At 43.0% G+C, this 71,487-nt stretch overlaps 1 protein-coding gene and 1 pseudogene across 11 annotated transcripts; both read left to right on the top strand.

Moving 5' to 3' along the window:
• Positions 1–4,080: 4,080 nt before the first annotated feature.
• LOC123858435 (V-type proton ATPase subunit D-like) lies at positions 4,081–4,964 on the top strand (annotated as a pseudogene).
• A 19,370-nt stretch (positions 4,965–24,334) lies between these two features.
• SRRM1 (serine and arginine repetitive matrix 1) lies at positions 24,335–56,507 on the top strand. Of its 11 annotated transcripts, none has more exons than XM_045898429.3 (18): positions 24,335–24,398; positions 28,239–28,328; positions 28,591–28,713; positions 30,849–31,019; positions 31,944–32,059; positions 33,351–33,554; positions 34,506–34,700; positions 34,988–35,107; positions 36,940–37,214; positions 42,575–42,655; positions 43,173–43,259; positions 45,010–45,154; positions 45,556–45,597; positions 49,213–49,323; positions 51,458–51,922; positions 52,491–52,686; positions 54,599–54,808; positions 55,318–56,507. In XM_045898429.3, the coding sequence occupies exons 3-18, from the start codon at positions 28,597–28,599 to the stop codon at positions 55,420–55,422; spliced, it is 2,640 nt and encodes an 879-aa protein (XP_045754385.1). In that variant the 5' UTR covers positions 24,335–24,398; positions 28,239–28,328; positions 28,591–28,596; the 3' UTR covers positions 55,423–56,507. The 11 variants fall into 11 exon arrangements, with proteins under 11 accessions (XP_045754385.1, XP_045754378.1, XP_045754376.1 ...); XM_045898422.3 differs by lacking the exon at positions 24,335–24,398 and adding an exon at positions 25,426–25,582 and having other exon boundaries at positions 36,940–37,208; positions 43,176–43,259; XM_045898420.3 differs by lacking the exon at positions 24,335–24,398 and adding an exon at positions 25,427–25,582 and having other exon boundaries at positions 36,940–37,208.
• Positions 56,508–71,487: the final 14,980 nt, after the last annotated feature.

Raw genomic sequence — 71,487 nt, 5'->3', positions numbered from 1 at the left:
GTAAAGTCTTCTATTGGAGTACAACACACACACATACACACACACAAATATGTGTGCAGTTTGCAAAATGTTCACAAACCGAGCTCACTTGTGTAACCAGTATGAAGGTGAAGAAAGGGCATTACCAGCATCCTAAAAGCTCCTTTCCTCCCCCTTCCCTCCTCATGTCCCACAAAAGGTAACCAGCGTCCTGACTTCTACCTCCCTAGAACACTTTTATCTGGAAGTAGAATCGTGTGTGAACTCTTTTGCTTCTGGTTTCTGTCGCACAACATGGCATTTGTAATATTTGTTCATATTGTCACATGTAGTAGAAGATCATTCACGCTCATTGTGGTCATCTTCGTCACGTGATGCATTTTGTTTATCCACTCTACTGTTTGATGCACATAAAAGTTGTTCCCAGTTTGGGTCTGTAACAGGTAGGACTGCTAAGTACAGTTCGGTGGCTCAGTTGGTTGGACGACTGCCTTCGGCTCGGGTCATGATCCTGGAGTCCCGGGATCGAGTCCTGCGTCGGGCTCCCCGCTCAGTGGGGAGTCTGCTTCTCCCTCTGACCTTCCCCCATCTCATGCTCTCTCTCTTTCAAATAAATAGATAAAAATCTTTAAAAAAAAAAAAAAAAGAACAGTTTGGTGGTCATGTACGTATTTCTGTGGGGAACATTACCAGTTGAGGAATATACAGAGTATATGGATATAGGCCTTCGTCAGCAGGGCCAAATGGAGTGGCACCAACTTGCATCCGCCGCCCCCCCAGTAGCATAAGGGAGTTCATCTTGCTCTACATTCTTCGCTGACACTAGGGTATTTTCAGAATCTTGAATTTCAGTCATTCTGATGTGCCCACAGTGGTCTCTCACGATGGTTTTAATTGAATTCCCTGATGATTAGTGGAACTGGTCCCTTTCTCGTATGTTTTTTTCTTTTGTTTTTAAAGATTTTATTTATTTATTTGAGAGAGGGAACATGAGCGGGAGGGGGAGGGGCAGAGGGAAAGGGAGAAGCAGACTCCCCGCTGAGCAGGGAGCCCTACACGGGGCTCGATTCCAGGACCCTGAGATCATGAGCTGAGCCAAAGGCAGACACTTAACCGACTGAGCCACCCAGGTGCCCCTCCCTTTTTGTATGTTTATTGGCCCTTTAATCTTATCTTTTGTAAAGTTACTTTTCCATTTGTCCCTTTTTTTGGTTTTGGTTGTCTTCCTTTTTCATTTTTGACTTGTAGGAGTTTTATATACATTCTGGATATGTCTTTTGTCTTTGTTATCCTGTGGCTTATCTTTATTTTAATAACAGCTTTATTGAGATATAATTTACATGACATCAGGTTTACCCTTTAAAAATATACAAGTCAGTGGTTGTTAGTACACGCATGGAGCTGTGCATCCATCACCACTAATCAAATTCCAGAATATTTTCATCACCCCCAAAAGAAACTCCATACCCATTAGCAGATACTTCCCATAGCCATCCCCCTCCCCAGACCCTGACAACCACTAATTTACGTTTTGCCTATGGATTTTCCTATTCTGGACATTTCATATTAATGGAGTCAGACAATATGTGGCCTTTTATGACTGGTCCCTTTCATTTAGTGTAATGTTTTCAAGGTTCATCTATGTTGTAGCCTGAAATAATACTCCCTTCCTTCTTGTGGATGAATATCCTGCCATTATATGGCTATACCACAGTTTATCTAGCTGATGGACATTTGGATTGTTTCTACTTTTTTTGCTATTATGAATAATGCTGTGGTGAACATTCATGTACAAGTTTGGTGTAGACATACATTTCAGTTCTCTTGGGCATGTACCTTAGTAATGGAATCACTGCATTATATGAGAACTCTGTGTAATCTGTTTTTTTTTTTTTTTTAATTTAATTTGTCAGAGAGAGAGAGCACAAGCAGGGGAAGCTGCAGGCAGAGGGAGAAGTAGGCTCCCCACTGAACAAGGAGCCCGATGTGGGACTTGATCCCAGGACCCCAGGATCATGACCTGAGCCAAAGGCAGACACTTAACCCACTGAGCCACCCAGGCATCCCTAACTCTGTGTAATCTTTTGAGAAAATGCCAAACGGTTTTCTGAAGTGGGGGGACCATTTTACATTTCCACTAGCAATATATGAGGGTTCCAACAGCTCCACATCCTTGCTAACATTTTATTGTCCATCTTTTTTATCACAGCCATATTTGTGGTTATATAATGGTATCTCATTTTGATTTCTATTTGAATTTGCCTAGCGACTAATGATGTTGACTATCTTTGCATATGCAGATTGGCCATTTTATATCACTTTTGAGGAAATGCCAATTCAAATCCTTTGCCCATTTTTAAAAAATTGGGTTATTTAGGTTCTTTTAAATTGTTATTATTGTTGACTTGTAAGAATTCTTTATATATTCTGGTTACAAGTCCCTTATCAGATATATGATCTGCAAATGTTTTCTCCCACTCTGTGGTTTGCCTTTTTACTTTCATTCACTTTCACATTTGCAGCACAAAGTTTTTCATTTTGTTGAAATTCAGTGTATCTATTTTTTTTCTTTTGTCACTTGTGCTTTTGGTATCATATTTAAGAAACCATTGCCTAATCCAAGATCATGAATGTTTACTCATATGTTTTCTTGTAAGAGTTTTATAGTTTTAGCTCTTACATTTACATATATGACCCAATTTGAAGTAATTTTTGTATATGGTGTGCGATAGGGATCCAATTTCATCTTTTGCATGTGGATATCCTATTGTCCCAGCATCATTTGTTGAAAAGACTATTTTAAATTGTCTTGGTACCCTTATCAAAAATTAATTGATCATAAATACAAGGATTTATTTCCAGACTCTGAATTCTAGCTCATTGATCTATATTTCTATTCTTATGCCACACTGTCTTGATATGTAGCAAGTTTCAGAATCTGGACATGTGAGTCCTCCAACTTTGTCCAGTCTTCTTTTTTTTTTTTTTTCTTGCTCAAAATATTTTGGCTATTCTGGGTCCCTTACATCTCTACATGAATTTTAGTACAAGATTGTCACTTTTTCAAAAATGGCAGCTGAGATTTTGATAGGTACTACATTGTACTTACAGATCATTTTGGGGAATATTGCTATCTTAATAATAAGTTTTCTGATCCATGAACATGGAATGCCCTTCCATTTATTTTGGTCTTCTTTAATTTTTTTCAGTGAAATTTTGTAGTTTTCATTGTTTAAGTCTTACACTCTTTTTTAAAAATTTATTCCCAAGTGTTTTATTCTTTTTGATGCTATTATAAATAAAATTGTTTTCTTAATTTCCTTTTTAGGTTATAAATTCCTAGTGTGATTTTTGTGTGTTGACTGCATATCCTGCAACTTTGCTGAATTTGTTTATTAGCTCTGATAGTTTTTGTGTAAGATCTTTAGGGTTTCTACATATAAAATCATGTCATGTGACTAAGAGACCATTTCACCTCTTCCTTTACAATTTGGATGCTTTTTATCTCTTGTTCTTGCCTAACCGCTCTGGTTAGAACTTCCAGTACTATTTTGAATATAAATGTTAGGAGCAGACATCTTTGTCTTCTTCCTGATCTCAGGGGGAAAATAACCAGCCTTTCACCATTAAGTATGATGTTAGCCGTGTTGATAGCTGGCCTTTGTTACGTTGAGGAAATTTAGCTGTATTCCTAGTTTAAGTGTTCTTATCAAGAAAGGGCGTTGAATTTTGTCAAATGATTTTCTGCATCTATAAGATGATCATATTGTTTTTGTACTTTATTAATATGGTGTATATATATAGTATATACCATGTAGTATATATACTACATTGATAGATTTTCATTTGTTAAACCAACCTCCCCTCCATTGCTGGAATGAATTTCAGTCCTAGTATAAGATCCTTTTTATATGTTGCTAGATTTGTTTTGCAGTATTTTATTGAGGATTTTTGCACCTATCCTCTAAAAGATATTGGTCTATAATTTTCTTGTGATGTCTTTGTCTGTTTTGGTATCAGAGTAATACTGACCTCATAGAATGAGTTGGCAAGTTTCCTCTTTTTTTTTGAAAGGGTTGGTGTTAATTCTTTAAACATTTGGTAGAGGCTGACTCCCTTAGAGGAAGGCCCTGTGGCTGGGGCAGCCTCGATTGCCCGGCCAGGGATCCGAGCCGAACTGTCATCGTCAGAATGTCGGGCAAAGACCGAATTGAAATCTTTCCCTCGAGCATGGCACAGACCATCATGAAGCCTCGATTAAAAGCACAGACAGGTCAAAACCTCCCGAAGAAAAAATCTGATGCTATAACTCTTCGATTTCGACAGATCCTAAAGAAGATAATAGAGACTAAAATGTTGATGGGTGAAGTGATGAGAAGAGCTGCCTTTTCACTTGTTGAGGCCACGTTCACAGCAGGGGATTTCAGGACCACAGTTATCCAAAATGTAAATAAAGCCCAAGTGAAGATCCGAGCTAAGAAAGATAAACGTAGCAGGTGTTACTTTGCCAGTGTTTGAACATTATCATGAAGGAACTGACAGTCATGAACTGACTGGTTCAGCCCGAGGTGGGGAGCAGTTGGCGAAATTAAAGAGGAACTACGCCAAAGCAGTGGAGTTACTGGTGGAACTAGCTTCGCTTCAGACTTCCTTTGTTACTTTGGATGAAGCCATTGAGATAACCAACAGGGGTGGTTATCCCTTGCTCGTATCTTCACAGAGCTGGATGAGAGAGAGCGAGAAGAGTTCTATAGAATAAAGAAAATACAGGAGAAGAAAAAGATTCTCAAGGAAAAATCTGAGAAGGACTTGGAACAACGGGGGCAGCTGGTGAGGTGATGGAGCCTGCTAATCTTTTGGCTGAAGAGAAGGACGAGGATCTTCTGTTTGAATAATCTTTCCTGCTCTGGTTCTTTCATAAGCCCTAACATGGCACCATTTTAATTCACGGTGTGTAGGTTTGGTATGTGTGGCTATTTATTTTTTGGCCTAAGATTTCACTGGTGGTAAAATTTCCCTGGATGTGGGCGCCTGGGTGGCTCAGTTGGTTAAGCGACTGCCTTCGGCTCAGGTCATGATCCTGGAGTCCCGGGATCGAGTCCCACATCAGGCTCCCTGCTCAGCAGGGAGTCTGCTTCTCCCTCTGACCCTCCTCCCTCTCATGCTCTCTGTCTCATTCTCTCTCTCGCAAATAAATAAAAAAAAATTAAAAAAAAAATTTTCCCTGGATGTTGGTTATGGGACTACCTTTGCAAAATCCTAATTCAGCAACCATTTAGTGCCTGAGATTTGTAGCCCCTGCCCAGGAACCTGTAGAATTTATTCAGCAGAAGCAGTACCCTGCTCCATGTACATCTGTTCAAGTGATCTGCTTACCAAGCATATTAGGAAATCCCCCTTAGGAAACAGCAGTGGCCTCAGGTCAGCTATGGCCGTGGATGCCTGTGTTCCCACCTGCTCCGACATCGTGGCCCTGTTGTCTGGGATCTCTGCGGCCATCCTGTGGAACCCTGGTACTTCTCCCCAGCTTTATGAAACCTTCACTATTTGCCTTGCATGACAGGTCTCTGTCCTGTCTGTCATGGGAGTTCTGCCAATTTGAATGTGATTATGGTATAAACAGTAAAATGATTTAAAAATGAAAAAAAATAAAAATAAAAATAAAAAAATAAACATTTGGTAGAATTTACCAGTGAAACCATCTGATTATTTGGGTCTGGGCTTTTCTATGTTGAAAGATTTTTTTTTTTTTTTAAGATTTTATTTATTTATTTGAGAGAGAGAGAATGAGAAACAGAGAGCATGAGAGGGAGGAAGGTCAGAGGGAGAAGCAGACTCCCCGCCAAGCAGGGAGCCCGATGCGGGACTCGATCCCGGGACTCCAGGATGATGACCTGAGCCGAAGGCAGTTGCTTAACCAACTGAGCCACCCAGGCGCCCTGTTGAAAGATTTTTTTTTAATTGCTATTACTAATTCAGTCACCTTACTTGTTGTAGATCTATTCAGATTTTATATTTCTTCTTCAGTCAGTTTTGGTAATTTGTGGCTTTTTAGGAATTTGTCCATTCCATGTAGGTTAGCTAGTTTGTTGGCATACAATTTTTTGTAGTATTTTAATTCTTTTTATTTCTGAAAGATCAATAATGATGTTTCCTCTTTCATTTCTGATTTAGTAATTTGAGTATTTCTCTCTTTTTTTCTTGATCAGTTCAGTTAAAGGTTTGTTATTTTTATTAATTGTTACAAAGAACCAACTTTTGGTTTCATTGATTTTCTCTATTATTTCTCTATTGTGTCTGCCTTTCTAAATCTCTTAATGGTGTGTTTTAATGAAAATAACTTTTTAACCTGAATGGTAATTTACCAGTGTTCTCCTTTATAATTAGTGCTTTTTGTATCCTGTTTAAGAAATCTTTGCCTACCTAAAGGTTTTGAAGATTTTTCTCATATGTTTTCTTCCAAAAGTCTCATTATTTTACTTTTCATATTTAAATATACAATCCATCTGAAATTGATTTTGGTGTGTGTGCAAGGTGGGGTCAAGATTCCTTTCTTCCATATAGCCATCCTATTGATCCGGAACCATTTTTTGAAAAGATCATTCTTTCCTGCAGTGTCAACTTTCTTATGAATCCAGTGACTGAATATGGGTGGTTTGGGTAGAAATTTTATAGACCAAGAATGGTGGCAAAAACAGGTCAGGTCGGGGAAAGAAAAGCAAGAATAAAACTTGGGAGTCAAGGCAGACTGTTCAGTTCACTTGCTCTTTCTTGCTTGCTTACATTCATGAGTGCATCCCAGGCCCTGGAGACACAGTACTGAGAGAGATGGATATGATCCCTGACCTCACAGAACTTATTGTGTAGCAGGGAAGACAAACAAGTCAATGACTACAATTTACATTATTATTTTTTACGTTATTATTTGCCAATGACTACAATTTAGAGCAATTATATTTGTGATAGGAGGAACTTCAGGGTTTTATATAAGCCTCTTACTGGAGGGCCTAGTTCAGTCCAGAGGTTGGTAGGTAGGAAAAAAAGCTCCCCAGAAGAAATAACAAGTAAACTAAGAGTGAAAGATTGAATTGGAGTAAATCAGGGGAAGAGTAAGAGGATAGGAAAAGAGATAGGAAGAGAATCATCCAAGGCAGCCGTGGGAGATAGGGGGCAGGGGGAGGGAAGAGAAGAGAGGCTCTAGTATGAAGGATCTTTAAATGCTTGGTTATTTTAAAGGCAGCGGGGAGCCTTTGAGGGTGCTTGAGCATCGAAGTGACAAGATCAGATCTGTGCTTTCAGGAGACTAATCCTGCTACAGTGTGCAGAATGGATTGGCGTGGGAGAGACTGGAGGCTGGGAGAACAATTTAGAGTCCATTGCAAGAAGTTAACAGGAGCATCTGTTATCTGTTAGTTTTTAAATGCCTTTTCTAAATAGCCCTCTAATTGTAAAGTTTTGTTCTTTTCCCTTTTTTAAGTAGCTATTTGTGGGTGTGCAGTAACCCAACAAAAATGTCTCCAGGAATTGCCCCAGGCCCACTGGGTGGGAGCGCACAGCAGGCGCATTGTGTCAGCTCTGTAGCCTTTTGTCCTATGACACCCATTCCCTGCACAGAACATTTCCTGGCAAAGAAGCAAACGGCTGCAGTTCATCAGATACTACAGTCCCGGACTCTGACCGTCTGCCCTCCATTTGGGAGAAGCAGGTAGAAACAAGACTGACCTTCAGGTCTCTAGTGAAGTGAAACCCTCTGTCTGCTGACAGCCCAAGGTCCCTTCCCTGCTCAAAACCTCCTCTTGAATGAATTTTGCCGGGGCCCCTGGTGCTCTTAGAAAAGTGCTGTGATGCCTTAATTGATCTCAAAGAAATGTAACAGCCCATTTATTCATTCTCTCCAGCTTTCCAGTTCTTGCCTTGGGAGGCACATGGGAGTAAAAGAGATGAAAAAAATATTAATGTATGGGTATTCACAACTTTGTGTGGGTTTGGTTTTGTTTTGGTTTTTTAAAGATTTTATTTTTAAGGAATCTCTATACCCAGCACGAGGCTCGAACTCACAACCCGGAGATCAAGAGCCGCATGCTCCACCGACTGAGCCAGCCAGATGCCCCAAGTATTCTTGACTTTGAATCAAGCAGTTTGCTCTTCATAGTAAAGATCAGAGGGGAGAAGAGGGTGATGTTTGTTTTGTTCTGTTTGTCTACTTCTCCCCTCTGGCTGGCCCCCAGCAGAAATCATCCTACCAGTCTCTTTAATTCATAGCACGCTCTCATCTTTGACCACATAGAGCCCACTCTTATTTCATCTTTTCCACTTCACCCTGAATCCCCACTGCCACTCTTCTTCTCTGCCATAGACACTTAATTTATTTAATTTGTCTCATATTAAAGTCAAACAAAGGTAAGCTTTCCGTGGACCACATAGGCCCCTTCAGGCACTGTGCCACCTCTCTGTTTTCCTCAACAGCAAAGCTCTTCCAAAGTGCTGTCTCGGGAACAGCCTTGGGAACACTGTGGCTGGGGACAGAATGGAATGGAGGAGCAGCCCATAGAAGTGGACAGGGGGCATGAGTGGAGAGAAGCAGATCCCACAGAGGTATAGAGCCAAGTGTCAGATGGAGTCACTGTTTCCGTCCCTCTGGTCAGCTGGATGGCCAGAGGTCTGGGGGCCCCGACTGGGTGGCTGTGGGACTGCTGACTTGGGTGGTCTCGGGGCTGCTGGTGACCAGACACAGGGGTCATGGTGACCTGCACGAACACTTCCATGGCCACCGTCATGGGCACTCTTGATGGATTTCCACCAAGAACACAGCCATGCCCATGGCCATGGCCACACTCATGACATACCCATAGCTGCAACCATGGACCTTCACATGAGGATTTGCACCGCAGCCATAGCCATGACCACTCCTATCATAGCCCTACCACAGAAGATGTGAACATGACCCTGAGCACAGCCATAGAACCCATGGGGAGTCTACCACTCCAGGCATCAAGCAGGATCTGGACACTGTGGCTCTCTGGACCTGTGCCCTGGGGTCACAGTGCCCATGTCCACAACTCCTCTTCCTTCTCCCTGAAGAGTCCACATCCCTGGGTCCACACTCCCCTCCAGATCTAGTTCAGTTTTGCCTAGGGTGGATTCCTGGAAGATGCCTTCTTGCACCTTGTCCCTCCTGCCCTGGAACTTGGTTTTCACCTTATTCTCTCTGGAGCACCATGGGAGGGCCCCGCTCTGTTGTGGAACTGTGGTCGCTCGGAGGAACTGTCACCTCTCTTGTGGTAGAGAAATTCGTGAGATAGGTAGCAGGAGGATATGCACACATTCGGGGTTACACATGGAAGTCGCAGGTTGGAAGACAGGAGCATCCTTCGAAGGAGAAGCAAAGTGCAGAGGAAAAAGAAAAAAGGAAGTGGGATGGGGGGAGGAGGAGAGGGGGAGAGGGGGTATCACCATTGCGTTCACTTCTGGAAGTGCTGGGGCTGCTGGATCAAGTTGTCATGATGGTGCCCCAAACCTCCAGCCTCTGACTCCTCCAGGTAAGGAGCGTGTCCAGGTTGTGGAGGGACATCTGCCCAAAGAAGGAGTTGTATACTAGGGAAGGGGGTACTTCGGCATGAGGACCATCCATGTTGGGCAGTCTTACAGGTGCTGTACCAGTGAGAATGAGGGGTCAGAGGGACTGTGTTGTTGTGTTTGGGGGGCAAGGGACCATGAAGAGGTTTGGAGAGAGAAGGGTGATGGAAGCGTACCCCATGTCCCCACCCCGCCATCGCCCCCCCCGCCCCCCGTTCTCAGAGGACCAAGCTGCCACTCACAGGCTTCTCCGAGGTCTGCCCCCTGTCCCACTGGTTGGTGGCAGCTTCTGGGGAGACCGGAGCCCTGGATAGAGGGGGGAGCAGGAGGAGGGAGGATAAACATCAATTAAACATCAACCACGCGTCCTGATTTGGGAGTGACAGGGAGGAGGGGAGTTAGTTGCTAATCTCACGGCCTGATTTTGTTGTTGTTGTTTCTGTTTTAGATCTCTCCTTGAATCAAGGGAGTGGCTAGTAGAAATCAGATCCACAGATCTTCTGTCCACAAAACATTTAAACAAAACAAAAAAGTCCTGTCTCTACTTGTTCTCCCACTTCTCTTACCTGGTCTCTCTAGAGCCTTCTCCAGGGAGGCCTTCAACACATCACTGCACGAAATTATCCTTTCCAGATCAGCTCCATCCTCCTTGCACATCTCTTCCACATGCAGCAGAACTGGGCATGGCCTACCACTCCTTCCTGCTGGCCCCCAGGACACCGCCCCCCCCCGCCCCGGTTCTCTTCTGACTTCAGTGACCATTCCTTCTCGGTCTCTTTTGCTGGCTCCTCATCACCTTCCCTACTTTTAAATAACAAGCACCTCAGGGCTTGGTCTCAGACTTCTTTGCCATCAGTGCTCACTCTCTTGGTGACTTCATCTAATCCCATGATTTAAGTACTACCGTATGCTGCAATTCCCAAATGAGTATCATCCGACCTCTCCCCAAATTGTAGACCTAAATGGCCAACAGACCATGTGACAGCTCCACTTGGGTGTCTAACGGGCATCTCAAACAGCCCACAGCACACTCTTGCTTTTTCCACCTAAAGCTACTCCTCCCCAGTCTTTCCACCCAGTGACAAGCAACTCCGTTCTCCCAGTTGTTCAGGCCCAAATCCTCAGCCATCTTTGATTCTTCTATTTCCCTCATACCCACCCATTAGTAAATTGTCTGCTCTATTTTTTTTTAAAGATTTTATTTATTTATTAGAGAGAGCACAAGTGGGGGGAGTGGCAGGCAGAGGGTGAGGAAGAAGCAGGCCCCCCGGCTGAGCAGGGAGCCCCATGCAGGGCTCGTTTCCAGGACCCTGGGATCATGACCTGAGCCAAAAGCAGATGATTAACCGACCCAGGCGCCCCAGTCTGCTCTATTTTTAAATTGTGTATCTTTTCCCACTTTGCAGCTTGTCTTTTTCCTCCCTTTGTGGTATCTTTTGATGAACAAACTGTAGTCAAATTTATCTTGAGTTAGCACTTTAAAAAATATCTTGTTTAAAGAAGTATTCCCTATCCCTAGTCCTTAAAGATAATCTCCTAAAGCTTTTGTTTCGTTTTGTTTTGTTTTCCTCTTTTAGCCTTTGATATCTTTTCCACAACATTATTCTACACCACCATCACCTCTGTCCTGGATACCTCTAACAGCCTTCTCCCTGCTCTCCCAGCTTCTAGTCTTGCCTCTGCACAGTAACCAGGGCGATCCTTTAAAAATAAGCTGGATCATTTCACTCCCCTGCTAAAAAGCCTCTAATGGATTCTCATTTCATTCCAAGCAGAATCTCGGCCATCATCGCCTCTCTCACTTCCTGCAACTCTCTCTCTCACTCCACTCTAGCCACATATTGATCTCCTTAATGTTTCTAAGACATGCCAAACACACGCCCACCTCAGGACCTTTGCACCTACTGTTCTCTTTGCCTGGAATTCTCTTCCTCCACATAGCCACAGTCTTGCTCCTCCTCCTAAAGTAGGCTCAAAGGTCACCTTATCAGAGAGGACATCCATGGCCACCCTTTGTAAAACAGCACATCTTGCTCATCAACAATCTCCATCTCGCATTCTTCATTTACATTTAATTATCTATCTTCTTCTAAGAGAATATAAGTTCCACAAAGACCAGAATTCTGTTTTGTTTGCTGCTGTATTCCCAATGTCGAGTGGTGACTTGCATAATAAATAATGAAAGAATACTTAATGGATACATGATTGAATGAATGAATGTGTCTTGAAAAATACACAATCATCTTTTAAGGATAAATGTTTTGAATTTACATAAGTTTTACATAAATGTGATATATTCTGTTTCTTACTTTTATCACTAATTGTATTTTTTTAAAGATCTAGCCATATTGGGGCACCTGAGTGGCTCAGCTGTTAAGCGTCTGCCTTGGGCTCAGGTCATGATCCCAGGGTCCTGGGATCGAGCCCCGCATCGGGCTCCCTGCTCCGCAGGAAGCCTGCTTCTCCCTCTCCCACTCCCCTGCTTGTGTTCCCTTTCTTGCTGTGTCTCTCTCTGTCAAATAAATAAAATCTTTTAAATAAATAAATAAATAAATAAATAAATAAAGATCTAGCCATATTACTGAATATAAATCCAGTTTATTATTTCTGACCACTGCATAGTGTTCATCATGTGCCATATTTTTCTCACCCATGTCCTTAATGGCAGATAGAGTTTGCCTCCAGCTCCAACTACATATACAAAATGAAAGAGACTCTCAAGGGATGTTTGGGTGGCTCAGTGGGTTTAACGGCTGCCTTTGGCTTAGGTCATGATCCTAGGGTCCTGGGATCAAGTCCTGCATCAGGCTCCTTGCTCAGCGGGGAGCCTGCTTCTCCCTCTGCCTGCAGCTCCCCCTGCTTAGGCTCACTCCCTCTCTGATTAAAAAAGAAAGAAAGAAACTCTTAAATATATACCCTTGCTGATCTGTATGTGAGGGCTTTTTGGTATTTGGGTGGGGGTGAGGAGGAAGTTTTATACGCCCTGGAGTAGAATTGCTGAGTCATAGGACATAGATACAGCTAATTTGACTAAGTATAGCCTAGAGGACTTCCTGGGGAAAAAGCACACATAATTCATACCTCTATCAGCAATTAGTGGAAAATCCTGTTTCCTCCATACCCTTACTGACCCTGTGAATTACCTTGAGTTTCTAATTTTTGGCAATATTATGGATATAAAATATTTTCTAACTGTTGCTTGAGTTTGGATTTCTCTGATTGCCATGAAGGAACACTTAGAGTTTTAGTATTAGAATCTGTAACATTTCAGGGTTTTTTTTGGGGGGGTAAGATCACAATTTTTTAGACACCAATAAAATTTATTAAGTCGTTTATTCACCTTTACCCTCCATATTTCATTGCTTTCTTTTTTTTTTTTTTAATTTATTATTTATTTGACAGAGAGAGAGACAGCGAGAGAGGGAACACAAGCAGGGGGATTGGGAGAGGGAGAAGCAGGCTTCCCGCGGAGCAGGGAGCCCGATGCGGGGCTCGATCCCAGGACTCCGGGATCATGACCTGAGCCGAAGGCAGACGCTTAATGACTAAGCCACCCAGGCGCCCCTCATTGCTTTCTTCTGGATTCAATTCTCTTCCTTAGGAGTGATTTCAAAGAAGGCCTTTATGTGGCAATATTTCTGAGGCTTTGAATAAACATTTACTTCACTCTAGTATTTAAATGACAGTATAACTAGAGATAAAATTCTGGTTTCAAAGTTCTTTTCCTCCAACACTTTGGATTGTCTTTTTGCATACCTGCCGCTAAGAAGTTCTTTTGTCTACAATTTAACCATATTGCCAGGAGTTTTTCTTTCCCCCCATTCTTTGTTATATTTGTAAAATACCAAATAAGGTATGTCACATTTTTAAAAAATGGCTCTACACACACTCTACAACTCAAGAGTTGGAGCATTACCAATCCTGTTTAATAATTTACCTCTGTGCTCTCTCCGTATCTCAACCTCCATTCTGATCCCCAGGGGGAACCACTTTCCTGAATGTTCCTCCCTCAAAAATAATTTGGTCATTAGTGCATGCTTCCCTAAAATAATACATTGTTGAATTTTACTAGTTTTTTTTTCCAGTTTTTTATAAATGAGCTCATACTGTGCATAGTCTCCTGCAACTTGTTTTTCCCCTCGATTTTAAAGTTTTATCTGTTTTATGGCATGCAGCTATACTCGATTCTTTTTCCTTTAAAATTCCATTTTTAAAATTATTTATTTCTTAAGATTTTACTTATTTATTTATTTGAGAGAGAGAGCGAGCAAGGGAGGAGCAGAGGGAGAGAGACAAGCAGACTCCACATTGAACATGGAGCCCCACTAGGGGCCGATCCCATGCCCCCAAGATCATGACCCAAGCTGAAATCAAGAGTCAGATGCTCAACCGACTGAGCCACTTAGGTGCCCCTAAAATTCCATTTTAGAAACATTTTGCAATCTATTTATCCATGATTCAGGTGACAGACATTTAGATTATGTCCAGTTTTTCTTAGGAAGAAGAATACTGCTATGAACATTTTATACATGGCTCTTGGCACACATATGCATTGTTTGGAGTGGAAATGCTGGGTCATAAGGTTTTCACATCTTTCATTTTATTTGATAATGACAAATTGTTTTTCCAAGGTGTTGGCACCAATTTACTCTCTTGCCAGTAGACTATGAGAGTTCTGGTTAACCTACATCTTCAGTAACACTTTGAATTACCAGACTTCCTACTTTGGAATAGTCTAGTAGATACAAATTGGTATCTTGTGACCTTAATTTGAATTTCCCAGATCGCTGAAGAGGTTGATAGGTTCTTGTGTGGAATGCTGGCTCAAGACTTTGCCCATCTGTCCATTGGGTTGTCTGTTTTATTACTTATATGTGATAGTTTTGAAAGAGTATGTTCTATATACTAATCTTTTCTCAGTTATAGCAACATTGTCGCAAATATCTTCTCCCAGTTTGCAAGTTGTCTTTTTTACTCTCTCTGTGGTATTTTTTGATGAGCAAACGCTTTGTTTAACGAAGTCAAATTAACAATTTTTTTCTTTGATGGTTAGCACTTTATATCTTGTCTAAGGAAGTCTTCCTATCCCTAGGCCTTGAAGATACTCTCTTGAAGCTTTCTTTCTTTCTTTCTCTTTTGAAGTTTTGCCTTTCACTTTAAGTGTTTCATCATTGGAAATTGACTTTTGTGTGTAGAGTGAGGTATGGCTTCATTTTTTCCCACATGCGTAACCAGTTGTCTCAGTGCCACTCCCCAGGATCCACAATGTCGCTTCTGTCTTATACCAAGTTTTTGTATACATGTGGGTCTTTTTCTATGGTGCTGTACTTCTTTGGTGAGTTTGTCAATCCCTGCACAGATACTACATTTTCTTAATTCATACAGTGGGGCGAGGCTTCCAATCTTAAATTTCTCCTCAGCAGTGTCTTGGCTATTCTTGGACATTTGTCTTTATAAAAATTACGGCATCAGCCTGCAAGTTCCTCAAAAATTCCATCTGAATTTTTATTGGAATCTAATGGAAGATAAAAATAAATCTTAAATAGATAAAAATAAATCTTGCCATTTGCAACAACCTGCAACCTTCCCGTTTTTGTTGTTGTTTTTACCACACAAGAAAACTGTTATTAACATTTTGAACAGCTGTTGAGAACTGCGATTCAGTTATTACTGAAACTGATAATTTCTAAACTTAAATTGGGGCAAATGGCTAAAGTGCAGAGAAATGCCATCGTTGGGCACTAGAGAGTATAATGGTAAGTGGAAAAACGTCAGAGAAAGACAAACACCATATGATTTCACTTATATGTGGAATATAAGAAACATAACAAATGAACAAAGAAAAAGAGAAAATCTGAAAAAGACTCTTTTTTAAAGATTTTATTTATTTATTTATTTATTTATTTATTTGGGAGAGAAAGAGAGAGCGCAGGGGGAGAGGCAGAGGGAGAGAGAATGTCAAGCAGACTCCCTGCTGAGCAGGGAGCCAATGCAGGGCTCGATCCCAGGACCCCGAGATCATGACCCACGCCAAAATCCAGAGTCAGACGCTCAACCGACTGAGCTACCCAGGTGCCCCTGAAAAACAGACTCTCAACTATAGAAAGCACACTGGTGGTTACCAGAGGGGAGGCGGGTGGGTGATGGGAGAAATAGGTGAAGGGGGTCCAGAATGCTTACCATGATGAGCACTGAGTAATGTACAGAATTGTCGAATGACTATATTGTACACGCGCAGCTAATGTAACACTGTATGTTAACTCTACTGGAATTTTTTTTTTTTAAGATTTTATTTTTTTATTTGAGAGAGAGAGCAAGAGAGAGCATGAGCAGGGCAGTGGGGGAAGAGGGAGAAGCAGACACCCTGCCGAACAGGGAGCCAGATGTGGGGCTCGATCCTGGAACCCCGGGATCATGACCTGAGCTGAAGGCAGATGCCTCACTGACTGAGCCACCCAGGCACCCCAACTCTACTGGAATTTAAAACAACTTCCGTTGGGAGAAGATTGACACGTCCACAGGGGCACAATTCCGTGTACACTCCAACTGTCCTTTGTGCCATAGTTAGCACATATATTACATTTACATATGTTAAAAAGACCCCAAATTACATTATTATTTTTGCCTTAAAGTCAGTTGACATTGGGGCACCTGGGTGGCTCACTCCGTTGAGCATCTGACTCTTGATTGACTTCAGCTTGCATCATGACCTTGGGGTCATGAGATGAGCCCCATGTCAGGCTCCGTGCTCAGTGGGTGAGTCTGCTTGAGATTCCCTCTCTCCTTCTGCCTCTGCACCCTCCCCCTGATGTCTCTCTCTCCCTCCCTCTAGAATAAATAAGTAAATCTTTAAAAAAAAAAGTAAAGTCGATCGACATTTAAGGAATTTAAGAATCAAAAGTTGGCTTTTTGAATATTTATTACTTATTTACCATCCCCAGTGTTCTTCCTTTTGTCCTATAGATCCAAATTTTTTTTAAAGACTTTTTTTATTTATTTACTTGAGAGAGAGAATGAGACAGAGAGAGAGAGCACGAAATGGGGGAGGGTCAGAGGGAGAAGCAGGCTCCCCGCCGAGCAGGGAGCCCGATGTGGGACTCGATCCCGGGACTCCAGGATCATGACCTGAGCCGAAGGCAGTCGCTTAACCAACTGACCCACCCAGGCGCCCTAGATCCAAATTTCTAAATGCTATCATTTCTTTCGGCCTACAGAACTCCCTTCAGAATTCCTTGGGGTGAGGGTCTGCTGGTGACAAATCACAATTCATATACTCACACACTGTACAATTGGCCTAAGGATCTTTGTCTATTGCTCACAGGCTATTGGGCTATTGGGCAACAACGTTCAGTAATTCCATGGGAGCCAAAAAGGGAAGGTGTGTGATCCAAATTTATATTTGCTGACTGGTTCCCATCTGGTCTCTAGCCAGCTAGACAATGTCTCTAGCTTTACAAGACAATGTCATAAGGACCCTGCCCAGCTAGGGAATTTGGGTGTGGAAGATAAAGACAAAAAAGATCATTTAGAGTAAGAAGACTTGTTGCTCATTTTAAATGAAGTCAAGAATGATTTGAATCACTAATCGCTTCTGGCCACTCTTGCCAGAATAGTCCTGGGCCCAAAGTAAAGAAAACTCCCCCAAGCTCCTCTGGCTTTCCCTTTCTTTCACTGGGGTTTGGGCACAGACTGGGAGGCCTTTGCTGACCAGATTAAGGAACGCTGATTTGCTCATTCACCAATAGGTTAAGATCTGTCTACATTCCCTCCTCTGGCTATTTGCTTGACACTTACATAAATGTCAAGCCATTTCTAATGTTGTGGTCTCAACCCTCAGCAGACAGACCAAACCCTAAAAGTGAGTTCTGTTGCAGCTGGCTGGGTGATTTTAAGAAACTAACTTCTCCTTCCTGGGCCTCATTTTGCTCATTTTAAAAATTGGGATAAAAATTATGTATTAATTTTCAAGAACTGCTGTAACAGGCCTACCACAGACCGGATGATTTAAACTACAGGCATTTATTTCCCCACAATCCTGGAGGCTGGAAGTACAAGACCAGGGTGTTAGCAGGGTGGGTTTATCCTGAAGCTTCTTCTCCTTGGCTTCTAGAGGGTCATTTTCTCCCTGCAACCTGCCATGGTCTTCCTTCTGTGTGTGTGTCTGGGTCCTCATGTCCTCTTATGAGGACACAGTCATATTGGGTTAAGGTCCACCTAATGACCTCGCTTTAACTTAATTACCTCTCTAAAGGCTCCATCTGCAAATACAGTCACATTATGATGTACTGGGGGTTAGGACTTAAACATGTGAATGGGAGCTGGGGGAGGGGGCACAATTCAGTCCATAACAACCTACTAGTGATGAAGGACAGTTGGAAGGCAGGCAGGTAGGGACAAGGGGCCCCCACCCTAAGAGGAAACCACCCTTAAAAGGATTTTATGTCACCCTGGAAGGAGCCCTCCACCCTTTCCTATATGATAGATAGCTGACAAAAACCTGATTGGATGACAGGGAGGGTTAATCAGATTAAAACATCCTGTCAACAAGCCCATAAAACCCCCTAGACTTAGAAACTCCAGTGCCAACCCTCTCAGGTCCCCTCGCTCCTCAGGAGCTTTGTACTTATCACTTTACTAACGTTCAGTAAACCTTGTTTTGCTGCCCACCACTCTGTCTGGTCTATCTCTTCATTCTTTCTTCCAAGTGGCATGACCAAGAACCGCGGGCACCAATGGAGAAAAATATCCTGTAACACTAGGTATTATTGTGAGAACTGAATCATCTAATGTGTTTAAAGCACTAATGTAGATTGACATAGTATAATCCCTGATACAGTAAATACTATTATTATGGGGTCCTACATAAAAAGAAAGATACTGTCACTTAAACACAAGGGAATATAGATAGGAATAGGAAAAGATAATTCTGCCAATTATGGTTCCTTGTTCCCCATCTGATGGGTATCTCTGTTGTTCTTCCAGCTCTTCTTTTAAAAATATGCCAACACGATGCCTGAATGTAACATCTGTGGGGGAAATTTCTAGAGGATGAAAAGTAAAGCAGGAAGCTACATGTTCTGTTGTTACATTTGCCTGTTGCTATTATCTTTCTGGCCATATTATAAGCTCCCTGAGGACTGTCTTAAACATCCCTTGTATCCCTTACTGTATCTACGAACCCCATAGTGAGCAGAGTCAGGGCTCAGGAAAAACCAACCAATCAAACCACAGTACAGCGTCTTTGTCGTTGTTTACTTCCTCCTGAGAGGATAGATCGCCATCTAGTGAATCTTGCTGTTAGACCGGGAAAGGGAGATTCAGAAAATCCCCGACTGCGGCTCCATGTCTTACCTATTTGATATTTATATATGCAAAAACAACTGGAAATCTTCTTATAGTTTGACAGCTTTTTATATTAGTGATCAATTCAACTAAGCTTTTATTTTCCTTTATTGCCAAGAGATTTCTGGCCTTGTTGTTGACCTCATAGTGAATCTGATGGTTTATAGAATGGAGAAGCAGTAAATAGAAGTGTCATGCAACTATGAATGACCGTAAAATAAATATGGAGAAGGCCATGAGAAATTCAGGCATCATAAAATGTCTATTTAGTATTAAAAATGTGCAGTATAGGGGCGCCTGGGTGGCTCAGTTGTGAAGTGTCTGCCTTCGGCTCAGGTCATGATCCCAGGGTCCTGGGATGGAACCCCACATCAGGCTCCCTGCTCGGCAGGTAGCCCTCTTCTCCCTCTCCCACTCCCCCTGCTTGTGTTCCCTCTCTCGTTGTCTTTCTCTGTCAAATAAATAAAAAATAAAAATCTTAAAAAAAAAAGTGCAGTATAGTGAATGCGGGAACACAGAAGCGCCAAGAAGCTATTATCCCTGTAGTATAATGCCAGACTTAATTTACTCAAAATTTGACTACTGAATTTTTTTTAAGATTTTATTTATTTATTTGAGAGAGAGCGAGAGAGAGAGAGCACGAGCAGTGGGGAGAGGCAGAGGGAGAGGAAGAAGCAGACTCCCCACTGAGCAGGGAGCCCGACTCAGGGCTCGATCCAGGACCCTGAGATCATGACCTGAGTGGAAGGCAGATGCTCAACCGACTGAGCCACCCAGGTGTCCCCAAATTTCATACTTTCTTGATAAAAGTTTATTCTTGTATCCAAAAGTTTATTCTCTGATGGAAATCATCAGCTTTGGCAGAATATTGGGTTTTTTTTTAAAGATTTATTTATTTGACAGAGACAGAGATAGCGAGAGCAGGAACACAAGCAGGGGGAGTGCGAGAGGGAGAAACAGGCTTCCTGCCGGGCAGGGAGCCTGCTGTGGGGCTCGATCCCAGGACCCTGGGATCATGACCTGAGCCGAAGGCAGACGCTTAACGACTGAGCCACCCAGGCACCCAGAATATTGTTTTTAACACTCAACTATCGTGCACTTGGCCAAAGTGTGTGTTTGTTGCACAGATACTTGGAACTTATTATTTGCCAAACTCTGGTTTGGGTGCTGATGATAAAGAGAAGAGACTTAGTTCCTGCCTTGAAAGAGTTTTGTGTGTGTTGGGGTGGGTGGAGGGGCACAGGAGTGGAGATGAGCATGTACATGATTAGAATATAGTGGAAAATATGCTAATAAGTAGAATATGAGGAACCTGTTTGCAAAGATCTGGGCCTAGGGGTTTGGGGGGCTCTGCAGTCCCCTGAGATACTCAGATGGTAAGTACTAAGTCCCACTAACCAGAAATACTTCCTGGAAGAGGCAACTAAACTGAACCCTTGAGGAAAAATCAGAGCTGGCCAGTTAAAAGGTAGAGAGACAAGGTGGGGAGGGCAAAGCAAAGGTTGGAAGGGAGGGAACAGAGGTTCTAGATAAGCGGACAGAATATGTGCAGAGGTTCTGAGGGGAGAGAAAGAATACAGTCCCTTCTAAATCAGGAAGTATACAAACTCTTGTACTTACATCTTTTCTTTTCTTTTTAATTTTATGTATTTATTTTAAGTACTCTCTATACCCAATATGGGGCTCGAACTCACAACCCCCAAGATCAAGAGTCACATGTTCTTCTGACTGAGCCAGCCAGACATCCTTAAATTTTTCAACTTACAAATACTTAACGCTGGTAGCCAGCCTCCAAGATGGCCCCAATGGTCCTCAACTGCTAGTATGCACACCCTTGTGCAGTCCCCTCCAACACTGAATACGGGTAACCTGTGTAACCAATAGGATAGTGTGGAGACTATGGGTGTATGACTTCTGAAGTTAGGTCCTAAAAGACACCATGACTTCTGTCTTGCCCTCTTTTGGATCATTTGCTCTGCGGGAAGCCAGCTGTCATGCCATGAAGACACCCAAGCAGCCTATGGAGGGGTCAATGTGGCAAGGATCTGAGGCCTCATGCCAACAGCCATGTGAGGGGACCTTCTTGGAAACACATCTTCCAGGCCTAGTGGACTGTAATCTAGGCCAATATCTTGACTACATTCTCTTGAAAGACCTTGAGTCAGAACCATCCGAAGAAGCCATTCCAGACTGCTGATGCACAGAAACAGTGGGCGATAGATAACTAAAGTTTATTGTTTCAAGTTGCTCAATTTGGGGGGTTATTTGGCAATAGATAAAGAATACGCTAACTGATGTGCTCAAAGACACCTTCCAGAGCAAAATGCATCAGCTTTTATCCATCAGGCATTTTCATTTCAGTTATGGGATTATTATAGTCCATATCTTGCTTGGTAAATTTGTGTTGGGTTTTTGAGATATTTTATGAAGGTTGTCATTCCATTTTATCTAGGAAACACAAAAGCAGAGCTGAAAGGAAGAAGCAAAAGACAGACAGAAGTGGGGATCAGAACAAAAGCTGAAAGTGATGAGAGAATTACAAAAAGTGCACGTGCCTAAGGGATGGTTAGGTTCAGTCACCGTGACTCTAAAGGACAGAGGGCAGGGGCAACAGGTGGAACACGTCCACCATCAACAGCAATCAACAAGCAATGAGGAAAAGCAGTTGATGACATGGAGAAATCTTAGAATCTGGTGCCTAAAGGATCAGCACCAACCAAAGATTGGCTGCCCGTTAGCTTTTTGAGACTCAGGGCTTATTTGAGGACTTAAAGACGAGACCTAGCAAACACCCACCAGAGGCTCACTGGGGATGGCTCCTTGGCTTGAAGACCCGTACTGATCTGCACAGTGTCAAAATGAGCAGGAGATGCAAATATCTTCACTGCCAAGGATTCTCCACTGCACCTGTAGGGAGAAGGCTTATCTGCCTCAGCAGATTTTTCAATGTGGACACTTCCTGATAGAATAAATAGTTATACTATTTCAAAGAACAGACTCACTCATTAGTAGAAATGCCTTTGGTGACTGATCCTGACTTTTTTTTTTTTTTAAGATTTTGTTTATGTATTTGACACAGAGAGTGAGAGAGCACAAGCAAGGGGAACAGTAGAGGGAGAGGGAGAAGCAGGCTCCCTGCCAAGCAGGGAGCCTGATGAGGGGCTCAATCCCAGGACCCCGGGATCATGACCTGAGCCGAAGGCAGACGCTTAACCATCTGAGCCACCCAGGCACCCCGACTGATCCTGACTCTTACTCATACATTCATCCAACAAATATTTATTGAGCTCCAAGAATGTGCTAGATACTATTCTAGACACTAAGGCTTTGATGGTGAACAGGAAATTCATAAAGTTTCATTTTTGTTTTTAATGGGGGCAAAAACAATAAGCACGTAAACAAAATAGGTAACAATGTCAACTGCTATTAAGTGCTATGAAGAAAAAATAAAGCAAGGTATGATAGAATGAGTGGGGAGAGTCTTCTGCTATTTTCAGAAGACTGGTTGGGAAAGGCTCGTTAGGGGAAGTGTTATTTGAGTCACCTCTTAGTAACTGTAGGTTTACCAATGTGTAGGCAAGAAACTGACTTTGAAACCTAACCTGTTCATAACAAGACCACATCTGTAGTTTAATGTGGCTGCAGCTTAGAAGTGAAGGATGTGTGCAGGGAGAGGCTTCGTCCATGAGATGAGTCTGAAGAAGGGAGCAGTAAACAAATCATAAGGGGTTTTATAAGCCACAGTAACTAGCTTAGGCTTTATCTAGAGGACAATGGGGAGCCACAGAAAGGTTTTAAGTTGGGGAGTGAAAGGATCAAGATTATTATCTTAGATAATCACTCTTGAGGGCTGCCTGGGTGGCTCAGTCAGTTAAGCATCTGACTTTGGTTCAGGTCATGATCTCGGGGTCCTGGAATGCAGCTCGAGTCTGAGTCAAGCTCCACTCTCAGCATGGAGTCTGCTGTCTCTCTCCCTCTGCCCCTCCCCCCCCGCTCATGCTCACGCACACTCTCTCAAATAAATAAAACCTTTTTTTAAAAAAGAAAATTACTCTCGATATAGGGTAGAGACATCAACCTTGAAGGGAGGGGAAATGGTTAATAGGTTGTTTCTGCAATGACCCAGACAGTAATCCAAATTAAATTAAAGAGGCAATGGGGCTAGAAGGAAGGCAACAGAAATGAAAGGCAAGATCTGGTGGTTGTAGAATACGAAGAAGACAGAAGAATGATAACAGGGAGAAAGGTAGGCTCATTTATTGAGAATGGGAAAGCAGAGGGTTGAGGCAAGTGAAAGAAGATGAATTCAGTTTGGGACGTGTTGAGTGTGAGGTATCTACAGGACATCCCAAGTGACTGTAATAAGTTGCACATAAAGGTCTGGGGCAGAACTGTGTCTGAGATAAATAGGTTTGGGAGATGAAGTGGTCATTGAAACCAGGAGAGGACAGATAGGTCATCTTTATTGAGTGAAAAGTAAAAAGGGTCAATGGCAGAACTGCAAGGAAAGCCAAAATTTATGGGATTGGCAGCAAAAGGGCAGAGACAGTAAAGAAAAGACACAAAACACAAAGACTGATCAGAACCAGTGAGAATCATCAGTGAGATGTGGGGCATTGTGATTTCACGGTTCCATCTGGTCAACTGGCTTGTTCTGTGGAAGCCAGTCACTTCCCCATCTTTGACCCCCTGACAAAGCTGTTGTTCATTTAGCAAATTTTATTGAGCCTCTACTATGTGCCAGACACTGTTCTTGGTGCTAGGGACACATCTGTGAGCAAAAAAGAAAATGCCCTGACTTTAAGGAGTTTACATTCTAGTGTGGGGAACATATAAGAAACAAACATTAAAAATAGGTAAATATTACAGGGTGGTAAATGCCAAGGAGAAAAAACAACAACAACAGTAGATTAAGGGGCATCAGGAGTATAGAGAGAGTTTGTAAGCAATTTCCAGTGGGACAGAGTAGACCTCATTGACTCGGTGATACTTAAGCAAAACCTTGAAATTTGCCAAGTAGGTATCTGGGGGTAGAGCATTCCAAGCAGAAGTTACAACCAGTGCAAAGGTCTTGAGGCAAGAGCAAGCTTAGGAAGTCCCCAGGCAGTGAGGAGTGTTAGGGTGCTAGGGAGGAGATCAAAGAAGAAATAGGGGAGCATCAGGCAGGATTTTAGCCTTTGTTCTGAGAAAAATGAGGGACTCTGGAGAAGGTTTCGAGCTTAAGAGTGACATGTCTAAGGTTTTCTAATAGGGTCAGTCCGCTGCATTTATAGATACTGAGTGGCAAGGGCAGAAGCAGGGAGGCCTGTTAGGAAGCCAGTGCAGAAATTGAGGCAAAAGTTGACGGCGCCTTGAGCCAGGATTACAGCCGTGTGGGTTTCCGGATAGTCTGGAAGTGGGATGAAAGGGAAAGAAAAGACGAGAGTAATACCAAGGCTTGTGTCCTAAACAAAGGAAAAGATGTAGCCATCAACTGAGACCCAAGACTCTGGGAGGAGCAGGTGGGTTTTCTGGGGTGTGTGGGGAGTGAAGGAGAGAAGGGTAGGGATCAGGAGTTCAATGTCTGGACTGGTTAAATTTCTGATGTCAATCCAAGTGGAAATTCCAGCAGGAAGCTGCCTGTACGAGTTTAAAGATCGGGAGGGAAGTCTGAGCTACAGGTCCACGAAGTTGCCAGCATATAACTGGTATTTAAAGCCGCAGGGATGAACAAATACACAGTATGGAGTGGGATGCGTGCTGCCAAGGCAGGAAAGGGAGGAGGCAGTGGGAGAGCCTGCGCGCGCGCGCGTTTGTGGGGGGTAACTTTATGAAATATGGCCAGAGGGACACCCGCCTTCCGGCGCTGGGCGGCAATGGGGCGCCCTGCACGCGATGCAGGAGGCCCCCCGGGCCAGGGCAGGGCGCCGAGGCGGCAGGGCGGCCCACCAGGCCCACGCCCAGGCTCAGGGCCACGGTTCTCTCGCCCGCTTCCTGCCGGTCGGCTGAAGCCGAAACTCCTCTGCCGGGTATTTTCAGCTTCCTCCCCAAACGAGTGAGCTGTGAAGATGGGGGGGCAACCCGAGGAAACGGCCACAGCGCAGACTTCATTCATACTATACAGCTCGACTGCTTTAGAGTCGATCTTAATAACTGGCAAACTCGTAAAAGCAACACAATCACAACTTTTACGATGACACGAAAGCCCGGGAGGCCTCCCTTCCGCGCGCGAGCCGCCTCGCCGGCGTCATTCTGAGGTAACAGCCTTTTTCTTCAATCGCTCCATGGAACCCCCAGGGCGGGAGGCCTCCTCCACTACGGGTCGAAGGATGGGTCAAGTCACGCTGCGCGAACAAGGCTGATCGAGCGCCACAAAAGGATTCGCAGGGCGGGGCGACCCGACGACTCTCTCTCTTGTTTTCATTGGCTGCGATCGCGAGACGCTCCTCCCGGACTGGCTACTTGGGAGCCTCGGAGACGGCAGCAGCCCGCCCCTTGGGCGCGCGTGCGCACGCGTGGCGGGTGCTCACTGCACTGAGCAGGCGCGGCCTCGTGTCGGCTGAAGGGGCGGGTGGAGCGGCGCGCGCTGCGTCCCGGCGCTCTGCTTTCCCTGCCGGTCCCGCCCTCCGTCGCGGCGGCGCGGTGTATTTTGGGATAGGGAGCGATCTCCGAGCGAGGCAGCAAGATGGACGCGGGATTCTTCCGCGTAAGTAGAAGCGCGGGGATCTGGGGTGAGGTGAGGGGCTTATCAGTAAGGCCCGGGGGGGGGGCCCCTAAACTCGGGACGGTTGTGGCCAGCGAGGGGAGGCTTCGAAGATCCTGATGATCTTCCGTGCCAGCGGACGCTCCCCCCCCTGCCCTGCGGCGGAGACCGGTGCGCCCCTGCGCAGTCTCCTCCTCCGGGATCGTCCCCCCTACGCGGCAGCGACGGTCGCCGGAAAATGGCGGCGGGAATGGGCCGGAGTGGTACCCCGCCGCCCGCCTGCCTGGTGGGGCCTGCAGGCCGAGCCGCGCGCGCCGCCCCGTCCTGGGGCCTAGTTGGGCCGCGAGGAGGAAGTCCCTGTGGGGAGGCCGGAGGGAAGCCCTGAGGTGACTGGCGGAGGAAGGATTCTGGAGAGTACGGTTTGGGGGGTACCGCCCCAGGAGAGCGTGTTAGGGAGGACAGGAAACGGCGTTCAGCGGCTTTTCTTGAGAGAACAGCGCCGAATCCACCCCCCCACCCCGTCCTAAGTCTTCGCGGAGGCGCGGGGTCAGAGTTCGCGGGAACTCCCGCCCAATTTGATATTCCTTTAGGGAGGGGAACTCCGATAATAGGTAGTTGGAACGTTTGAATCTGAGACTAAGGGCAACCGGTGCAACAAAAAGCGTGCACGTGTATGGAGGCAGGGGCCGGGGGTGGATCAACTCTCCTTCCCGCACACCGCCCCCCACCCGCGTTTGTTCTACTGTTTTGAAGTCCGCTGGAGAAAAGGGGCCTCTTACCTAGGTTCTCCCGGGGCCGCGCGTCCAACACCTGCAGGCGGGGAAGCTATCTCGTCGAAGTTGGTGCTCAGGGCCCAGACTTTACCAGGCTGGTACTGCTGGAACCTGTTTGTCCCATATTCCACTGCTGTAGGAAATGATTACCGAGTAGAGACCTAGATGGGTGGGAAGTGACACTAACAGGACTAAAGTTTGCGAATGCTTTTGATGCAGAACGGACCATATGGAGACCAGGGGTTTTGGTCAAAATCTATACTTTATGTGACGTAGGTTGGCTCTTTCCACTCCCTGGAGCGTATAATTCGCAGTTTGCGTGTTTTTAAAGGGAAAGTTGGAAGAGGGGGAAGACCAAGACTTTAAAGAACGTAACTCTTGACATTCTGAAGTCGACATTGAAATTCCTTAATTGGCTTTAATTGTGCCAACTAGTTTTTCATCAAAAATCCCAGGATTATTCCAAGCACCTACTTAAAATAGGCAGTTGTTTGTTCGTAGGCTTTGCAAGCGATACTGTAGTTATTTCTGTAATGATAGTCTCAATTGAGAGAGCTTATCAAATTTCCATTCTGTTGATGAACTCGTTTTCTAATTTCCATCAAAGTATTTTGTAGTAAGTACTCAATATTCCCATGATCCAAGTGTAATATTTTGACACAAAAGCCTATTCTTAGGATTTTTGTTGGCTGTTATTTCCAATGGAAGGGAGTTCCAATAGAAAAAGAACAAGGCAGTTGATAAATTTTAAAACAACGTTTGCTTTTGGTGTTAGTAAAAATCTGGAAGAAGAAGGTGTGGGTTTTTATATACTACCTATTATTCCTTAGAGGAGTTGACTGGATTTAAACTCCAGTTAAAAGAATTTAGGGAGTTACCTTGTTAGTACAGGCAACCAGATAGTAAACTGAATTTTTCAGTTCAGATAGTAATGATAGCTTTCATTTGCTGAATTTCTGCCACATGCCAGTTACTTTACATACATTATTTTTGAGATACACAGCCCTTGCAAAGTAGATTTTAGCAAGTAAGGAAACATTCTCAGAGGTTAAGGAACTTTGAGTCATATGGCTGAAGATCTTGGCAGAATTGGGGTTCTAATCCAGGTTCTTTACTTTCCTAAACAGAATTTTTTCTTGATCACTTTCTAAGGGACAGTGGCCAACTTAGTGTAATCAGTAGATTTCACATCACATAGCCAGTTATTTTGGTTATTTGGTCCAGTTGGAATGACAAAATGCAGACTAATTAGTGATCACTTAATGGTCTCAATTAGTATTTGTAAGCTCTCATTTTTCCAAAATCATTGCTGCAATTAAGTGAGTTAAGATAAACCTGTATTTTTCATGCATTCCAAGTTCTTAAAGTTGTGAAAACTGACTGAGTCCTAGGGTGTTTTCTTTTTCCTTTTCGCCCTGTTTATATGCATTGCCACAATAATTTCGTAAGCATGCTACTGGTTGTCACAAGAGGATGAAATTTAATGGTCTTGTTTGGATGTATATGTTAAGTATAGTAAATATTTCAATTTGTTCGCATTTATACAAAACCTTAAAAGTCTTTTAACATAGAAAAAGGTGTAAAAAGATACACATCAAACTTGGTTGTGGGGGAGGTGCTAGCTTTGTGTTGTATACTGCTATACTGTTTGATTTGTTACAATGAGCTTATATTTTGTTTGTAATTTTTAAATACAGTCAAGTTTTTTCAATGTCAGCTTCATTGGGAAAAAAGTATACATTCTACACCTATGAATGTTAGCTGTGGTGTTTTCTATTTATTTGATCACCCTGTTTTCTGCTGTAAAAGTCATAGCCATCATTAGCTGATAAAAAGTAGGCATTTAACTTTGAACTCTTAATTAAAATGTGTTTCTTTTCCTGCAGGGAACAAGTGCAGAACAGGATAATCGGTTCAGCAACAAACAGAAGAAGCTACTGAAGCAGCTGAAATTTGCAGAATGCCTAGAAAAAAAGGTATTCTTCCCAAAACTGTTTTTGCACCTTTTATAGCACAGTTGACTCAAACATTTTGGGACTGTTTTAATTAAACATTTTCCACCTTTTAGCAACACCGCACACAGAATAGCACAACCACACAAGAATGAGTCAGATTGTACCATGCTACACCAAAAAATTTCATAAGCTAAAAAGGAACTTGGTTGGACAAAAGTCTGAAGTGAGCTTTCTTTTAGGATTATGAACCTTGTACTCAAGAATTTCTTGCATGTTTTATCAGGTGGACATGAGCAAAGTAAATTTGGAGGTTATAAAGCCTTGGATAACAAAACGAGTAACGGAAATCCTTGGGTTTGAAGATGATGTTGTGATTGAGTTTATATTCAACCAGCTGGAAGTGAAGGTAATAATACACAAATGGCTCTTATTTCTGAATATGTGACATAATTTTGTGAATCTATGGAAACTGAATTTTTCTATGGAGTACAAATATAGGAGGGTTATTTTACAATGTTTGTTGTGAAAAGAATTCACTTTGTAAACAACTATTAAGCCTGGAAGTTTAGTGAAGGTACATAGTTTTGAAAGCTACACAGGTGAAAAATCAAACTTATTGTTTGTAATTTTGCTGTTACATGTTAAGTTACTTTGACAGCAATTTTCTAATGATAATGTGATTTATGATTTAAAAGGCCTGAACCAAAATGGAAGTTATTCCTTGCGTCTGAAGTATAGCACCATCACCTTATTAGGTCACAGCAGAGTGAGTGTCCCAATGTCGCTCTGACCCAACTCCCTTGATGATGCAGTGTGTGTTTGGAGGTGAGTTGTGTAAAGTGGCCGAACATCAACAACAACAACAACAACAAAAAAACACAAACAGGAAAGAGCAATTGGGTAAATCTATACACTGCTCTTTAAAAAATACTATTATGAGATGGACGTTTATGTGAAGCATGAGGGGCAATTCTGATTTGATTGGATATTGTTTTTAAAATAATCAAGTAACTGAAGTCTTTAGTTGTAGCTGCATGTCAGCTAGTCATCAATTAACATTTTAGGCACAGACTTTTGTTTACATTATGCTTAAACTTCAGACTGAAATAAATTGGCAGCATTATTAGAACCAGTTAATATAGTTATTTCTTTTTTTCATTCGTGAGATAATATGAGATGATGATAGAATTGATGTTTTGAAACCGTTTTATTATAAGATAGTTTGTTATTTTGCCACAACAACCCAAGGGATAGTAAGATGTACCATATGACCTTTTGGCAAATATACCAATGTGAATTTACCTTTACGTTAATCCTTTTCCCAAAGAGTTCGCCCTTGTGTTTTGACAGAACAGTTGGCATTTCAACTGATAAGGTATTTCTATTTTTAAAATAATTTGGTAATTACATTTTGTTCTGAATATTTTTAAAGATTAATTTTAAGAAAGCACTTCCTTTGAAATGTATACATTTTACTTAGAAAACAGGAACATGGGAAACCGTTTTTAAAATGATGATTAAAGATAGATTTTATTGGAGAAATGCTTTACTGATTTGTATTTTAGTGCTTTTTTAAAACCTAAGTATCTGGTAGTATTCCCCTTGTAGTGAGCATGAGATTAAAGTTTAGAACTTTTTAAAACAATCTTCTCTTTTTTTGTGGTTGTGTACTCATTATTGCTTGTTCGTCTTTTGCAATTTAGATAAATGATATAACATTAAACTCAAGGTGGTTGAGTTGCAGTAGGGAGTCGGAAGCAAGCCAAGGGAACATCTTTCTCTACAGGGGACTTGGCGATTCCAAACCCCCAAGGTTCCAAGAAGAAACTGAAGACACCTGGAATCTGTACTTGCTTTGTGCTATTGAGCTGTGCTTGTTATATGGACCTTGTTGCTTGACCAACAGATTTAGCATTTAAAAACCCAGTTACTTTTGAGAAAACTTGACCTCTTAGCCCTTTGTGGACAGTTGAGAATTTGAGGCATTGTTATAATAGATTTTCCTTATATAGAATTCAGCCTTTCAGCTTAGTCTTCAAAAGTTACAGAGTGCATGCATAACTTGTTAGTTTTCATAACTGGACGGTAGATATTTCATAGAAAGCTATCTTACAGTGTTAGAGAAGTGAACAGTTTATGTACTTTTTCAGTTTCTCTTTGGGGGAAAATTCCCAGGCAAGCAAACATTTTCTTTATTAGTAAATGCAGGAATTTGTGGATGTTCATGATGGTTTTTAAAGTTAATAAATGTAAGTAAGGCCCACTAACAGCCACATAGTCTAAAAATACTTACGAAATCCACAAAGGATTAACAGGCTGCTCTGATGCTTTTGGTAGAGTGAGAGAGAATTTGGTAATCTGTGCTAGAGATTATATTGCTGAGAAACTATTAGGGAAAACTATTTTTTAAGTAGTAAAGAATATATATGTATTTAAGCCCCTATGGTAGACTTAAAAAATACTAATTTAATGAGTTTTAGGTTGGTTTGGTTGGCTTGTTTTGAAGTAACCTGTTTCTCTTCCTGTCATGTCTTTTTGCAGAATCCAGACTCCAAAATGATGCAAATCAACCTGACTGGGTTTTTGAATGGAAAAAATGCTAGAGAATTTATGGGAGAACTGTGGCCCCTGCTCTTAAGTGCACAAGAAAACATCGCTGGAATCCCTTCCGCTTTTCTAGAACTGAAGAAAGAAGAAATAAAACAGAGACAAGTAATAGCCTTTTCTCTTTTGTGTAATGTTGATTTGAGAGAGTATCCAGACTGCTAAGACACTTTAAATTTTACGTGACCTAGAGCTAGGATCAGCATGTTGTTTTGCTTTGCTGTAATATATTCAAACATTCAGTTTTGATTCTCCACTCCTTTCCCCCAACCTCGACATTGAGTTTAAAATGTCATTTTCCAGGGCACCTGGGAGGCTCAGTTGGTTGAGCATCCCAACTCTTGGTTTCGGGCTCAGGTCATGATCTCAGGGTCGTGGGATCCAGCCCCTAGGGGCTCCATGTTCAGCAGGGTGTCTGCTTCTCTCCCTCACCATCTCCCCCTGCCCTTTCCCCTCCCCGTGCACACATGCTCGTGCACATGCGCATGCTCTCTCCAAAATAAATAAATAAAATGTCATTTTTCCAGAGTCCGGTAATTTGGTAGATAAATTTTTTTTTAAGATTTTATTTATTTGTCAGTGCGCGCAAGCAGGGGAAGCGGCAGGCGGAGGGAGAAGCAGGCTCCCGGCTGAGCAAGGAGCCTGATGTGGGACTCCACATCATGACCCCCCATGATGATAGAATTGATGTGAGCTGATCATGGTGAGCTGAAGGCAGACACTTAACTGAGCCACCTAGGCGCCCGATAAATTTTTTTTTTAATATGTGCATACTTAGAAGAAAATCTGAACTTTAATAACCACGTAAAAGGTAAGCACAGATTCTTCACATCGGCAGTGTATGTTAAATCACAAAAGAATAAGATGAATGAAAGTGATTTTTTTTTTTAAGTAAACTTGAGAATAGTCTTACTGGAAAGCAGAAGCCAATGAAATGGTTTATAGCATTGGTATTTATCAGAGGTGCAAAGTCTTCAATTTGTTGATCTCAAGTGTTCAGCTGTGTTTACTTTGAAAACTTGATCTTTGCAGATTGAACAAGAAAAGTTGGCATCTATGAAAAAGCAAGATGAAGACAAGGATAAGAGGGATAAGGAAGAAAAAGAAAGCAGCAGAGAAAAAAGGGAAAGGTCTCGAAGCCCAAGAAGGTATAATACAACACATGCATACCTGTTTCGCAAGCACTTTAGTTAGTAAAGTATTCTGTGTGTAGAAAGTTGCATAGTTAAAAAGGAAGCTAACAGCACTATTCAGAGAATTTCTTCCATTGTACAATTTTCACGGTGGACTAAGGTTTGTCTCTGGCCTAAAACACTTGTTTTGTTTGAGACAGATCATTTGACTATAATAATTGTCTCCTAAAATCTTGGTGAATTATACAACTCTTAATTCTTAAATCAAAATCTAGACTTGCCTTCCATATTGCATTTGTTTAAATATGGCATTTAATTATTTTAATCTACTCCAACTCCTTTCTTTCCTTTTTATTAGAAATCTGTGCCCCATTAGCCATTCGTATTATACTTATCTAATTCCCTGTTCTGCTTTTCTTAGATGGTTGTATTGTACCAAAAACAGATCATTTATTTGTTTTCTTCTTCCTTCCAATGAGGCTATGGTTAGGTTCCCATTTTTAAACCTACGACTCAGCTTCTACTGTATTTGTGGTGAAAGGTGAGAATTCTACTAGGCTTTCATTTTTAGAGTTCTAATTTTTTCATAAATCTGTTGGAATTAGTAAAGGGAGGAGGAAATTTCTTTGTTCATTTTAATTTGTATATTTGCTATTAAAACCTCCTTATCAGGGAAGCAGTACTATTTCTAGAGTTAAGCACATCACTGTGATAATTATTTCACTATTGATGAACCAGACCTGCTGTTTTACTTCAAGTTAGGGAAACTATTATTGTAAAGGAAAGGGAAGGGGTCTTCTCCTTTTCAGAAAGGCTATGTAGGTTTGACGTATTTCTCTTCTCTTCCAAAGAGGATATTACTTTAATTGCACTAGTCCTTTTTCTGGAATACCTAGACTACCTGACAAACTCTGTGGTGGGATCTGTCTGCATCTAAACTGGTTGGGTTTGAGTTGTTATTATGGAATTTCTCTTTACTTTCAAGCATCCTCTTCCTCTGAAAAGTTGGTCTTTGGTCTCCTCATCTCTGGGAATGATTAAGACTCTAAATCTAGTGTCTTAGGTCAGTGCTTTCCTCTTAAAACTGGTGTATCTGAGAATGTTGTTACCCTTTGTTTGCTTGCCTTTCTGGGGGTTTTTTGGCCCATCCCCCGTTAAGTAAATACGACAGGATACTTTATTTTCACAAGGAATTTCTCAGGTATAAGGAGCAGTGGTATTTAAAAAGATTAATTCTCACTTTGCCCTTTGACTCTCTCCCAATCCACATGATTCAAAAACCTGAAAAAAATTACTTTCATCCTAGACGCAAATCCAGATCTCCTTCCCCTAGAAGACGATCTTCCCCTGTCAGGAGAGAGAGAAAGCGCAGTCATTCTCGATCTCCCCGTCACAGAACCAAGAGCCGGAGTCCTTCCCCTGCTCCGGAAAAGAAGGAAAAAACTCCAGAGCTCCCAGAACCATCAGTGAAAGTAAAAGAACCTTCAGTACAAGAGGCCACTTCTACTAGGCAAGTATATAAAAATTCATTTATACATAATCACAGTTTCAGGCTATTATTGACTGCCAGTAGAATAACTCTTGAGTTACAGGGGTGCCTGGGTGGCTCAGTAGGTTAAGCGACTGCCTTCGGCTCAGATCATGATCCTGGACTCCCTGGATCGAGTCCCGTATCGGGCTCCCTGCTCGGCGAGGAGCCTGCTTTTCCCTCTCACCCTCCCCCCTCTCGTGTACTCTCTCTCTCTCTCTCATTCTCACTCTCTCAAATAAATAAATAAATCTTTAAAAAAAAAAAAAAAGAATAACTGAGTTACAAATATAAAATTACTTATTTCCCTTTTTATATTTTTTAAATCATAAAATCAGCTTGTTGAAAAGATTCCGGTTCTACAGGAGAGTTGTAAAAGACCCTAAAGGTGACCACTGCTATCGGTTGGTTGTATTGTTTCAGATATTTTATATATTGTAAATTGCTTTTTTCCCAATACTGTGGATGACTTTGTACTCTTAAAAATGTATATGGTTAGAATTGTTAGTTGCTCTTTAACTTTCACTTTAATTGCACTAGTCATTTTTCTGGAATACCTAGACTACCTGACAGACTCTGTGGTGGGATCTGTCTGCATCTAAACTGGTTGGGTTTGAGTTAAGTTGATCTTAGATCCCAAGATCTCCTAGGAATAAGGGAATTTGCCACCTTCCCTCTTCCTTTGGTTTTTCATTATCACTGGCTTCCAAAAAGCAGATGACCACAGAGCCAGTGAGCGACTTTTACCAATATTAAAATAACCTATTTGCAGTTCACTGTTCTTTAACTTTCATGTGTATGTATCTTTTTGGAGCTAAGAAGTCTTCATGGATTTTGAAAACATTTTAGAGAAAAATAACCTTATTACATCATTGTATTATGACTTAGGAGTCTGAGCTACAGAAGGGAAAAATAAGCTGTTTGTTTCTACAGTGACATCCTGAAGGTTCCCAAACCTGAACCTGTACCAGAGCCTAAAGAACCTTCTCCAGAGAAAAATTCCAAAAAAGAAAAGGAGAAGGAGAAGACCCGACCAAGATCACGGTCTCGTTCCAAATCAAGGTCCCGGACACGGTCTCGCTCTCCTTCTCATACTCGACCTAGACGGCGGCATAGATCCCGATCAAGGTGAGTTGTGGCTTCAAGATCCGTGTAGTTCTTGAGTTTTTTACCTGTTACTCTCTGGGTGGGATTAGGTAATTTCAGGGCAGTAGAGAGCATTTAGTATAAATGTTACTCTTTGGACTTGCAGAGAGAATTTGGGACCCTTTCTGTGCACCATAAAAATCTCTACATAAATGGAAAATCATATGCCTTGAAGTCCATTTTTAAAATATAGCTGTTGAGAAAACTGTGGCAAGGAATTCATTCCTTGCTCTTGTTTATTCAGGCCCTAATTCTGTTTGTTATGGCAGATCATACTCACCTAGAAGGAGGCCAAGTCCGAGAAGGCGGCCATCTCCTCGAAGAAGAACCCCACCAAGACGAATGCCACCTCCACCCAGGCATAGAAGGAGTAGATCTCCAGTGAGACGGTGAGGGCTTTCTTTTTTCTTGTTTTTTTTCCCTTTCCTTTTTTTTTTTTTCTTTTTTAATTTGGAAGTGTCAGTACTTGAAAGTGCACCACATTTGCTTTAGGCTAATGTTTGAATTAGTGTCCCCCTGGAATAAAGACCTCTGAGTGATTAAGTAGGTGATGGCCTTTTAAGGAGCCTCTTGTTTGAGGTTTAATTGCAATGGAAAGCAGTGCTTGTGCAGTGTTGGGGGGAAGACAAATTGACCATTTTACTGATACTTCGTGTTAGCTTACCCTTTTAGATCCCAAGATCTCCTAGGGATAAGGGAATTTGCCACCTTCCCTCTTCCTTTGGCTTTTCATTATCACTGGCTTCTGAAAAGCAGATGACCACAGAGCCAGTAAGCTACTTTTACCAATATTAAAATAACCTATTTGCAGTTACATTTTTGTTTTAAATGTTTTTTTCCTCATTATAGAAACGAATGTTTATAAAATTTCAAACAAATAACAAAGGGAAAGTTACCCATAATCCCATTCCATGGATATAGCCATTTTTAGCAGTTTGATGTCTAGGTACTTTTGAAAAGATTAGGCATAAAAGTAACCCTGTCAGTACCAATGTTCTTTTCTTAAAAATCATTTTAAAATTGGCATGAGGTTAAAATGTTTGGACCTAATATTTTAACAAAAAGATTGGTGCTAAATCTGCCCAAAGTAGAGGCCTGGTGCACTGGTAGCAGAGTTTAGGGCCTTCTTTACCTCCTGGGAAGGAGCTGTGATTATTGTGCTTCAGATTATACCTAGCACAGAATTTTTTGTGTTTGAGTCTTTGAGATTTTTGCAGGGATATGAATCTACTTGGAAATAGGGGAAATACCAAACTCCATGATTTTTTGTTTCTGCAGTCAGGGTTTTCAAAGTCCCGTATTTTTTCAAAAGAAAATATTTGGGGAGGGGGTTATGATAAAATGAACCATTTTTATGACTACTGCTAAAAATGATAGACTTGATGTTACAATTGACAAATGAGACTAATGGCATAAATGATCAGTCGATTTAGGCATCACACTTCTAAAATTGGTTATTCTTTTTTAGGAGAAAAGTAATGCTGGTGCTTTCTAGTACAAGATTAGTGGAAACAGCTATTTCTTATATTGGAGTTTTGCAAACTGTGTTTTGATTGTGCTTACTGAGCCATTTAGCAGTCAAAATATTTTGCAGATTGTGTAAGATTCCCTTTCAGCCAGTTTCTATCTCACACTTAAGGTAGGGTTTCTTTTTTTCAGGTTCTCAGGAATTCTTCCGCCAAAGGTGAATTCTGCAGGTACACATAATTGCAACAAAACTTACCACAAATTTTGCCGCAGAATTCGAGAGGCCCCTGCTTCTAAGTTTATGTAGCTAAATGAATTCCAAACCCAGTTGCACATCTTTTTTTAAAAAGTTGCAACCTAAAGGTTGTTGGACATTTTGCTATCAAGTAGAAAATACTTTGCCACCCAAATTTTGTATGCAAACTCCAAACAGTGATGATTTCCCTAAGGAAGAAAGAGACTGGTTAGTTACCATATTATAGCACTCAACGTGACATATTTTATAGCTGGAAAGACAACTCAAACAGAAGCACTTATCAGAATAAGTTATTCATATTTAGTCTCAGAACTAGCTGTTTCCTGTCCTAGGTTGTGGTTTTGTTTCCCCTTTTTTTTTTTTAAACTTACTATGTGCTTAGCTACATAAACTCAAAAGTTGGATAAAAATAGCTATATTTTTTTGTAAACTGTACATACCTATAAGGTCCCTCTTGACAAATACGCAGTTAATGAATGCAAATACTTTATTCCACAGAAGAAGGCGTTCATCAGCATCCTTGTCTGGAAGTAGCTCATCATCCTCTTCGTCCCGTTCCCGGTCACCGCCAAAGAAGCCTCCTAAGAGGACATCCAGCCCCCCTCGAAAAACTCGTAGGTTATCTCCTTCAGCAAGTCCTCCCAGGCGAAGGCATAGGCCATCACCTCCAGCAACTCCACCACCAAAAACTCGTCATTCCCCAACACCCCAGCAGTCAAACCGTACGAGAAAAAGTCGTGTTTCTGTCTCTCCAGGGAGAACTTCAGGTAAAGGTAAAAATCAGACGCATAAAAATAATGTTTGTTCTTCATTTGACTCCAAAGTCCCCAGTCATTTGTTGCTGCCCCTGCTGTCCCTCCCCCTTCAGGGTGTGAACTAGCTGGGTAAAATTTTGTATGTGATATTCTTTGTAAATTTGCTTATCACCTTTTCTTTTCTGCTCTAAGTTCTTAGGGTTTGTTGCAGTAGAGTTTGCATGTAAATGTGTTTTGGTTTTAGCATTTGCCCTCTGGCATCAAGTAGGTGGAGAAATACATTACCAGCCCATGGGCTGGGTTGGGGTAACTTACCAAAGTTTGTGTTGTCATGATAAGGGATCATTTTATTACTATGAAGACTGGTTAACTTTTTTTCCCTGAAGATTTTTTTGTTTGATATCTTATTTGAGGACTTCATATTGTTTTAATTCTTTCTTGGCCACATTGTGCTCCTTAGGGAAGAACATGGTGTCCTCTTAAAAGCTGATTTGTTTATTAATTTAGGCTCTAGGCAGGGTTCTTCTGAGTGTTGTCCTTGGTTTGTTCTGCAGATTGATTTCTGAGGAATTTATGATCTGTGATCCTGCCAGGCAAGGAGAATGCTCTGTTAGTCTGAGTGAAGGTTGTGGTGTATTGGGGTCTGTTCTTTTAGCATAAATACACAAGGAGAAAAGCAGTAGGATCTGTTTGCTTTGGGCCTCTGGTGTTTAGGGCTGAGATGATAGCCTGAAAGGTGAGTAGTGGGGGAGGGGAAATCCTAAAAGCTGCTCTAGTAATTGGTTTTTGAGAAGCAGTCCGTAAGTTGATTTATACTGGGCTTGCTCTGATCACATCTAAATTTTTAGGTTAGAAAAAGAAGATGGGGATGGGCAAAATTTTGAGTGTTTATTGAGGTATAGACAAGCCATCAGAGTGACGGGGGACTGGCAGATAATGCTGATCTGTAAAGAGTAATGTGTAGATTATTTTCTGAATTTTAACATTAATTTGGTGATTATATAATTTTATATGTGGTCATTTTTGTTACATTGGCTCTTTATACCTAGGCAGACAGCTGGATGAGAATAGACACATTTGGGTCTACCAAGTTCAGACTTAATTTAAGTATGGGAGGGGGCCTTAGGGTCACTTACTTTCATAACCTCATGTCCCATATTACCTTTTGTTCAAAATTAGGACAGTTTCAGTACTTTCCAGCCACCTTGTCCAAATCTGATGCCCATTGTCCTAACCAGTTTTTTTCTTTTTCTGTGAAGTGTTTGTATTTTTGAATATTTTTTTTCCCTTCATCTGGAACCTTTAGAAAGCTCTCTAGTGAAAGAATACTACCCACCTTTTATTTTACAAAAACATATCAAGTTAGGATCTTTCTATTTACATTATAGCCAAAGAGTAATAAAAGCATCTGAACGGGAGGACTGAATCTTTGTTAAAATAGGTTGCTAGGTATTAACTTTTTTCAGAGTCTACCCAGGAACCAACCTCTTGTGTTCTGATACACTGTCAAGGGGAGTGGGCTACTGCTTTCTTTTTTTTTTTTTAAGATTTTATTTATTTATTTGACAGAGAGAGACACAGAGGGAACACAAGCAGGGGGAGTGGGAGAGGGAGAAGCAGGCTCCCCACTGAGCAGGGAGCCAGATGCGGGGCTCGATCCCAGGACCCTGGGATCATGACCTGAGCCAAAGGCAGATGCTTAACCATCTGAGCCACCCAGGCGCCCCGAGCTACTGCTTTCAAAAAAAAAAAAAAAAAAGCAGATATGCACATAGAGAAATAAGTCATGGTGGAAGACAAAGAACTAGTTATATTCCTTTGGATTCTGGGACAGGTTTTCCATGTCCAAACAAAACACAGCCAAAGAGGACGCACTGTAGGCAACATCGTCAGAGAGCCTGGTGTCTACTGAAGCTGAATTTGGCTCTAAATACTTGGAAATAACATTTTATAGTAAAATGATCCTAGTCTGTGTGATGAAATTTCAGAGGTAGAACAGACTTTAGAGATTGTTATCAAGAAACCGGTTCTCAGGTTAAGTGATTTGGTCAAGGTCAACCAGCCAGGACTAAAATTTGGGTTCTCATTTCCCAGTAGAAAAATGTATACTTTGCCCAACTTTCCTATCCCAGAATGTTGTTTTGATGGCTAGAGGTGGAAGATGGAGGGCAGGGTGAAGTTCTTTAGTTTCTATACCTGGTGATGTGATTTCTGAAATTCCTTTTTATGATACTCCATGGCTAATAAGATCAGTGATAACCATTGAAGTGTAATAGATTTTACTTACGTATTTCATGTAGTAGTTACCAGTCAGGACTTTTTAATATTGGGCAAATGGAGTAGGAAGGATTCAGGGAAAGTATTTGAGGGAATTTAGAGGTAAATTGGAGTATACTGTACAGTCTTATCTGAAAGGATCTTCAGGAAGCATTTTGTAATCAGTGGCGTGTCAGTTAAATTGGCATTATCTTAGTACATAAAGCAGTGCTTTGAAATCAGTGGGATATTTAATGAAATATGTTTACAGAGGATCTATACCTATTGTAATTTTAGGATGAGATCAGTTTAACCCTATAAATTGTATTCTGTAGACAATGATTATTTCACCAATTCTGGTAACAGTGACTTATCTTTACACGGGATCGTTTGGACAAGTCTGGGAGATTAATAATTAATAGGACTACTGAAGTAGATTTAAAATTTTGGTTTTTCATTTGACTTAGAAGATTTCTGACTTTATGCTAGAATGATTTTGCCCCTTGAATACTAAAAATAAAACATTAACATAATAAACTATAAAATCTCATCTAGATAAACACATCCGGATGAAACATTAACTCTGTTAATACTACGATTCAATCATATTTAAACCAGCATAGGGGTATATAATAGATACTTGTTCTAATGGTATGAGTATTTTTACAGTAGACTTTAGCTAAGCCATTCATGAGAGATTGGATCAGGATAAAATTGCAATTATGTATTTCTGTGGGGGAAAAATGTGTATATTCTAGTTCAGTTGTGTTTATTTAGTTGGCATTTGTCAACTGTCTTGCAGACATAGCCAAATTTTTAATGTGTCTTTGAGGAAAATTCATTCTGACATTCAGTTTGCTTCCAAATACAAATTTTGGAACCCACTTCTCTTAGGTGGTAACTTGAACATGTGGGGTTTATAGATAACTGGATGCCTCTACTAACATCTCAAGAATTGAAGATTAACTGACACTTTAAAGTGGAGAATACTGACCCAGAAAAATAGCCTCAAATCCTTAAAAGTTTAAAAGCATTTGTATTTTATTTCTTTGAATTTGTTAAAATACAAGTTTTAAATGCACTTTTGCTGCCATGTTTCACAATAACTAATTAGGTTTTAACCGTTTTTTTTACCGAATCCAGTGTTTTGTTGAAAATGCTTACTTATTAGGTAGAATCATTAATAAAATGCAGGTCATTTAAAAAGTATCGTGGTTTAAAAAAGGGGAGGGGTGCACCTGGGTGGCTCAGTCAGTTAATCACCCGACTCGATTTTGGCTCAGGTCATGATCTCAGGGTTGTGAGATCAAGCCCTACGTTGGGCTCTGTGCTCAGCAGGGAGTCTGCTTGTGATTCTCCCTCTGCTCCATCCCTCCTTGCTTGCTCTCATTTACTCTCTCAAATAAATCTTAAAAAAAAAAAAAAAGTATTGTAAATTCTTCAGTTTGACTACTTTAGCAAAGATGAGATTTCTGTTTCAGATCACTAGCTCTCTTAGTTACTGCCCCTTAGAATAAGGCTTTACAGAATTCTGAGTATGAGTGTGTTAAAAGAAATGTATCTACATTCTGGGTCAACATCCCGTAGTAATTGCTTTAATCAAACAGAAAAGATAAATAAGGATCCTCAGGGGATCATATTGTCCTCAAATTGAGTTCTTAGCAGCATGGTCTCAAATGATGTTTCAGGTTAATCTGTGGCAAGATCGGTGGTTATATCTGTATATACTTTTGATTTTAGTTGAAATAGTGGATGGATATTATCAATTGAGCTGGTTAATTGGAAATCAAAGCTGTGCTCTAGAAATAGTCTTGGGTTCAGATCCTAGTCACTTTAATGATCTATGTGACTTCAGTTGAAGTTACTTCTTTTTAAGCCTCAGATTTCTCCTCCTGTAAAATGGGGGTTAATACTAGCGACAGTGCTTAGCACTGCTTAATAATACAGCAAGCATACAAAAGACAGTTGCCATAATTTTCCATGCAACTTGGAAAAGAGAAGTTGGATAATTCAGAAGGCACTCACAGCTCTCCTACTACCTGGAGGTATATTTCAGAGCTTCTGCCCCTTCCTCCCCCTCCTTTTAAGCTTTGGAAAGAATCCTTCAGCCTTAGTATTTATTTTTCGTATTACGAGGATTTACTTTTTTATGGGTAGTTTAAATCTCTCATGTTATTATGAAGGTTGTATTGGTACATAAAGAATCTTTAGTCTCTTGGTGGCTCATTCCTCTTCTCCAAAACAAATCTCTTTCTCTGAAGATTTCATCAGATCTATTTTTTTTTAAGATTTTATTTATTTATTCATGAGAGACCGAGAGAGAGAGAGAGAGAGAGAGAGAGGCAGAGGGAGAAGCAGGCTCCCCGCAGAGCAGAGAGCCTGATGCGGGACTTGATCCCAGGACCCTGGAATCATGATCTGAGCTGAAGGCAGACGCTTTACCGACTGAGCCACCCAGGCGTCCCTCATCAGATCTATTTCTTAACCATTTATCAGTTTTATAACTTTTCTGAACCCAGGTATAGTTGGGTGCTTGGAAATTATTGTGCTGATGATGCCTCCGTAGTTGAGTGTATGTGTTTTTAGGTTGTGGGATTAAGCACCCAGAGCTTTACTGAGCTGAATGTTACAAATATCTTCTACACGGAGCTTCTGCTGCAAAACAGCAACTCCCAGTTTCTCTCTCTTTTTTTTTAAAGATTTTATTTATTTATTTGAGATAGAGAATGAGAGAGAGAGAGCACATGAGAGGGGGGAGGGTCAGAGGGAGAAGCAGACTCCCTGCCGAGCAGGGAGCCCGATGCGGGACTCGATCCCGGGACTCCAGGATCATGACCTGAGCCGAAGACAGTCGCCCAAACAACTGAGCCACCCAGGCGCCCCTCCCAGTTTCTCTTAACTGGCATTTCTCTTGGGAGAATCTTCAGATTCAAAAATCATTATAGCGCTTTTCAAGGCTTTCACCAAACATTTAATTTATTATTAAATTATTGATTTATTATTTAATTATCAAATTCTTTATAAGGATAGTGACACCTGTTGTACCATTAAGACAGTGTCTTGTGTGGCTTTGTTGTTTTGTTTTGCTTTCCCACGTACGTATTTTTTTTCCTTCTTTTTAGTAACAAAACATAAAGGTACTGAGAAAAGAGAGTCCCCTTCACCAGCACCTAAGCCTAGAAAAGTAGAGTTATCTGAATCGGGTAAGTTTTCGTGTGTTTTTTTGTTAAGCTGGATTAGATTTTTTGGCACATTTCATCATCCCCTCTGGTTAAAGATAATTATAGGATATGACTTAGTGGTTAAGAGCTATGGCTCTGAAGTTGAGACCAATCTGGTTTGAATCCCCAGTTTCACTACTTAACTGCTTTTTGTTTAATTACTTAATTTATCTGACCCTCACTTCTTTTATCTCAAATACAGATAACAGTACTGTCCTTCAGGTTTTTTATGATTAACTGAAATAATGCCTATAAAGTCCTTAGCGCTTAGCGTGACCTATAGTAAATAAATTTGGATTACATGTGGTGAACATAGTCTAAAATCAGCATTTAAATTGGCATTTTAAAGCTTTTTGTAAGAAAAAAAAAATATATATATATAGTTGTATTGCTTGACCCAATGAGATAGAGGTTTAAGAGACCATTTTCCAACTCAAGTATGTTACATTTTCTGTATGCATAACTAAAGAAACACTTTCTAAATGCATCCATCTTTCAGAAGAAGATAAAGGTGGCAAAATGGCCGCGGCAGATTCTGTGCAGCAGAGACGTCAGTACAGACGACAGAACCAGCAGTCTTCATCTGGTACGGATATGGAGTCAACTGTTTTCTGTCTATATCCTCATGAAAAATACTCCACAAATATAAATCTCCATCCTTGTAGTGAGCGTACATGGGAGAAATATGTGCCTGCATAGAAATCTGTTCAAGGGGAGGAAGTATTACTTTTGGTTTTTGGTGTTAAGTCTTTTCTTAAAACTTAATTTTCTTTTAAATAGTTATAAACAATAGATCTTTGCAGTACAATAGTAAAACAGACGGGTATAAAATTTGGAAAAGTATAATTCTTCTCCCAACCCCTGGTCTTACTCCTGGAAGCTTTTCTTCAGAATTTTTTTGTGCCGTCTATAAGGATCTATGGTTTAAAAGGGCAAAAAACCCCAAAAAACCTGCATAAGCTCAAACTGTATGTTGCCTCCCTTTTTAACTTATTATATCTAGATATCTTTCCCTGTTCTTAGATCTAATTTAATAGCCAGAACCTTTCATTGTAATAATTAATACACTGTAATTTATTGAGCCAGTCACCTGCTTGGACATTTAGGTTGTTTCTGGGTTTTGTGTACTTTATATCTGTAAAAGAATAAATATTTATTTAATTACTAATAATTAATTTTATTAGCTCTGGGTATTTGTGACCGAGTTTAGGTGTGCTACCTTTTCTTTTCATTTACGAAATAGAGATCAAAGCACCCCACAGCGGCATTAAGTCCATTAAAAGCCCATCGAGGTTTTGCAGCTCTTTAAACATGAAGTTAGGGCGCCTGGGTGGCCCAGTCGTTAAGCATCTGCCTTCGGCTCTGGTCATGATCCCAGAGTTCTGGGATCGAGTCCCACATCGGGCTCCCTGCTCAGCAGGAAGCCTGCTTCTCCCTCTCCCACTTCCGCTGCTTGTGTTCCTGCTCTGGCTGTCTCTGTTTCTGTCAAATAAATAAATAAAATCTTTGGGGAAAAAAAAGTTAAATCATAGGAAGGCTTAAAAATGCATATATGTCTTGGGTGTTTTGGTACTTGGGACTTTGTTTTATTCTTTTTTTTAAGAGAGGTGGAGAGAGAGAAAGCATGGGGGAGGGGAGAGGGAGAGACTCTTAAGTAGGCTCCATTCCAAGGGCAGAGCCCGACACAGGGCTTGATCTCAAGACCCTGAGATGATGACCTGAGTCGAAATTAAGAGTCGGATACTTAACCAACCAAGCCACACAGGTGCCCTGGGACTTTGTTTTGATATTTGGGAACAGTTATTATTTTAAGTTAAGGAAACCATGTGCAAACAATTGAAGTTTTTCTTTTTGCAGTCCCAGACATTTGCTACCAGGCCTGTAGGAAAGGCTTGTCACGTACATTCTTTTTGTTTGTGTGATAAATGCTAGGGACGTGGAAAGAAGTTTTTCAGACCCTAATTCAGACCCATCAGTAGTTTTAAAAGTGCTTAGAGTAACAAGCCTCAAGTACTTCCTTGAGATGCTTTTTGTGCTTAATTTGGAAAATCACTAGATTCTTAAGGGACACTTGTATCCTATTGGAGTGTGCCTTGAGAATGATTTATATAACTTCATTATATAATAATGATGTATATTTATGCTTGGTTTTTAAGTCACTGACTATATATTGATAATAACCTTTGTTCAGGACTGATGGCTTGTATACATGCTTGCTTGCATAAGTGGGCTTAACTTGCTAATTTGGACACTCCCATCTGCTTAGATTCAGAAAATATGGGTAGACTCTTTTAAGCACAGATGTAACATAATTTTTGTTTATTGTGTAATTATAGATTCTGGCTCCTCTTCTTCCTCAGAAGATGAGCGACCCAAGAGGTCCCATGTGAAGAATGGTGAGGTAGGCAGGCGGCGGAGACATTCCCCTTCCCGGAGTGCCTCTCCATCACCTCGAAAGCGCCAGAAAGAGACTTCCCCTCGGTAATGTCTTTTCTTTCAGTAGTCTTCACTGGTGTTCTGTAGTTGTGATGAAACTTCTAACTTAAGGGATGGGCTACAGGCTTATTTTAGAAATTGGTTAATTCCTTCATTTCAGGGATTCACACACAGAAGGAGATGGTCAGATTTGGGGGGTTTGGGGACATTTTCTTTGCTTTATTTGGTGGTTATCACTATTAGTGAGATCTTGGTAAGTTTTGTTTGTACCACCATGTCTTATGTCTGCATGACTAGATCAGTGAAACCATAGCATTAACTTCTGAACATCTTGGAACATCAAAAAGAAAAAAAAAAGACATCGCCATTAGTGATACTTAACTCCATTGAAGTAAATAATTTGGTGAATGGAATTCCTGACCTTTGTTTTTCTCCACTGCTCTCAGGATGCAAATGGGAAAGCGATGGCAATCGCCAGGGACTAAAAGGTTGGTTAGCCACTACTTTGTACCTGAGGCTACATGTCAGGGTGTAGTGACGGGATTGCTACTTAGGGGACCTGCTCCCATCCCTGTGTAGACAGCGGGGATGGCTGTGAGAAGTTCCGAGTTCTAGTGGATTATATTTCTTTGCACGTCAAATTAATGACAGAACTTGTACACAGTGTTCATTTTAGAGTACCATTTGAGCTTAGATTTTTGTTCAGTTATAGTACGTGGATATTTTCCAAGCAGTAGGGTAATAATAGCTCCTTAGATTTAGTGGGGAGGGCCTGTGTGGTGGCTTTCAGGAAAGCAAGAAAAACTTGGGAAAGACTTCAAAAAAGATTAAAGATGAACATGAGGCTCTGGCCATGTTCAGTGTCCTCTGCAGTAGGAAGGTAGGTTGCATATCTTCACTGAACCTTTTTGATCACGTGTCTGTGACTATAAAAACTAACATTTTAGAGTTTAATCATAAATAGAAATCTGTAATTCAGGCCTATGTCATACGTGAGAAAAAAGGCTCAGAAGTAGTAAAATGAGTCTCTTAGGGTATAAAGGGACAAAGCCTGATCTTAGCCCTGTGCTGCTGACATTATACCATTATATTGTCTTCATTAGTCTTCTCCCTTTTTGGGGGGCGGGGTCTTAGCTGCTGCTAAATTTCTGAGTGTTTATCCTTCATGAAACTATCACATTGTCCTCTTTATAGCTCACTTTTTGAAGTTGTGTTGTTTTAGGTAGTCTCACTGATTAATAAGAGTTCTGTTGGAAAGATTCTTTGGAACTAGTCAGCAGTGTTTGTGATGGAGCAAAGTTGTGTATTTGTGTTGTGGAACACTTGACAATAAAAACCTTTTAAAAGAAGGATAAATTTAGGTGCCAGATCATTCCGTTTCCAACTATAATATCCCTGACTTCTGGAAAATTGCTAGTACAACAGCAAAAAAGTTGCTTTACAAAATCAGGTTAGTGGTGAGATTCCTTCCCCCTCCTACACCCTCCCCTTATGGAACTGCTTTCTTTTTGGAAATGATTTATCAACACTGATGTCCACTGCCCTGCTCCAGGGTATTTTTGTTTATCCTCTTTAAAAAGGCCTGCAGTTTTAATGATGTTAGAAATTGCTATCAGGTGTCTAGGATTTAGAGATGGAGAAAGAATTATTTGGAACGATGTTTCAGTATTATATTTTTAAAAGGGGACGGACCGCCTGGTTTGGATTACTTCATATGTAAACTTTAAACTTTGAACAGGTAATATTTTCCATGCTTTGAAACACTTGTCTTTGGGTATCGAACACTCTTTAACTTCAAAGGATAAAAGGCATATTGATGATAGTGAAAGGAAGTTATCACAAAAAAATAAAAAAGGGAGTTGTCCCATCTATAGCTTCTGCTAGTGAAGTGGTTGTTCGGAGAGGTCGCTGCAGAGAGAGCAAGCTGGCTCCTTCTGATAAAACTTGGCGTTTCTACCTACTTGAGGGCTACATCACATATTGAGGCTTCCTGAAATCGGTTCTCACACAACTTGAAGGGGATCTTCACTACTCAACAATTTCTACACAGTGGAAAGCTTAGCTTGGCATTATTCAGAGTAACTAGAAAACACTTAGTTGTTAGATTAAGCAGATGAAATACATTAAGCATTCAGAATTTTGAATAATACAGTGAACAAACTTGATCTCTTAGAAATATATTGAACCTGGGCTTTATGTCACATTTTTTTAAACACATATGGAAAAATTGAAATAGATTCATCTCAGATTAGTTTTTTGTTTTAACCCTTGAAATGTGTGCCCTCTCAGCTCAGGTAGAAATTCTGTAGCCTTCAGATCATGGAGCCATGTGGTGTCAGTACTCCAGTTTTAAGTGATTATCAGATTTTTCTAGCAGTTCCTTAAGTTAATGCAAGTTTGGTTATGGTTTTACTTACTCTTTTTGGTTATTTTCTCACATAGAAGCAGGACATTGAGGGTCATCACTGCAAGGGACCTTTTGGCTACACTCAGCCTTTTTGTTTTACCATTGAAGATGAGGCACAAAATAAATATCTCAGGTCATTAGTCTGTCATAACAGGTTCTAATCTGAGTCCAGTTTTTTAGTTACTGATTAGATTTTACAAACTGAAATTGGGAGAATATTTTTAAAAAGAAGCCACATAATCAACAGTAATAGTCTCTTATGTGATTGTATTTACTGATAAGAGAGAGAGTTCTGCTTTGTATCACTTCATCCTCTTAGTTTGCACCTCTAAACTCTTTTTGCTTCTTTTTAAGTCAAAACCCCAGTGTCTTTTCCTATTTGAAATCTTGAGTCAATACTGTGGTTATCCTCTCTGGGTCCTGTAATTCTCAGATTATACCCTGCTAATAAAATGGCTTCTCCTTTACTGTATTTTCTTACAGTTAGTAGTTCCTGTCTACATTTCATTTTGTCCAAAGCTTATCTGTCTTCGTAGATTGCCTCTTGTAGTTTATTGTTTTAAATCTGTTCTAGTGAAGTCTTAGTCCCCACCAGGCATAAACAAATTGGAATTGAAAATTAAATAATGAAAATAATTATTAAATTTACTAATGAATTTCAGGATTTTCTCTGCTCTGTTAGTAACAGAGCTCTCCTTAGTTTTAAAGGGGGAATCAAGACTAGTAAACTTTAGAAAATATTTCCAGGTTCATAGGAAGCCTCAGTCCTATGCTAGTCGAACTGAAAACTATATAGTATGTGATTACTTTGTATATATGCAAACTTAGCCAAAAGGTGGCAAACTGGCTTGGTGTATATTTTAATATATCTCTTGGGAAACTGCTGTGAGTTAGTCCAGTTGATATAATTGTATTTTTCATGTGTGCATTTGTGTTGGTTAAGTGTAACAGCTCAGAATTAGGGTTTTGTATAATTGTCTATATTTCACCCATGTTGCTCCCAGTCATAGCTTTAGTGCTCAACTTTTAATTCTTTGTTTTTGGGTTAGTGTTTTTAGTTAGTAGTAAACAACTCTTGAATAGTGAAAATACATTTTTAAAAATTGAGAACTTGGAACAGTGACACCCACATTTGGGGCCTTAAGCCTATGGTGACTATTAAAATTTTAAACTTATGAATTAGAACATGGAAATTTTTCTGAGTATTAAAACAGTTGTTCCTAATAAGGAATCAGAATCACCTGGAGAGCCTTTTCAGCATATACCAGCTAGACCATAGTCCAGACCTGGTAAACAAACTCAGATTAGCTTCCTAGGTAATTGTGATGTGCATTCAGATTAAAAAACAATGTCATAAGGCAGTGTTTTCAAACTTTTTTCACCCTGTGTCATGTTAAGAATTTCTGTATCATGACCCAGACTCTGCATATTTATATACTGAAACAAAAATTTTACAAAATAAAATTTACCATTCCCACAACCACAAGTAAATATATTTTGATTTTCTAAATGCTGGTTCTCAGAGTCTTGACTAATGGTCTTGGCAGGTGGTTTGAAAAACATTGCACTGAGGGATAGAGGGAACAGTTGGCTGCACTTTGGGTTAACGATTGAAACTATGTCATCTGGATCACTTAATTATAAATGCTAACTCCAAATCACCTGTAATTTTTTTTTTTTCTTTTTGGTGATTTAGTGGTAGACGGAGGAGGAGTCCCTCCCCACCACCTACCAGAAGGCGACGTTCTCCTTCTCCTGCCCCTCCTCCTCGTAGGCGCAGGTCCCCCACTCCGCCACCACGACGAAGGTATTTTATTAGATATGTTAGTGGGAGCTAATTGACGCAACTTTATGATCAGAATATCTTAATAGAGTGGCATTGCTCAGCCATTTACAGAACACCGCATATTATGTGATTCTGTTGATATGAAAAGTCCAGAACACCCAGATCTATAGAGATAAAAGTAGATTTGTGGTGCCTAGGGTAGGGTGGGAATGGGTAGTGTTGTAATGGTTACACGACTGAATATACTTAAAACATTGAAATGTACCCTTTAAAATTTATGGTATGTGAATCACATGTCAATAAAGATGTTAAATTAAAAGGGGAAGTCTAGTGATTACAAAGGGAAAAATACTAACTTTACAGTGGAGAATTTCAGCACATACCTCCATAACTAAGGAATCAAGCTAACAGGCAGTAGTACATACTGGCATTCTATAATTCCCGGATACCTTATCCTGGTATCCTTATCAATTATACAGAACCTCAGTCTGATTTATTAGGAAATACCAGACAAACCCAAATTGAAGGTTATTCTACAAGGTAACTAATACTCTTTAAAAATGGCAGTCCTGGGCGGCTGAGTCAGTTGGGCATCTGTCTTTGGCTCAGGTCATGATCCCATGCTCCTGGGATCGAGCCTCACATTGGGATCCCTGCTTGGCGGGGAGTCTGCTTCTCCCTCTACTGTCCCCCTTCCCTCTGCTGTGCTTCTTTCTCTGAAATAAATAAAATTTTCAAGATAAATAAATAAAAATGGCAGTCATGAAAGACAAAGGAATTAGTCACACATTGGCAGGAACTAAGGACACATGATAACTAAATATAATGTAGAATTGTGATTTGGGGGGAAAAAAGAGACATTAGTGGGAAACCGGGTTTGTAATTTAGTTAATACTAAGTGCTGTGGCTAATTTCATAGTTTTGATCATTTTTGTTATGCTGTCGGGAGCTGTTAAGTGGCAAATCTCTACTATTTTTATAGCTCTTCTGTAAATCGAAAGTGATTTCAGAATAAAAGCGGAGAAAATTTGTAAGGACATTGCTCAAATACATTACCAAACAGTATTGAATGCCTATTACATGCTTATTTATATACTTAATCTGTAGTCCTTGAGATGATCTTGCTCAGTAGGTGGTATTGTTCCCATTTTTCAGGTGAGGAAATGGAGGTGCACACTACCTTGTCCAAAAAGTAGCCTATTGTAAAGCTGATTCTAGGCAGGAAAATATTTTGAGCTTAAGGTCTGAACATTTCAGAAGCAAATTAAGCAGTTGGAACTGAATGTCATATTCAAGTCGAATTTCTAAGAGGCAGTTAAGATTATATAGGACTTAAGTATTAAGTGGAAGGCCAACTTGGACTTCTACAGGGATGCATTCTGCCTAGTAGGTAGACTTCCACTGAAAAGTGGTTTTTTGAGATGCAAAATCCAAGTCTCTCCTTGGAACAGTTGAGTAGGTGTAGAGATACCTTTTAAAACGTGTGCAAGTGAACTCTTGCCAAGTCCAAATGTCAGTCAAGAAAGCACCACATAGGAGAGCTCTTTTTTTTTTTTTTTTGAAGATTTTATTTATTTGAGAGAACATGAATGGGGGCGGGGTGGGGGCAAGAAGCAGACTCCCTGCTGAGCAGGGAGCCCCACATGGGGCTTGATCCCAGGACCCTGAGATCATGACCTGAGCCGAAGGCAGAACACTTAACTGACTGAGCTACCCAGCTGCCCCCAGGAGAGCTTTTTAAAGCACAGACTTCTAAGCTGCCCATAGTGGAGTCCTGCTAATGTAGCTGCCTAGCTTGTACATAATGATAGTGGGTGTTCACAATTTATGCAAGATTCTCTTCTCAGAAAAACCCATTAAATTGGTTCCATGTGGATTATGTTAAATGACTTTTGACAAACTTGAATTCATTCTGGAAACTTCAAATTTCTCCATTAAGCAGAATGTCCTGTTTTCTAATCATCTAGGGTAAACAGAGCCACTAAGTGATTTTTTTCCCTTTAAATGAGGATAAAGGCCTAGCATTTCCAGTTAAAAATGTACTGTCTTTGCCTGGTGCTTAACTACAGTATTGCCATAACTTCTGGTTAGTTTTCTGTGCATTCTGTTGCCTTACTCTTTCGGACCTTTCAGCTTAATGGTTTATTTTTCCTAGGACTCCTTCTCCTCCCCCCCGCCGGCGCTCACCTTCCCCAAGAAGATACTCTCCTCCGATACAGAGGAGATACTCTCCTTCTCCACCTCCAAAGAGAAGAACGGCTTCTCCCCCTCCCCCTCCTAAACGAAGGGCATCACCATCTCCACCACCAAAGCGTCGGGTCTCCCATTCTCCACCTCCCAAACAAAGAAGCTCCCCAGTCACCAAGAGACGTTCGCCTTCATTATCATCAAAGCATAGGAAAGGGTCTTCCCCGAGCCGGTCTACCCGGGAGCCCCGGTCACCACAACCAAACAAAAGGCATTCGCCCTCACCACGGCCTCGAGCTCCTCAAACCTCCTCAAGTCCTCCACCTGTTCGAAGAGGAGCATCATCATCACCCCAAAGAAGGCAGTCCCCTTCTCCAAGTACTAGGCCCATTAGGAGAGTCTCCAGGACTCCGGAACCCAAAAAGACAAAAAAGTAAAAATATTTTATGCTTTCTTGGCTAGGAACACTAACTTGCATAGTTCTTTATTTTTGGAAGCTCCCCCCCCCCCCCCCCCCTTACTGAGAAATTACAGAAAAGAATAAGCTGGGAATACAGGCTTTTAAGGCAGCTTAAAGGTACTATTCACAGATCCATTTTCTGTTTTCGGAATAGTTCCTTATGCCATAGGACTTTATACTTGGTTCTTGGGGGTATCAGGTTTATTGGGGGATGTGCTTCCAAAACTGAACTCTGAAGTAATGCAGAGAACATTTCCTGCATGTCTATGTAAGACTGATAAAAGCCATTTTAAATACAAGGAACTGGCATTATTAATTTCATACAGGAAAAGTGTTAACGGATAGAGGATTATGGGGCTTAAACTCTCCAGGAGACTTAGACGATACAAATTTGATGTGTGTGTGTGTTTGTAGAATCGACTAAGTGGTAAAATATTTAAAGTTTGTGACCTGGTTATATAATGGTGGTTGGTTATTTTCTCTTATGAAAGACCTTTGCTCTTGGATACTGAATTGTTTTTTTCTTTCCCTCTGTTTCTAGGGCTGCCTCACCAAGTCCTCAGTCTATAAGGAGGGTCTCGTCCTCCCGATCTGTCTCAGGATCTCCTGAGCCAGCAGCTAAAAAACCCCCAGCACCTCAGTCTCCTGTCCAGTCCCAGTCCCCCTCTACCAACTGGTCACCAGCGGTACCGGTGAAAAAGGCTAAAAGCCCCACACCAAGCCCATCTCCGGTGAGGGTATGTGTTTGCCCTGTTCTGGACACCCTTTATAATTGTATGTGGTCACTTGGAAGCAAAGACAAGTTTTTGTTTTTCTTTGTGGCTCAGAGCAGCATTATGTTCTGTAGTTCAGCTGGCCTTCAAGGAAGCATGAAATTAAGGGGGGTGGTGGTTGCACCACAGTCCATGCTTCATATCCTAGTCACCCGCTAATTGACATCACGTCTAATATTGTTAAAATCTGTAATCTTGGTGGTTAAAATTGGCCTATATAGAAAATCTAGAATAACAGAAAAGAAAAAGTTACCCATGGTTCTATTATCTAGGGGAAAAATAGCTTAGTATTTTCTGCTGTCTCTATAGCATTTGACATATTTGGGGACACTTGGGGATCACAAAATAAAACTTTCAAAATTAGATATGTGTGTGAGTACGATTCCATTTTTATAAAGGAAAAAAATACCACAAAGCAGGTACCAAATGGTAACAATGGTTATATGTTAGAAGGGGAAAGGATGAGTAATCTAAAATTTTCCTTATGTGTAGTGCCCTTTTTCCCCACAGTAGAAATACATTATTTCTATAATAAATGAACCTTGCAGCCTGTGAAATACTAGCTGAAGTGGAAAGTACGGTATTGTCCCATATAGTCTTATCTCTGGCAAGCCACATAAATAAGAATAACGCTTGTTTTTTACCTTGTCAAGTTTAAATGTCATTAGGATATTAAAGTATTGGGAGTTTAAACTGTTATTTTCCCCTCTGTGAGTCATTAATCTGATCTTGAACAGGTTTATTGTATAAAGTTAATGGTTAGGGTCCATCTCATAGTAGGTTTGCCTAAATTTTACAAACTAACTGAATGGATTGAGGAATTTTAAGTAACTGCTTAGAAATCTGAAATGTGAAATTTCAGGATTACTGATGGGATTCACTTGCAGCAGAACTTGCTCTTTGCATAATTTTGGTATAAACAATCGGACCCTTGAACAGCATGGAGCAGGGCCACATAGATGTGGAGGTCTTTTGATGAATACGGCACAGCACCGTAAATGTGTTTTCTCCTCCTTATACTTTGCTTAGTAACATATTTTTTATAACCTCCAAAATCTGTGTTCATTGAGTGTTACGTTACCCATAAGGCTTCTTGTCTGTGTAGGCTGTTAGTAGTTAATTTGGGGGAGAGTCAAAAGTTATATGCAGATTTTCAACTGCATGGGGAGTTGGTGCCTCTAAGCCCCACGTTGTTCAAAGTCAATCGTATTATGCATTAAGGAGCAAACTCCCTCCATTCTAGAGCTAGAAGTCCTACAGTGGCTGGAGATGTGGCATTCACACAAGCATGTGTTTAGAATAATAGCTGTACTTACTGAAAGCCTACTTCCTATTAGGCTAGTATTGTGGGTGGTTTACAGATAAATTACAGTTTAATTCTCACAACAGCTCTGTCGGGGATTGCTGTATCCATTTTATTTAGGTTGACAGAAGGGGCTCAGAAGAAGTCCACCGATTCGTCTGAGGTCACATGGTGAACGGGTTCAGGAGCCAGAATTCACCTCAGGCCTAGCTGAGTTCAAAGATTTTTTCTTTCTTTTGCACGTGCTGCTTTCCTTGCGTTTGGAGGTGGCTCTGGATCCTGGACACCCACCTGACTGGCAGCTTGTGGTTGGGAAACATGGCTTATATGTGCCGTTAGTTGGGGAAAATCCATTCTGACTCTTAGAATCTGTGAAGAGCATCTTCGCTTGCAGTGTGGTTTTCGGCTCAACATACTTTTCTTGGCAGGGATTGCCCTTGGGCCTTTTTCTCCCCAGAAGCCTTAGGAAATCCTGAGATTTGTCCATTTAGTTATTCCCTTGAGAAAATAAAATGTTTAGTTGGACAGCATTTTAGTCTGATTGATTTTACTGTGACTTTTCTGGATTTCTAGAACTCAGACCCAGAAGGAGGTGGAAAGAAAAAGAAGAAAAAGAAGGACAAGAAACACAAAAAGGATAAGAAGCACAAGAAGCACAAAAAACACAAGAAGGAAAAGGCCGTGGCGGCAGCGGCCGCAGCAGCAGTGACCCCTGTGGCCCCCGCTGCCCCCACGGCCACGTCGGCACAGGAGGAACCGGAGGCAGAGCCCGAGCCTAAGAAGGTACGTGTGCCTTGCACTTCCTACAGTTGGCTAAGTCATTGGATGATGAGGAGGAGCTTAAGATTTTTTTATAGTAATGGCTACTTGGCTGTTAGCTCTCTCCTGATCTATCATCATTCTTGATGATCTGCCAAGAACGGGAATTTGCCAAGAGTAAGGAGAAGAATGTGAATGGCTGCCAAAAGCTTAATGTAGGTTTTTAAGAATAACTTCTTTGAGATATAATTAACGTGCCATTCACCTGTTGAAAGTATGTGATTCAGGGGCACCTGTCTGGCTCAGTAGGGCATGCACCTCTTGATCTCAAGGTTGTGAGTTTGAGCCCTGCATTGGGTGTAGAGATTACTTAAAGATAAAATTTTTTAAAAAAGGAAAGAAAGTATGTGATTGAGGGGTTTTTAGTGTATTCATAGAGTTGTGCGGCTGCCGCCATGATGTGGTTCTGTCCTGCGCCCTACACCTCTTCGCCAGTGTCTCAGGACTCACCAGTGTGACCCCTCTGGTTTTAGGAGACCGAAAGCGAGCCCGAAGACAACCTCGACGACTTAGAAAAGCACCTGCGCGAAAAGGCGCTGAGGTCGATGCGGAAGGCTCAAGTGTCCCCACAGTCTTAGGCGGGAATGTGTGTCACGATGTACATTTTATTTGGTTTGTACGCAATTCAATTTCAAAATTGCTAAAATGTGTTTGAGCTTTAGACTATAACATTTGTTGTAATAATTGCTAGGTTGAAGTTCACCATGTAAAAAAAAAAAAAGGGCATGGATTTACATTGCAAAAGGTGTCCACAGTGTATTAGTGACATTCTTTCATTGACAGCTGACATAAATTCATTTAGAGTGAAATATTTTAAGCCAAAAAAAAAAATCCCCTTTTTAAAAAAGGGGGTTTCAATATTGTTGGCATTCTTATGGTTTCTTTAAAGGCCTTGGCTATTCCCAGAGGTTTTCTTTCTTTTCATTTTTTTTTTTTTTTCTTTTCATTTGAGTCTTAGCACCCATTTAAGTTATGATGCTTCCAACCTTGTTGGTTTGCAAGCTTGCCCAGAAATAAGACCACTGTTGAACTACCACAAAAGTATAAATGAATATTTTAATGCCACAATCTTTCCTGTTGCCTGTGGAGTCTCTGCTGAAATGAATCAGGATTTGAGCTCTAGGACGAGACGGAAAATGAAAGCATGTTGTTTGCCAGGACACTGTGGGTTTATATTGATGTGTAACAAGTTGATTTGGAACACTGGAATTTCATTCTATTCTGTTGTGTTTTTTTTGTAAAGGCAATTAACTAGTCCCAGGAAGGATCCTTCAGTTATATAAAAGTTTGTTTTATGAAATGTCATGGCTCCATTCATAATTTTGTCTTGTTCTTCCAATTGGTATATACAACCTTCAGAGCTCTCGTATTTGGAAGGCTGGAAGGGCCCAGACTTTGAAATAGTGTCTTTGTTTTCACTGTTTTTGTTTTTTGTTTTTTGTTTTTTTTTTTAAACTAAAGCTATATAAAGCTTGTGGATTAAACAGAATAAATTTCTAAATTTAAAAACGTTGGCCACTCACTTTTACTTAACCGTCTCAATACTGCGGGAACCCACCTTCCCACCCCCCACCCCGAAATCTTACATTTAAACCTAATGTTTTTACCCCCGTGGCACCTTTGACACAGGTTTGGGCAAGGAAAATAAATGATGGTGAAATTACTCTACCGTCTTTATTTTAATAACGAATGTGATAAGTGCTATGAAGGGAGAGTGTATGGTGCGATTGGAACATATATGATAGACAAGGCAAAGTCAACCAGGCACTTCAAGCAGAGCAGTATCTGTGTATGGCCTGAGAGGCAGAAGGAGCCTGGCATATTCTAGGAAGTGAAGGAAGGCAGGCTAAGGAATGACTGGAGCAACCTCCCTCTTAGGTTGTGCGTGTTTAATGACAAGCAAGTCATTTTTGCACTTGAGATTTAGCAAAGCAAAGTGACTTGAGGAAACTTGGAGTTGGTTTGTAGAAGGTAAAGTAGCAACATAAGAAGTTAAGTGTAGGGATGCCTGGGTGGCTCAGTCGGTGAAGCGTCTGCCTTCGGCTCAGGTCACGATCCCAGGGTCCTGGGATCAAGTCCCACTTCAGGCTCCCTGCTCAGCGGGGAGCCTGCTTCTCCCTCTGCCTGCCACTCCTCCTGCTTGTGCTCACTCACTCTCTCTGATTTAAAAAAAAAAGTTAAAAGGGAATATTTGACACCATGAATCTAAGCTGAGCAGGGTGACACATGGGCAGTTGATGGGATTATAATTTCTGGCATTTAAAACCAAAAGAAAATGTCTATACATTTTAAGACGTAATGGGACTGTTTTTATCTGAGGGACATAGACACAAAGGGGCTGTTTTTTTTATAGGTAGGTTTTTAGAGTGATTTGTAAGGAGGCAAAACTTAAATGCAGCTGCTTCTATAAGTGAATTAAAGTAGTCTGATCGATAACTGCATCTTACCTGTGTGCCGTGACAAAAGTCTTCAGATTTTCCACATGACTTCCTTGTGATTTTAGAATACTGTGATTTAGGAAAAGCACAGAATATCCAGTTTCTAAAATGGTTGTTGATGACTTATCCCTTCCAGTGTGAGCAAACCAGTGAACATCACTGGGGTCCTTGTACCTATCTAGCCTGCCATTCGTTCATTCACTGCACTTGTTCACTCATCCTATTCCTTCAATATGCTTTCATTCCTCTGCTTGACGAACTGCCCATTAAGGTTAGCAATAGTCCCTGTTTTGCCAATCTGAATGATCAATTGTTGATCCTTTACCGGTCCTTGGCTGGTTTTGGCTGTCATTCACTCCTTTGTTCAAACACTTTCTTCACTTGGGTTCTAGGAGACAACGCTGGAAGCTTCCAGATGCAACACTGATTTTCCTCCTATCTCACCAGCTGGTCCTTTTATATCTACTGGCTCCTTTCAAACACAAAGTGATGGAGTTTGTCCTTGGTGGCTTTCTCTGCATTTAATCCCTACTTCCTTGACTTTAAATGTCATCATTTTGTTGACTTGTCAAGTTTCTCTGTAGTCTAAACTTAACCCTGACCTATCCAGCTCTCTACCCAACTACTTGATAACTCAGTTTGGATATCTACAAAGAGATCCCAAATTGAACATACCCAAAATAGAATTTTTAAATGCCGTCTTCTGACCTTACCCCATCTTATTTCAGTCCCTGTCATCCTCATTGGCTCCACATTGGGTTACTGTCCTCAGTATTGTCTGCTCTCCAGCACTGAGGCGCAAAGGCCATTCCATTCCCAGTGGCCTGAGCCAGAGCATGGCACTGCCCAAAGCCCTCCAATAGTCTTCAGTAAAATCCAGATTTTTTACTATGGCCTGCAAGACCTGACAGCACTGGGTTGAATCTGCTTTGGCAACCTCATCACCACCCTTCAACCGGCTCACGCCATACCTGCTGCCTTGTTCCTCCTTTGACCCACCAAAGCTGATTGCTCTTTCAGGACCTTCGTTCCCACTGTTCCCTCATCCCAGAAGACACCGCCCCTGATCTTGTGACTTGTTTCCTTACTTGATTTCCTCAGGCGGTCTTCCTGAACTCCCTCTTCTCTGTTTTCACGTAGAGCAGTTATTAGTACCTGAAATGGTACATTTTTGGTCCCTAGGAACTTGGTCTTGTTCATGGCTTTGCCGCCAGCGCCTGATACGTAAAGTGCAAATATTTGATGAATGAATTTAATTGACTTGTCTCTATACTTGCCAAGTGCTACTAGATCGGGTTTGAGGTAAAGAAAATGAATAAAGGGCCGCCTGGGTGGTTCATTCAGTTGAGCATCCGACCCTTGGTTTCGGCTCAGGTCATGATCTCAGGGTCATGGGATCAAGCCCTGCATCGGGTGCTGGGTGAGGAGCCCAGTTGGGATTCTCTCCCTCCCTTTCCCTCTGCTCTCCCCCTCTCTTAAAAAAAAAAAGAAAAGAAAAGACAATGATTGCTGCCCTTGAGTATTTGCCTACTAGGAATATATGCAAACAACAATTTGCAGTGGACAGAACACTGGGTGGACTGGGGTTTCTACCATAGCTTTCTGTGTAACCTTGATCAAGTTAACACTTGAGCTAAGTGCTGCCATTTCCTCTTCTGAATGAGGGAAATAATGGTGGAATCCACTTCAGAGTGCTTTCAAGATTTTTTTTTAATGTATTAATTGATATCATTCAATGATAGCATGAAGAGAGGTTCCCATTTTCTCAGCTCTATGACATGCATCCATTCTAGTGATGACAAATTTTAGTTTGTGCCTATGACCGGTTTTAACTGGTCAGTCCTATTCAATGCAATTTTCTTCCCTTTTGCTCTTTAGATACAACTCAGCATAAAATTTCCTATTTTAAAGTGTGCGACTCAATGGTATTTAATACATTCGCGAGGTTGTGCAACCACTATCACTATTCGAGAACATTTTCATTGCCCTAAAAAGAAACTCTGTGCCCATTAGCAGTCACTTGCCGTTCTCCTGGCAATCCCTCAGCCCCAGCGCCCTGGCAACTATATCCATCTATTCTGAACATGTCCTTGGCATCATATAAGATGTGGCCTTTTGTATCTGATGTCTTTCATTTAGCATAATGTTTCAAGGTTCAACCATGGTACCTCATTTTTTTAACTGCCAAATAATACTCCCTTGTATGGATATAGCACATCTTGTTTATCCATTCAACAGCTGAGCATTTGGGCTGCTTCCACTTTGAGGCTCTTATGGATAAAGCTGCTGAGAACATTTGCACGTAAGGTTTTGTGGACATGTTTTCTCTTGGGTATATATACCTACTAGTGGAATTGCTGGGTCATGTGGTGACTTAACTTTTTTAGAAACTGGTAGACCATGCCAAAGCAGCTGCACCATCCTACATTCCCACCAGCAGTGTATGACGGTTCCCATTTTTCCACATCCTTACCAGCACTGGTTATCTTGTCATTTGATTATAACCATCTTAGTGGGTGTGAAGTAGTATCTTGTTTGAGCCCCAAACCCAGTATTTTTCTGAATATATCTGTCTAGTATGTCGTAAGGGATTTTTGCCAAGATGTCCTTTTATTTCAGGTGTATCAGAGGGGAGGAGGAACTGACACGCTCCCAAGATTCCCAAGAGTGGTAGCATGTGTGCAGAGGGCTGTGACTTCCTCCGACCCAGAAGTGTTGTGGGAGGATGCAGGTTGAAAGCCAGTAGGGATTGTAAAATGTACTGAGTCACAACCAGCATTAAAAGAAAAAAAATGAAATAGTAATTTGAGAGTGAATTGCAGTAGGTTAAGTGTTGTTTGATGACGTGTTTCTCTATGCCCATGCGTGCATGTGTGTTTGTGGCCTGGGCTGCGATGTAAAATGTAGTCTGATTCATAGTCAACAAAACGGAAAGCCACTACCTCGCAGATCATCTGGTCCACCAGTTTTTAAACTGCCCCGCGTGTCCTAAGTGGGGCTTACAGTCCCGATTTTCTCTGAAAGGTACATTGGGCGAACCCACCTTTGTGGAAGGACATAGACGAGAAACGTAAGCCTGGCAAGTGCTTGACTTTGATATGTAGATCTAGAGATACATACAGATGCATCTTTTTTTCTTTTTAACTTTGGGCTTTTCCCGTTGCATTCTGTTTGAATAAAGGGATCCACAGCCCCAAACCGTGTGAAAACCACTGATCTAGCCTAGCCCTTGTCTACAGAAAAAGTCCAAAGGGGAACAGACTGCCCCGTGGTCCCACCCACCATAGTAAATGCTCCCCCAGGTGCTTTCCCACTTCATCTCACTGCCTCGGCCGGGGGCGTTAATGTCTCCCAATTTTTAATTGTGCTGTGATGAGACGAAGCAGACCCAGTGCAGTTAGGTGCCTCAGAAGCAAGGCGGGGAGGGTGGCTTCCACCAGGTCTTGGTAACGGGGAGGAAAAACTCCCATCTGAGCACATACGCAAGAATGGCCTTTGTCCAAGAGTCCGACATCTGTTCTTTCAAGAACCTCCCTCGTACACAACCAGACAGGGACCCTTCTGGCATTTTAAGCATGGCGGCTTTGGCCTACATAACCCACAGGACCCATGGGAGGGGAGTCTGACTGCTCTCAGCCCCAGCTGGAGGGAGAAGCCCACCAGACCAGCGGGACTTCCCCAGGCAGCCAGGATGTGCTGAGCACCTGCCAGGTGCAGGTGCTCGAGGCTGGGTCAGGGCTCAGCCTGTGATCCGCCACTTCCATTCTATTGTTTTTCTCTTGCTATTCTCTGCCTGGAATGTCCTTTCTTGCCTCCTAATGTCCAAATCCTTTTTGGACTTGATGTATTTAAGATGATGTTTTCCAATTACAAAGAAAATACATGCTGACTTTTACAGAATTGGGGAAACAAAAATAGAAAAAAGTTGTTGGCCATTCCACCATCCAAATATAACCAAGGCCACCTGTCTCGGGTCAAGTTCTCCACCTGACTGCACCCAACTCACACCGAGCTCCCCTCTTACATATGGAACAAACCAGGTTTATTTCTTACCCGTTTGTAAGTATATATCAGGGTCTTACCATATACAAATAATGTTTAATTTTTTTTTTCCATTGGGCATATCGTGAACTAAAATCGCAGAATACAATTTAAATGTTTAACCAGGACATTTGGAAATTAGGTAAATCACTCCATACCAACCAAAACACAGCTTCAGTTCTCCCTGGTGTATTCTTTTTACCTAGTCATTTTACAAGATTTTTAGATGCCTCTCTTTAAACTCTTAGCTCTTCAGGTAAATTGGTAACAATGGTACGCCTCTCCCAGGGCTTGGGGGAGGATTGACAGATGAACAAAACCCAGTCCCTGCCCCAGGAGCTCACGGCATTTGGCGGGGAAGTGGGGGTGGGAACAGAGGGGCCATAAGTGGCCATAAAACCAGATGACTGGGGACAGAAGATCAAGGCAGCAGGGCACTGCGTCCACGGACAAGAATAATGTTCTGCAGCCAGCTTCTCACCCATAGACCTGTGAGCCCAGGCAAGTAACCACCTCCCTCAGCCTCTGTTTCCTCATCTCTAAGTTGGGCAAGGATTCGATAAGACCATCACATGAGGGGCTGGGCTTGTGCGCGACCCATCAGGAAGGCTCCACCAGCGGGAGTCAGGACCATGCTTCATCAAATCTGTGATGCTGGCAATCGGAAGATGCATTGCTGTCTATTAAACTGCATCCCATTTTAGGGAATTTACAATGTGGAGGGGGAAAAAGGCGTCTTACATTCCATCTTCCAATGTGGATGTCTCACCTTCCGTGCAGTATTATGCACAGAAAGGCCTGCAACGCGGAGGAACACTCATCTGTCACTGTAGACCTCTCCACCTGCTCCTCCCTCCTCTGGGCGCTAAACGCTCCTCTGCTTCAGCGGTGTTCCCACATTCTTCCGCTAGGTGGCGCCCCGGCCCTGGCTGCCGGCAGCAGGAGCTGCCGCCCTGAAAGCGAATTCTCCTGCTCCCACTTTTTTTTCCCTCTCCCTCCATCCCTTTCTCCCTGGCCACAAGAGGCCCCAGTGCTCGAAGGCTCTCTGCAGGGTTCCAGAGCCTGACAGTCACAGGGCTCTTGCAGTCCCCTGGCTCCAGTACCTCCCAAACCGGAATTCCTTCGCAGCCAGCCCCCAGCTCTCTCCAGTTCCTTGCACACCTTCGGTGACTGGAGATTCACTACTTTATGAAGCTCCTGGAAGGAATCCAGGCCATACTGGTCATGCACTTGAGCCCTGACCACTCTCCAGCTGGGTTCTAACGTCTCCGCGCTGCTCCTTGTTCAGCAGGTGTGTCTGCTTCGCTAATGGCTGAATCCCCGGGGCCTGGCGCAGGCGAGGCACTCATTTGTGCACGAGTTTGTGAACGAGCTCAGTTCTGTGCGTCAGTTTCCTCACCTGAGAAATGGGGTAATGATGGTATTTACCTCAACGTTGTGAGGATTAAACGACACGGGACTGGCAGACAGGCCTAGCCCCATGCTTGGCCCATAGTAAGTCTTCAACAACAAATATTAATTATATTTTTTCCCACTTATACCTATGGGTAGCTCTACTTGAGCTTTATTACTTGAAAGTTCTCCTTTGGAGCAAATTGCATCCTGATTCTTAAAACGTCCACACACTGGCCTTGGGCTTAGTATTGTCCCTCGGAGCAACAAAGAACATTTACTCCCTTTTCCAAAGGACTCCGCTCGGCTCAGCATACATGCATGGTCTGTGTGCCAAGAGCTGGGGTTGCCAAGACAAAGACGTGACCGTAGTTTCTTCCTTTGAGTGCCTCTTGGCCTAGCCAGGGCAGGAGACAACTGAGCGGCTGTGGGTGCCCAGTGAATATTTTGGATGAACAGTAGGACTTACTCATCGAGCCTTTACTGCCCATTTCATTCTTCCACCTGTGTTCCTGGGCATCCTAACCCCATTTTCTAGGTGAAGGAACTGAGGCACGGAAAGGTCGTATCAGCTGGTGAGCAGTAGAACCAGGATTTGGATCCTGTCTGACTGCAGAGCCCACACCTTAACTTCTAAGCCATGTTATCACTACACCCTGGAGGATGCTCTGGGGCCTGGGGGGAATTTCCTGTTCCTGAGCATTCCACCACCATTACCCTGACGTCATGGCTATTATGCAGCTTCCCAGCATCAGTTCCCCATCTCTCCCACCATCAGAGCCGTATTTGGCTCGATTGCAATCCCATGGGATTGGGTGGGGGGGAGGGGGCAGCTCTGGCTCCAGGGTGGGCTCGGGTGGCTTAGGCCAGGCCACACGTCATCCCACTCCCCAGTCACGACAACGGACACGTCTTCAGCGAGAGCCAGCGGTTGGTTAAGAGAAGTAGCAGAGCTTGTAGGGGAGAGAAGCTGCTGCTTGCTTCTGCAGGCGTACTGGGGGAGAGTTTCCCTGCACGGTGTGCAGAGGGGATGTGAGAGCCAGAAGCGCAGCAGTTCTTCATGCCCACAGAGGATTCCTTTTGAGGATGAGACCAACATACAGAGGAGGGCAGAGCCTAGAGACTTCACAGAGAAAGAGAAGCGGGTCCCTGGTTTTATCAGTTACCACTGTTGTGTAACAAATCACTCCAAACAGACCAGCTTAAAACAACAAATGTTATTTCCCATGGTTGAGGGTCAGGACTTGGAAGAGGCCTAGATGGGTGGTTCTGGCTCAGGGTCTCATGAGCTGGTAGAGAGATGTTGCTGAGGGCTGCACTCATCTGAAGTCTTGACTGGGGCCGGAGGATCCACCTCCAAAATGGCCCGCTCACATGGCTACAGGCATGAGGCCTCTGTTCCTCACCAAGGGGACCTCTCCGTGGCAGATGGCTTCCACCAGAGTGAGTGATGAGGAAGACAGAGGGAAGGAACCAGCAGTGCCTTCTGTGGTCTCTCAAGTTGTGTACTGTCATTCCCACTTTTCTTCTAAGCTCTAGTGACTAAGTCCAACCCACAATTCAAGAGGAGGATAATCTGGCTTCCTTTTTTTTTTTTTTTTTAAGATTTATTTATTGGGCGCCTGGGTGGCTCAGATGGTTAAGCGTCTGCCTTCGGCTCAGGTCATGATCCCAGGGTCCTGGGATCGAGTCCCGCATCAGGCTCCCTGCTAGGCGGGGAGCCTGCTTCTCCCTCTGCCTCTGCCTCTCTCTCTCTCTCTCTCTGACTCTCATGAATAAATAAATAAAACATTAAAAAAAAAGATTTATTTATTTATTTGGGGTTGCGGGGGAAGGGCCGGGGGAGAGAGAATCTCAAGCAGACTCCCTGCTGAGCATGGAGCCCAATGTGGGACTTGATCTCACGACCCTGAGATCACGACCTGAGACGAAACCAAGAGTCACAGGCTCACCCGACTGAGCCACCCAGGTGCCCCTAATTAGTCTTCCTTTGAAGGAGGTGTCAAAGAATCTGTGGGCTAGTTTTAAATCATCATTGCCGTGAGATCACTTGAGCTGCCGGATCAGCTCATACCTGAGGATCCTTTGATACATTATTAGTTATTTAATTAGTTATTAGTGTTAGTTAATTCCCCTTATTGTTTAAGCTAGTTTGAGCTGGGTTTTCTGATCCATGCAAATCAAAGTGCCCTAATTAATACCCCCTGTGCCTCATGGGAAGGGCCTTTCTCTTCCTCATCTCAGCCTCCAGATCCGCCTTGTCTGCCTGTGTCCCTCTGAAGTGCGGTGGTGAGGGCCGGGCCCAGGCTCCGGGAGAGGAGGGGCAGGCCCTCCGGACCTCTGGCCCTTCATCCTACAACAGAGTATAGGCCGTGGCTCTCTCACCAGTGAAGATGGCTGTGGGGAAGCCGCACTGTTCTCTTGACTCAGGACCCATCATACTCGTCTCTCTACCTGCCGCTCCTGACTTTGATGTCCTGGGCTTGCCCTGAAGCATCTGGCAACGATTTCCAGGATTCTCCTGGTCAGTCCGCTTTAGGGGAGGGGGACCAAAGAATCCCAAGGCCGAGTGGGAAGAATTCTAGGTCAGTCTCCACCCTGCCTTGCTGTGTGACCTTGAGCGAGTCCCTGCTCCTCTCTGGGCCTCGGTGTCTTCCCTGAGGAAAGCAGAAGTTTGGCCCAGCGTGTCTGAGATGTTTTAGGATGTTCTTAGTTCCCTGCGGCCCAGAGGAGCCAGGAAATTTCAGGAGAAGCCTCCCTTCAGACAACTGGGCCTTGGGCGGCCCTTCATGTCACAGCACAGAGAAATGCACACACGGCGCGCCCTTTGCCACCTGCCATCTCACCTGATCCTCTGGGCAGCCAGAGCGGGGCCAGGACAAGGCAGAGCTGCAGGGCAGACACGGTTTCCCCTCCAGGGCCCGGGACAAAACAGCCGCTCTCATTTACCGAGTGCTTGCTGCCCACCCCGTGCCAAGCCCCTCATGTGTGACCGTCGTGGTCCTTCGAGCAGGGCGGTTACTATTATTATCCCCTTTTACAGGGAAGGAAACCGAAACCCAGAGGGTAAAGTAAGTACAGCAAATGCAGCAAAAGGAAGCTCAAATGCAGCTGGAATGTCTCCGGGCCTGTCTGTGCTTTTCATCACACGACACCCCCCTCTTGGTATTTACGGGAGCGCAGGGGTAGGTGGGAAGAGGCTGGTGCAAAGCGGGGAGGCCAGAGCCTTCGGTTCTTGAACAAACTCTGAGCACTTATTCTCTAGGCCTCTGTTTCTGTGTCTGTAAAATGGGGATGATGATTCTCACCAGAATTGTGAGGCTTGGGGAGAAACATTTTAGTGAAGCCCTATGTGAGCATTTCTTGCACACTGCAGATCGCTGTCTAAATGTAACAGATCGTTAAAAAAAATAAATAAAAAAAAATAAATGTAACAGATCGTTGTTTTCCTTAATCCCAGCTGCACAGGAGCTGGGGCAGGAAGCCAGCAGGCTCACGAGGGCAGGCCAAGTGTCCCAGAGTGGCTGTTTCCACCCCTGCACACAAGAAGTCCCCGGGAGAGGAGGCAGGGCAGGATGAGAGGCCAAAGCCCTGGGTGCTTATCTAGAACTTTCCCTCCATTCCAGGGCCCTCCAGGGGAAGGGAAACTTCTGGACTGTCCCCATTGAGTTCCAAGCATTCCAGAGGCCTCACTGGCGAGGAAGCCTGTCATCGCCTGACCCAGCACCGGCCATAGAAAGGCCTGGATGGGTTGGCTCTCCTTCCCTCTCAGTCTCTGGTCTCACTGACCAGTCCCCACAGCCTGTCCTACCAAAAGGACACCAGCCTCTAGCAGGGAAGACCTACTTCCCAGCTTGACCAAGACTGTCAACAGTACTCCAGCCTGGGGATGTCACACCAAGCCATCTTTTTAATTTTGTGTGTCTGATTCCTCCTGAACCCCAGGTCTTTCTTGCTCCCAGCAAGCCCGAGCGCTCCTTAAGGACAAGAGCCCGGGGCCTGCTTGCTTCTGGGCTCCCCTCAGAGCCCTGTCTAGGGCTCGAACCCCAGACCAGGTACTGCTCGTGCTGTGGGCTTCTCCTCGGGGTCTTTGATGAACGCCCCCCAGGTCCCCAATCCCCAGCACCTACTGGAAAGAGTTCTGCCTACACAGGAAGGAAACCCGGCTTCTGGCCCTGGCTGCACTCGGCTCAGGCTGAATGACTCTAGGCAAGGCCCTTTGCCTTGCTCAGAAGCATCTGTGGTTTTTCAAACTGTGCTCGGTCAAGGTCAGGGGGGCCGTGGATGTGCCTGAGTGAGGGGCGGGGGCCCCAAGGGCGTGCGCTGGGATTCCAGGCCCCACCCCCACCACCCAGAGCCGTTCTGTTCTTGTAACTTTTACACATTTGGCTTTCACATGAGATTTTTGGGTTTTGTTTTGACAGCTTTACCGAGGGAAAATGGATATACAATAAACTGACATGTTTAAAGTATACAATTGGATAAATTTTGTCCATCACAATCAAGAGAATGAACATATCCATCCCCCTCAAGAGTTTCCCCCTGCCCTTTTTAAATTCCCCCGTGACCCAGGAACCACCGATCTGCCTTCTCTCGTTGCCTTTTCTAGAATTTTATGTAAATGGGAGCCTACAGTAGGTACTCTCTTTTGTCTGGCTTCTCTTACTCAGCATAATTATGATTGTTATCTTTAAAGATTTTCTTATTTATTTGACAGAGAGAGACACAGCGAGAGAGGGAACACAAGCAGGGGGAGTGGGAGAGGGAGAAGCAGGCTTCCCACGGAGGAGGGAGCCCGATGCGGGGCTCGATCCCAGGACCCTGGGATCATGACCTGAGCCGAAGGCAGGCGCTTAACGACTGAGCCACCCAGGCGCCCCTCAGCGTAATTATTTTGAGATTCCTCTACGTTGGCTCATGGATCAGTGGGTCGTTCCTTTGCAATGCTGAGCAGTATTCCGCGGTATGGAAACACCACAGTTTGTTCACCCATTGACTTGTTGGGGGCAGTTTGGATTGTTTTGGTTTCTCGCTATTGGAAATGAAGCCGCTATGAATGTTCCTTCAATGTTCCCTCACACAAGATTTTATCTGAAGAAGTTGGACTACTAAAAAACAAACAACAGGGGCGCCTGGGTGGCTCAGTCGTTAAGCGGCTGCCTTTGGCTCAGGTCGTGATCCCAGGGTCCTGGGATCGAGTCCCACATCAGGCTCTTGGCTCGGCGGAGAGCCTGCTTCTCCCTCTCCCTCTGCCTGCTGCTCTGCCTACTTGTGCTCTCTCTCTCTCTGTTAAACCAATAAATAAAAATCTTTAAAAGAAAAAAAAAACTAAAAAAACAAACAAACAAAAAAGAAGCTGGACAAGACGATCTCTGAAGCGACAGGCTCTGAAGGACCCAGAAGCTGTAGTGGGCCGAGCTGGGGACTCAAGGATGAAGGGAACTGCCCCTTTCAGGCCGCTTATGGGTGCCAAGCACCTGACCACATTTGCCCATTTAATCACAGCCCGTCCGTGAGGCAGATGCCACTGTGATTCCCAGTTTACAGACAAAACAGCTGAGACGTAAGGCAGTGAGTAACTGATGACCCACGCCTAGGCGGTGGCACCGTTGTGACTCAGACCCAAGGTCCGGCTGCCGCGGAGCCCGGGCTCCTAGGCCACCACATGTCTGTACAGAGAGCCAGCCCTGGCTCCTGGCTGGCTTTGATTCGCTGTGCGGGGGTGGGTCCTGCCATTGGCGCTCACCGAGCCGGCCCGCTGGGAACACGCAGGCAGCCTGGGAGGCACACTGGGGAGCTGGGGCCACGCCAGCAGGAAGAAGTGAATCAGCCACGTGGCCCAGGGGCGCCTGGTCCTGGGTCTGGCAGAAGAAACGAGAGGGAGCCCCTGGTTATGCGGAGGCCCCTGGACTTTTCACCCATGTGCCCTCCTATAATGTTCACAGTAACCAGGAGGTGGGGATTATCATCTCCATTTCATAGATAAGAAAACTGAGGCTCAGGAGAGTCTACCTGTTAGGATTGTCAGCTTCAGGTAACAGAAAAGCCAACCCAAAGTGTTGCTTAAACGATAAAGACATTTATCTGACAAAACCCCCAAAGTTCGAGATTTGGCGAGTTCCAGCTCCGTAATCCAGGGACGCCACAGGCCATCAGGATGCGGGCTTTTTCCCCCTTCGTGGGCTCCTTCCTTGGCGCCTTGGCACATCCCTTCCTCACAGTCCCCAAATGGCTGCAAAGATGTCAGGGACCCACAATGGCACCCGGAGGCAAGCAGGGAAATCTCGCCTCCCTGTCACGCATTTTAAGAGGGATGAGACCCTCCCAGCATCCCTGCAGACTTCCCCTTGCTTCCCGTTGGTGAGGATTGCCTAAACCAATCAGTGGGTAAGGGAACAACACCCCTTCTGGGGCAAGGGTAGAGGTCAAGGATAGGATGGTGGGGGGGCTCTCCTGAGGTGGGGTTCCCCTTGGGTGGGCTCTCCTGGGACAGGGCCCTTCTGGGGCGGGGTTCTCCTTGGGTGGGCTCTCCTGGGACAGGGCCCTCCTGGGGCAGCGTTCTCCTGGAGGCCCCAGGTGCTGAGAGAAGGGCAAACAACATCCAGGTTTTGCTCGTGAGGATGGAGGGGTCTGCCTCAGAGGAAAACAGATTTGCTCAAGGTTGTCCATCTGTTTAGAGGCAGAGCTGAATTCTAACACGCAGAGACATTTTGCCTTGCCCGTTATCCTTCCAACATCTTTACTGTCCTCACCCCATAGAGAAGAAAATTGAGGCTCCCGTTGCGGAACCCAGGCCAGCCCCATTGCTCCATGAGGAACCTGTGTGTAATAAGATACTAACATTTTATGTGCCAGCCATTTTTCTTACATCATCTATGAGGTAAGATACTATTATTATCCCCATTTCACAGAGGGAAACACAGAGGCACAGAGAGAAGAAGAAGCTTGCCTGAGGTCATGCAGCCAGAAAGTGGTGGCACTGGTATTTGACCTCTGCCTGGTTTTCCGGGATCCACCACACCAACAGGTAAAGGGTGGACTGTGAGGGAAGCCCAGGAGGGTGAGTCAGAGGGCTGGTGGGGCAGCCCCCGGGCGAAATCGGGAAAGCTGAGCAGCAACAGGTGAAGGGTGGCCAGGAATGGGGCTGCGGCCAGGCCAGCTGGCAGGCCCAGCCGAGTCTGCAACATGAGCCCAGGAACCATCACGGCCCACCCACCTTGCTCTCAGGTTCCAGCTCCCCTGGGCGGCCCCCTCTAGGAGCCTCAAGTACAGATTCAGGTTTTCTGGGCTAAGGGCAAGCAAGTTTTATGGACAGGTCAGTGAACCACAGACACTTCAGCCTAGGGCAACTTCAAGGAGTTTTTGGTTCAGTGCCCCATTTTCCAGATAGGGAAATTGAGGCCACTCTGTATAAAGGGTTCTGTTTGTTTTTGTCCGTGTTATTCACTGCTTCATCCCTGTTGCCTAGAACAATGCTTGGCGTATAGTAAGTATTCAGTAAACCTTTGCAGAATGAATGACTGACTCGTTGAGTGCGTGTGGTTTTTCTGAGGCCCTTAGAATTGCAGCAGAAAGCTGGCCATCAGAAGCGCCTCTTCTCCTGCAGGGCCTCCTCACACAGTGGGAAGACTGGGGGTCAGAGGAAAGTGGCTTGTCCGCGGTCAAGGACAAAGCCCACGGGCTCTCCCAGGCACAACATTTAATACATGACTCCCCCACCGCCCAAACCACCGGCCTCACTTCAGTTACAAGGACAGAACCCCCTCAGCCCAGTCGCTTAGGCATAAATAGGGCTGGGGGTGGGGTGGGGGTGAGGATACCGGCGCGATCCTTGTGCAACAAAAGGGGAGGAAACTGCAGCCAGAGCTCCCAAGGGGCCAGAAACAAAACCAGAAAATAAAAAATGCCATTACCTGCCACCCCCGCCCCCGCCCCAGTGCACTCGCTTTGGAAGGGCTCCTGGCTGCCTCCAGTCCTGCTTCTCGGGTCCTCTCGGTTCAAACAGTCAACAGGGACCGGTGCCTAGGTCCCAATCGCAAATTCTAGGGGAGTGAACCTGATTGAGCAGCTGGGGTTGGCAGCCACCCCAGGGCCAGGGGCCACCGCCCACCGCCCACGACCAGGGGGCTGTGGGAGCAGGCCGAGAATGGGGGTGTGGGTGGCTTCTCTAAGACCAATGTGGAGGGTGGAGGAAGTGATGCCTCCCCAGTCCAGTCAGCTGGGCTAAGACCCATCCCAGCCCCCATGTTCCCAGACAAGAAGTCTTGCATATCTCCAGGATGGAGCTCCTACTACCCACACGGCACAATATCTTCCATTGTTCCTAATTACTCATTACTGGCGGAGGGCTCTTAAGTCATCCTTTCTTTCGAACCAGCCATTGCTCATTTGCTCAAGTCTGTGACTGCAGTGTTTACGCAAGCTTGGGTCAACATAACCCAACTGTCCCCTCCTTCTGCAGCTGTAAACAACTTTTACACCTTGTAATCCAAACCCCATATAAGAGAGGATCTGATTGGTTCTCCGACTCGCCAACTTGTCACGGCTGTCCCTGTTGGTCAGAGCATTCACACCAGCTGCCCACCCCGCCCTCCCCATTGGATACCAGCCAACCTATAGAATGGCCGCCCAAGACCAAAGGCCCACCCATCCCTGGACCCATCCCTGGAGTTGGTTGGGGTCATTTTTAGCTTTGGTTTACACGAACGTTTTCTCTGCTTATCCTGATTTTCCCCTGGGCCTAGGCCAGTTCCCTGTGCTCCTGCTCCCACC

Source organism: Mirounga angustirostris, unplaced genomic scaffold (genome assembly GCF_029215605.1).
Source record: "Mirounga angustirostris isolate CCGP_5_RB_7025 unplaced genomic scaffold, mMirAng1.0.hap1 SCAF_4, whole genome shotgun sequence".
Classification (NCBI taxonomy): Eukaryota; Metazoa; Chordata; class Mammalia; order Carnivora; family Phocidae; genus Mirounga; species Mirounga angustirostris.
Note: the sequence above shows the minus strand (reverse complement) of the source record. Positions and strands in the feature narration are given on the sequence as shown.

Bases quoted from the DNA above. Each gene is read 5' to 3' on its own strand.
- SRRM1 (XM_045898418.3), top strand. From the start codon at position 25,562: ATGGACGCGGGATTCTTCCGC. The intron at 32,060-33,350 runs GTATAATACAAC...CTTTCATCCTAG, and splicing joins AGGTCTCGAAGCCCAAGAAG to ACGCAAATCCAGATCTCCTT. The intron at 45,155-45,555 runs GTAATGTCTTTT...CACTGCTCTCAG, and splicing joins CAGAAAGAGACTTCCCCTCG to GATGCAAATGGGAAAGCGAT.